We start from the raw sequence: 72089 nt of genomic DNA on the forward strand, positions 1-72089 counted from the left end.
CTGAACTCCATCTATGTGCCCAGCCAAAGGAATGATCAACTGCCGGTGGCTTCCTGCGCTCTAGCAGAGACAGGGAGGTCACCCAAAGCCATCTGTCATCGTGCTCCTGCCCTGAAGACATCCATCGGAACCATCAACACCAACAGGGAGGCAAGCTAGCATCCCCCACGGCTCTCTGTGCCTGACAGCCTGACGGCCTCTTGTTTATCTAACTTCAGAGATATGTGCTTCTCCTCCCGAGGCAGGGATTTTCAGTCTGCCCTAACCCAGATTCCCAGGGCCCTGAAGAGTTCATCCTTCAAAGCTCCAGTGAGATCAGAGATTTAGAATTTAAAGAGAGCTTCGAGATCACCAAGTACACTGCCCTTCTTTTGTGTTACAGATGGAGAAACCGAGGCCATGACAAGGCAAATGATTTATACAAGGTCACAGATAGCAAGTTAACGGAGCTTGGATTTAAACACAGGTCCCCTGATCCCATTCTGAGTACTCTTTGGGCTACACTGGGGGACAAATATTGTCCCCCAAGCCATCAACATCAGTAAGTCCAGCCTTTTGAAGAGTTCATGGATTCGTTTGCCTAGGGGGTTCTTCTTCATCATCATTCTAGCTAACATTTATATAGCTCATTAATTCTTCAAACCAATCTACACATATTAGTTCACTTGATCTTTAAAAATGAACCTCCCTCCCATCTAAACCTGGGGCCATTTTTCCTGAGGTACAGACAAGTGACACTGTATACTGAATCTACAAAAGGAGATGTGACACTTGATTGGTAGAGAGATCTCTGAACCAAGGACAGTGGACCTGCAAACTGGAGAAGAGACTTCTTCAGATTCCCAGAGAGTCTGCTGAGAGTGCCCACATAGGTGAGATCAATCACACCAACTGAACCAGTGTGGCACAACAGAAAGAGCACTGTTTTTGCAATCAGAGGACTTGGGTCCAAATCCCAAATAGTATGACTAGCATCATAGATTTTGTGAGCACAGATTTCAGAATATGAAGAGAAAAGATAGGTAAGACAGCATGGATGAAAATCTGAGGTAAGGAGAGAGAGAGGTGGCGGGGGCGGGGGGAGGGGTGGGGAGAGACAGACAGAGACAGAGAGAGAGACAGAAACAGAGACAGAGACAGAGACAGAGACTCTGACTCTCTTTGTCTGTGTGGCCTTGGACAAATCATTTAAATGTCATGGGCCTCAGTTTCCTCTTGGACCAAATGACTCTGGGGTCTCTTCCAAATCTCTGATTCTATGATCCACTGAAATATTCTTTCTATCCAGTTGGCAGAGACTGTATGTATGTGTCTCTATTGCTCTTCTCAATACCAGTCTAGAGTCAGAATGTCAGGCTCCAAGGTGTATGGGAAGACAGAATGAATTGAGACTTGTCATGAAAATCCCAACCATGGGGAAATCTTTCCTACTTATCAGGGAATTGAACCCTTCATCATGAAGGATCATACATGAGGTTCTGAGACAGACTCTTCAGGATACATCGTCACTGCTCATATTCCCTCTGTTCTGGGCTGGACCTGACTCAGGTCAATCTCTTGGTAGTTTGGATTTAATATTGGAACAAGATGAGACACTTGTAGATCATTCAAGAGTTAGAAGAAATATTTACTTGACAGAGCAGGATAAGGTGTTCAACAAAGATAGGCACTGAGGATACACTTCAAAGTGACTCACCTGAATGAAGCTCTCTTGCCTGGTTGTTCATTGTGTTCCACCAGCCAAGCATCAGAAAGGCAACCTAGTGCTCCTCAGGGCTGCTTTGTCCTCAGGTGATGAGGAAGAGAGGTCAACAGTTTGAGCCTTTGGTCCCCTGAGCCTATCAAGTCTCAAGGAAAGTCTCAATGAGCTTTAAGGAAAACCCAACCTCATTTGCATGGGGAAGGGATTAAACCCTCTTAGAGGAACTCCATGCCCTGTTTCCTAGGCAGGGCAGGGCACAACTGTGGAGCATTATCAGACCTCCAGAGAAGCATAGATCTGCTATACAAACTCCTCACTGATTGTGCTCTCCCCAGAGATGCTGAAACCAAGACCATGTACAACACCAGAAATAACAGGAAAGAAAAATCCTGGAATACCCCAAACCAATCTCTTCAAGCTTCTTGGAGTCTTAACTGTTATCTTCTTCTCTCTTTCCCATGCACTATACTGGAATTTTTACACATATATATTCACACACATATATATTCCCATATATATCCACATATGTGTGTGTGTGTGTGTGTATTTAAAAGTATGCAGGCATTCATTTTCAGGCATAGCCGACGTGGGAATTTGTTTTGCTTGACTATGTGTATTTTACAAGAGTTTTGTTTCCCCCATTTTTTAGGGAGCGAGATAGGGGAGATTAGAGTTGGTCCCTCCCAAAAAAAATAAAAAGGGAAAAAAAATCATTGAAGCTTTTTTCCCCCTAAATTGCACAGAAGAGAATATAGAGAAGGACAAAAGGAACCAGATAAGCAGGACAGCTTTGAAAGTTACTTGTCGAATTTTTTGTAAGCATAAAAGAAAAAAGCAAGCTGTACATAACAGAGATATGCAGTTTCATATGTAAATTGTTTTCTATTATACTATGTATATAGAACTGCTCATTTTATTTGGTATTTCAGATCAGCCTAAAAATAAAATTTAAAAAGTTTCTGTGGCCAAAAATTCATCATCTTTTAGTCAATGTGGTAATGAGCCTTTCTGCACTTAGTTTGCATGACAGACACACAATCCCTTGTCAAGCCTGTACTTGAAGTCTATAGAATCTTCAAAAGAACCTAGGGTCACTTCCCTCCATGGTGAGGCTTCAGAACAGGACTTTAGTGGAGGGCCTATGGGTGAAAGTTCTGATGGGATCACTGCTTGTGACTGGAATGAATTGAAGCTTGTCATTTCATACTCAGAAAGAAAGGAAATAAGAGGCTATGGATGAAAGTTCTGATGGGATTATTGCTTCTCTTTGCTTTACTTTTGGCACAGAGGGAATTCTCTTATAGAGCTGGATACTCAAAGTCAGTCCTCAGTACTGTATCATATCTCCTGGCTGGTTTTGTGGTCTGTTTCCTGAACTCTTTATCTAATTCCTCCTGTTTTGGTGAACTGTAGTATTTTCCCATGACTTTATCACTTCTATTTCTCCCTCTGCTATTTTTATCCAAATGTTTTCACCCTCTACATCCTGGATTTTCTGATATGAATATATGTATCTATATCTATATCTTCACATATATATTCATACACATACATATTCACATATATATCCACATATGTGTTTGTGTGTGTATTTAAAAGTATGCAGTTCTATTCTGCCTGGCCTCCAACATCACCCCTTCTCTATTTTATTCCTTTTGATAAAGGAATACCATTCCTGAGACATATTCCAGTCATATATACCTGTAACAACAATGTTGCTAGCAGCTACTGTGGAGGTGAAAGACCAATAACAAAAGCACACAGAAAGACTGCTAGCACAGGTCCTTTGATCTGCTTTTCTAAGGAAAGCAACTTTAAGGGGTTAACAATCTTACTTTAATTAAATAGACATAGACCATTCATTTAGTTCTGGGGGAAAAGCCAGCACCCTGAACTTCAGAGAGAATACAAACAGAAATTGCAAGCAGAAATTGTGTAAACATAGCAAATACATACAGAAATCAACAGAGTCCTCTAGCTGTCTGACCAGGGAATTACATAGTTACCAGAGGGAGAGGCACCAACATTTGGGTTTTCAAAGTGGAAGGGAGTGGGGGGTGGGATGGAGTGGGGTGGGGGGGGGAGGGTCCTACTGCTACCCAGAGTCTTGTCTGGCCAAATCACCAACACTCTTTCAATGAATGTGCCCCCCAAAGGTGAAATGCTAACCTTCCAGCACATATACTCTGTTCAACCTACTTAGCATTTAGGGTATGTGAAAGTTCTTCAGTCACTAGCACCACATCATATACACCATTTCCAATCAATGACTCCTGATTGCCTTAGTGCTGAGAAGCACTCTGAAACAAAGACACAAAAGGGTCCTACTTTGCTTGCTATTACATTTGAAAGGCACTCCAAAACAAAAGACAAAAGGATCCCACTTTACCTGCCCCATTCAAACAAAGGCAAGACTCATTTAAGGCACTTGACGGCCTTAGCATTCCAAAAGAGAAGAATAGCAAAAAATTCCCGCCCTAATTACCATAACAATCCCATGTCACCAATTCTCAGTGATAGCTATGAGATCATATTTGCATCCTTATGTTAGCATCTCTAATTTTCCTTGCTTATATTATCCAGACATAGTGAATTTATATACACAGCTGAGACCATGGGTTTTATTGCTGGTTTCTTTCTTGGATTTTCCCTCCCCAAGTGTTCCAGGGTATCTTCATAGCATTTTTCTTTGTATTTGTAGCTTCTTCTCTCTGTGATATCAAAAATAAACTCCTTTGTTTGGCATTGAAATCCCTTCACAACCTGTCCCCAACCTACTTTTCTAGTCTTAGTATACATATTTATTCCCATTAACATTTCCCTTGGTCCACTCAAGCTAGCCTTACTCTTCCTCCAATATGGCGCTCCATTTCCCACCTGCTTTGCACTGGTTGTCTTCTCATGTGCATCATCAACTTATTACCTCTTATTATTATTATTATTACCTCTTATATTATATTATTATTATTACCTCTTATTATTATTATCTCTTATAAGCCTTAGTTCCCTTCAGGACTCAGCTAAAGGATTATCTTCTATATGAGACCGTTCCTGATTGGTGGTCCCCCCACCCCACCCCAGCTGCTATTTCTTCTTCCTCCCCCAAGTTATATCTACCCCAACTATATATGTATATATTGTTTTTCCAAATAGACTATAAGCACCTTGAGATTACAGACCATTTCACTTGTGTCTTTGCATCCCCAGCTCCTAACACAGAGTCTAGTACATAGTAGGTGCTTTAAAAAATGTTCGTTGAATGATTCTCCCTCCCCCTTCCTTTCCAGTTTAGAGCTCATTAGGTCAAATTTGCAAAAAGACTCTAGAAAAAACAACAACAACATTTTTACCAGCTCTCATTAAGTACATTCTATGGCTGGCCAAGAACTCATCATTCCCAGCTGTGATTCAGAAATCCAAATTTTGTTCTCAGATACCATTTTCTTAACCAGCTGTTCACTTCCAAATCTGTTTTTCTCTTCAGATACTTGCAGCCTTCAACTGGCAGCAGTGATGAAAATATGTGCCCCCAAAGGTCTTTCATTTCTTGCCCAAGACTTCATAATATTTAATGATGCTTCTTGGGTTCTTTTTGGCTCTATTATCTCCCTCTCATGAATCACCAACATTGGGTAGGCTATCTGTTATATCCCAGAAACATGCCCAGGGATGAGAGCTGGCTTCCAGCATTATTAGCATGCCAGTAGATGCCTACCAGTATCCCTTACTAAGGAGTCACCAACCACTGCCATGTTTATCTTTCCTCTCACCCTTATCATATGATCTCTCTCCTGACATGACCTTTAGAACTACATCATCATTCCTGCTTTTTTTTCCAAAGGTTTCAGCTTCTCCCTCTCTTGGAAGAATCTGTTACTTATTAGTTATCTCCAGTGTCCAGTGGTTCTTTTCCCCTGCCTCCTCTGGGTCACATTCTTCCACCCTGCAAACTCCTGACACAGGTGTGGATTTTCTTCTTCTGTCTCTTCAGATTCTCCCTGTTCCTTACTAGCTTGGAAAATAGAGATGCACTCCATCAATCCTTTTACCTTGTCTTTTAGGAGAAAAATTAGGCTACATTTTATATTTAGGCAGTTGGGTAAGAGTGTTCCTATTTTATGTAGAATGGGCTTGTTTTCCCTTTAAGGGACAGAGAGGACAGAGGAAGGAATCTGTCTTTGGACTTTGTTTTGGCCTGTGGGACTAGCACTCATATTATTGGTTCTCTGGAGGCATAAGAGGCCCAGCTTAGAGAGATTTGGTGCTCCAGAGGTTTTAGTGGACTCCCCATTGCTCTGTGGGGATGCTTTCCAAAACAAGTGTTGCCAATTCCTGTAGTGAATAGCATTTTATTTTAATTTAATTGGACGTATATCACTAGAATCAGATGAGAAATACTCTTTCTCTGCCTCACACTTTGCAATTATATTTATGTCATTGAATTCACTGAGGCAGTGGTCTTATAATAAAGAACTTTTTAAAAAGGAAAAAGTTCTGCACTTGATCATTGATAATTGAGATGTTGAAATATATCATCCTTTTTCATCTTATCAAAATTAAAGTTGTTTATATTGCATTCTAATCCCAAGCCTGATCATTGGACTGGCTCAAACTAGGCCTAGCTAAGATAGGTAGTAATTTCTTGGTCAGTGCAGAAAAACAAAAGGTGCAGGATTATATGATCTCTGCAGGTCACCACAAAATTCTCCTTGCCCTCCATAGTTGCTATGAGATTCTCAGGAGCCAGTCTCAAAGTTGCCATGTATCCTGAGGAAGAGATAGGAGGCAGCTTACATAAGCAAGGCAAATCAAACCACCACTACCACCACCTTGGCCACTACCTTCCCTGAAACCTAGATAAGACAGCCCAGGATCCAGAATGCAATGAGCCTTGGGAATAGTAGTGCCCTTAAGATTACTGACCCTGCTTCCAGCCCAGGCCCCATGGCCATCACTGAGGAGAACAGTCATTGGAGAAGGGGCCCACCTTCCTTGACACTACAAACACCAACTGTTGCTGTCCTGCCACTGACCAGAAGGTAGGCCCAAGAGCTCTGGGAATGGCAGTACCTTCCTCAACCCCACCTTCCAGCCCAGCCACCTGTGAGGCCAATCAGTAAGTGAAAGATCTTTCCTTCCCATTCAATAGGCCTCAGGTGGGGGCAACAAAGGGAGGCTTGATTAGAGGCAGGCCCACACCTTTGTGATGCCAATCAGTGATTAAAGACCTTTCCCACCCACTCAGTAGGCCTCAGGTGGGGTCAATTAAGGGAAGCTTGATTGAAGTTTGTTTGTAGGCAGGTCTTTAAGTACCAGGCACTAAGCCTCAGGACCACACTCTTTTGATGATTGGGTATGAAGCCCTCAGGCCCTAAAAAGAGTATATACACCCAGAAGGCAGCCACTGAGAACTGAGAATTCAGAAGTCAGAAAAGAAGCCAGAATTCAGAATTCGTCCTAAGGAGAAGGAGTTGACAGAGCTGCAGAAGAGAGTGCTGAGCAGAAAGTGGAAACTGGAGAGCTTTGGAGACCAGAAAACTGAGTGCGGAGAGAACACAGGCAAACAGAGAGTTAGGGTTCATGAGTGATTGTTTACAGGAAGGCCCTAGCAGGGGGGAAGGTTACAGGATGACTTGGTTCCTTGCTATAATACTGTGTTATAATTTACTTTTTGCTACATTGAAGTGGGCTGTACTGGTTTTGGAATATAATTACTGCTATAGCAAATTAGAGTTATTGGTCTTGGGATTTTATCCTCTGGAGTCTAAATAAATGGTATACTTTCTCTGTCTTCTACCTAGAGAGTTTTTCATACTTTGTGATTCCGAACCATACAGGCATGTTCATGATCATCCTCAAGGTCATGAATCTTGCCTTACTGATACACTCTCTCAGTCAGCATCCTGGGTTAGCCATCCATGGTGATGCTGCCTGGCATCTGCTTTGGTAGGGGCTTCAGACACAGCTACTGAAGACCCAGAAAAAGACACTCTCACCACCAAAGTCCTTGGCACTGTCCAATGATTCAGCATCAGAAATTGGTATGATTTTGTCAGTGGAACATTAAAAGATGATCCATTAACATTTGACTTGCTGCTGAATCTTCAGGACTATGGGATCTTCCCATCCAACTTGCAATGGAAGCTGTCTTCTATCTTTTGTCTCCCCCATTAGAACATGAGTTTCTTGAGAGCAGGGACTAAGTCTTACTTTTCTATTTGTAGCCCCAGGCACTTAGCCTAAAGGTTTGCTTAAAGTCAATACCTAATAAATGATTTTTCATTCATTCCTTCATTAAGTCAGTTAATCAATTGGTCTTCTGTTGTTCTTATTGGTAGTTGCAGCCAATGCTTATGGTGAACTTATGTGGTAAACTGTGATCTGCTCATGCCTGGTCATCTTTTTGGGGCCTCAGGTACTCAGTGTTGTAATACAATCCCTTTCCCAGTTTGCAGTTTTTTCATCTATATTTTCCTTTTTGAGTCTTATGACAGCCCTATAAGAGAGACAAAGTAGAGCTTACTATTTCTATATTACAAATTTATTCTCATATTACAGATCAGAATCTCTAAAGTCTTCAGTTAGGTCCTCTCTGATGCTCTATCATGGTGTGCATCAATTGACCTCCAAAAAAATTTAGACATGTGAAGCTCAAAAAGGCTTAGGTACTTCTACTCCAGACTTCGTGACTTTTTCTAAATCTTCGTTATCAGTGTTCCTTAGCATTCTAAGGAACTTTGTTGTTGTTCAGTCATTTTCAGTCATGTCCAACTGTTTGTGACCCAATTTGGGGTTTTCTTGGCAAAGATACTGGAGTGATTTGCCATTTCCCTTTCCAGCTCATTTTACAGATGAAGAAACTTAAGAAAACAGTTGGTAAGCATCTGAGGCCAAATTTGAACTCAGGTCTTCCTGACTTCAGATCCAGTGCTCTATTCACTGCTTATTCTAAGAAACTTATCAACTACCAAAAGAAAACATGTGGTTCTATCTATAAGGCTCAGATATGTCAAACGATGCATATGTTTAAATATTTATACTTTTGTTTTGAATAAGAGGAAATGCCCCTACGTTTATTTCTATTGGGTCATTTCTTTGCCTGTATCAGTCTATCTCCCTTGGAGCATCAGTAGAATTCATCATATGTTTCTAAAGTCTTATGAATAATGTATTTAAAGAATAAAATAAAATTTTGTCTTTGCATGTCATTTCCACTTTTAAAAAAATTAGTTCTTCAGGATTTTCATAATTTATAATATGGTTGTCATAATAACATAGCATTGCTTGCATTCTTACTGAGAAGATATCCGAGAGAATTTCTGATGAACAGATTTTGGAACTAATAAGAAATATCCCATCTGACCCCTCTGATGGTGAACCTTCAGATAGTGAATTCAATGACATAAATCAACAATTGCAAAGTGTGAGGCAGAGAAAGAGTATTTCTCATCTGATTCTAGTGATGATGAGTCCATCAGTGAAGTTCCTTCTACAGCTGACAATCTAAAAGGTAATGAGCAAAATGGTTCTCACCTGACCCAAGGACACAGCAAAAGAGATTTAAGAGCTACCATATTGGAAAGGTAGAGCTGGTTTTGTGTGGCAATGGGCTGGCTGCTGTGCCTTGAGCAATGTGAGGATGCTTACAACAGCTGAATATCATGACATTTCTATCTGATCCTGTGGTGTAATCTACAACTTGTGCTATTGAGGAAAGTCTCCTTTCTTCTTTTTGAATTTTATTTAGTGAGCCAATGCTTAGAATCATTCAGAAAAGTACGAATAACAGGCAATGTTAATTGGTCCATTACATTAAATAAATTAGAAAAAGTTCATTGGTCTTATCATCATTTGTGATGTTATTGGTAGAAGAAATCAACCATAAAAATATGTGTAAGAATTCCTGAAAGTGGCCTTTGGTCAATAAAACTATGTCATGTAATTGATTCTTTGATATAGTAGGCATCTTTGCTTTGACCTGAAGATTAAAAGGAAGCAAAATCTATCTATCAGGAGAAGTTTTGTCTAGCAGCTTCACTGTGACATTCTTTTATTGGAAATCATCAGAAGGCATTTGTTTCTGATGTATACGTAATAGTCAATGAGCAATTGCTGTCCTTCAAGACATGCTCTAAATTTATTTAGTATCAGTCAAAAAGTCAGACAAATTTGGGCTGAGATTTTGGTTAGCGGTAGATGGTGAAATACTCATTCGTCGGACACCCTTACTTGGGAAAAGATGATCAGGGGCAATGATACCAATTGTACCTTACACGTATTGTTATTGAAGATTATGAAAACACTATTTTTAAAAGGCTATGATGTATCCTGTAGCAATTATTTTATATACTTTTATCTTTCTTTAAAACTTGCAAAGTAAAGGTCCAGTATAGTTGGGACTATTCTTTAGAACCATCAGAAGTAATGATGATACATGGCCACCACAAGAAACTCTGCTTTGGAAATCTATAGGGAAGCACACGGTGACCCTGACTTCATACTGGGGTAAGAGATACAAGCGCACAGCCACTGAGTACCCTCCATCCAGATGCTCAGGCCTCAGCAGAGAAGAACCCAAAGCAAAAGCCAGATACTAGTTCTGTTTTACAAGAATAATGTGGGAGCTGATGTTCTTGACCAAATGGCAAGGTGTTGGTCAGTGAAAGTAGCAAGTAAGAGATGGCCTATGCAAGTTTTCTAAGTATCGTAGGTATGTTGCTGTCATTCAGTTGTTTTCAGTCATGTCCAGCTCTTTGTGACCCCTTTTGGGGTTTTCTTGGCAGAGTCACTGGAGTGGTTTGCCATTTCCTTCTCCAGCTCCATTTATAGCTGAGGAGACTGAAGCAAACAGGGTTAAGTGACTTGTCCAGGCTCATACAGCTAGTACGTGTCTGAGGCCAGATCTGAATTCACAAAGATGAGTCTTTTTGATGCTTAGGACCAGCACTTTCCTACCTACCCAATAGCCACTGTGCCACCTAGCGGCCCATAAGAGATGTGGCGCCCATCAAAAGCTAGGTAATATATTTTAAAATTTGTGATTCAAACATTAGCTCTCAAGAATACATCCATAAGATTAATGCGAAGGCATATGTAGAACCTATATTCGATTATATGCAGTCTTGGGGGGAGGGAAGAGGAGAGGGAAGGGGAGAAAATTTGGAACTCAGAAAGTTGTGGAACTGAGTGTTGTAAACTAAAATAAATAAATAGATAAATAAATAAATATATGCATGAATGAATGAATAAATAAATAAATAAAAGAATACATCCAAAAGGTAAGTGAGGAGTTTACTGGAGATTTTCCAAATAGCAAATTGGAAGTTGTGCCAACCATGGTGGAAGACATGGGCTTCTCCTTCTGAAATGTGTGTGTTTCATTTGGAAAAAAAAAAAAAAAACCAACTCAAAAAAACCTGTTTGTGGCAAAGGTTCCACAAAAAAGACTGCAAAATGTAATTCCTAAATAAGTGTTTACAAGAAAATGTATTTGATGGTGAATATTTTCTTTCTCCTTTCCACGCAAATGCACTTCAAATACAAACAGCTACAAGCAGAAATTAAAATTTTACTTTGAAGTTAACATTTTCATCTTCTATCTGTATTTTTTGTCTATGTCTATTGACGCAGCCTGGTTGTGTGCAGAATTCTTAAATTGTAGTCTTTCTGGTGTTATAGCACAAGTGATGGTAGATCTTACTAACCTGGAAAGATTCTGAGCAGAGGTCCAAGGATGGACCATGTGACTACATAAGAAAGATTGTCCTTTTTTAGGCTTATCACCCCATTGGTTACAGGTGATTAATTTTTCAGCCACGACAATTTTTAAAAAAACCATACATTTGCGAAATCATGTGAAGTTTGTAACATGCTTTGGCCAGGGTGGGGCAATGGGTAGTGTTCTCACTAATGAAGTATTGAAATGAAAATAAAAGTGAAGAAACTGAGGCCTGGATAATTTAAGTGACTTATTTGCCCAAAGAGTTTGTGACTGTATCCTTTCTACCCTTCTCTGACTGTAACCTTGCTGTGGTTACCAAAAAGGCACAAATTCCTCCTGCTCATGGGCTGGACCCTTGCCTGTCTTTCCTACATGGCCCCTCCCTTGTGCAAACCCAGAAAAGAAGAGAAAGAACTAGCTCTCTTCCCCCTCAGCACGATTCTTTTCTGCCTCTCAATAAGAAGGAATTTATAACTTTAGTTAAGGAACCAGACCTGGAAGGGACTTCAGAAATAATTTAGGCCAAACTCCTCATTTTGTAGAGGAAGAGACTAATACCTAGAGAGAGGAATAGATTTGCCCATGGTCACGTAGTAGGTTAGTGACAGAATGGGGCAAAGATCTAGAACTTCCACTGGATTAAATTCAACAAACATTTATTATGTTTCTATGATATACACGTTGCTATGCTAGGTGCTGGGGAATAAAGAGATAAAAAATAACTATATCTCTGCCCTTAAGGAGTTTATATTCTACAAAGTGGAAGGGGGCAATTATAACATGTACTTAACATAAGATAGGACCTGAAATAGGTCCCTTCCTGACATAGGACAAAGAAGAAATACTGACAAAGGACACTAGTATTATTTGAGGAAAATACTTTCTTTTTTCTAATTTATCGTGTATTTATCTTTAACATTCTTTTTTTTTATTTTTGAATTTCAAAGTCTCTCCCTCTCTCCCTTCCTCCCTCTCTCCAGACCCTTCTCCACCTACTCAGAATGCAAGCAATATGATATTAAGTATGCATGTGAACTCATGCAAAACTATTTCCATGTTAGCCATGTTGCAAAAAAAAAAGCAAGAAAAATAAAGTGAAAAAATTTATACTTCAATTTTCACTCAAAGGTCATCAGTTCTCTCTCTGGAGGTGGAGGTTTCATCATGAGTCCTTTGGGATTGTCTTGGATAGTCATACTGACTAGAGTAGCTAAGTCTTTCACAATTGATCATCATTACAATATTGCTGGTACTATGTACAATGGTCTCCTGGTTCTGATCGCTTCACTTTGCATCAGTTCACGTAGGTTTTCCTGGTCTTTCAGAAACCATCCCCCTCCATTCTCATAGCACAGTGGTATTCCATCACAATCATATACCACAACTTGTTCGGCCATTCCCCGATTGATTCAGCTTATTCTTCAATTGAGAGAAGGACACTTTTAACATCAGAGAAGGTTTCACAGAAGAGATGGCGCTTGAGCTGAATTTTAAAAGTAAATAAGTATTCTGAAAGGAAGGGATGATAAGAGAGATAAAATCCACAAACACACTTCGGAGGGAGAAGGCATATTGACTTCAGGGAAGAGTTAGTAATCTAGTTTGCATGGAATGTAGGTGAGCCATGGGAAATAACCCTGAAGGGGGAAATAACTTTAGAGCCAGATTGTAGAAGGCCTTTAACATTGAGTAAGGGATATATATTTTATTGAAATTGGTGGTAGGGAGACATTGAAGGTTTTCAAATAGAGGAGCATTTGTTTGTTTGTTTGGTTTTTTTAGTTCATTTGTTTTTGTCAGTTTGTATGGAGAATGGCTTGAAGAAGGGAAAGACTAGAAGCAGAGAGACCAATTTAGGAGGCTGCTACACTAGTCTAGGTGTGAGACGATGAGCCCAACCTAGAGCGGCAGCCATTTAAAATGAAGAGATGAATGAGAGAGATGTCGTGGAGATGGAATCTTTGGGATGTGGCGGTGGATTGGATGTGGGGGTGGGGCGGGGGTGGGAAGAAGAGTCTAGGAAGACTCAGAGGTTTCAAGCCTGAGTGACTAGGAGGGAAGACTCTTTCTCCTAGCTGTCACAGCTCACATTTCTGTAGTGTTTAGTTGACTTATAACACTCCTCTCAGTCTCATGTGTCACAAAAAATAAATAAATAAAATTGAAGTCATTTACCAGGAGCTCCCCCTTCTACCTCCTATATATCTACCTGCTTATTTACATGTTGTCTTGCATTAGAATGCACATTCCTTGGGGGCAGTAACTGTTTTTTGCTTTTCTTTATATGCCCAGCATTTAGCACAGTGCCTGGAACATAGTAAGCACTTTATAACATAGGCACATAGTAAGCACTTTATAAATTCTTGTTGGCTAATCGATTGACTGATACTTCATCTAGGTAGAGAGATAGGAATCTGCATCCAAAGTAGAATAAATCTGCCTCCCCTCCCCCAGGAGTCCAATGTATGTGGGAAGACTTCCCCAAGCCTGGGAGCAGAGCCAGGGGCATCATAAGACTCAGGAAAAGCTCTCAGAGGGTGGCTGAGTGATTCCCTTTTTGCCTCCCATCAAAATTCCATCCACCAAAGCCACAGATGAAAAAATAATATTTAAACTGGAAAATAAAATAGACAAATTCGAACAAATATGGAAACCATTCCTGACTCTGGCAGGGAGAAGGATCTATACACCAGGTCTTGAGGGGGGTACTGGAGCAGAGACAGGAGTGAAGAGGCTTTCTGAAGGACATCTTACACAGTGTAGCCAACTCTCACTTATCCACAGCCAGCTTGCCCTCCCAGGACAATTCCCCCTCCCTCCCCCCCATCTCTATAGCCCACTGCACCACATTCTTCCTTCAGCATCTGGCTTTCTCTTCTGCCAGGGGCTGTGTATTCAATCTTATCAAAATCAGAACCAGGAAGAGAAGTCTATCACCAAAAATAACTCCCATAGCTAGAGCACCTTGAGGTTTACAATGCACTCTTCTCACAACCCTGAGAAATAAATATAAATAATAAGAAATAAGTACAAAGTACATAAGGATTATTATACCCTTTTTACAGATGGGGAAATTGAGGCTCAGAGATACGTATGTTTTAGCACTAAGACTTCAACATAAGTCTTCTGTAACCAAGACCAGGACTATGTCTACCATGTCATTGCCTCTCAATCATGTTACAATTTTTTTAAAAAGGACAGACACAGAAGTCCAAAGACATGGATTCTAATTCTAGCTCTGCCACTGAGTAACTTTATAAACCAGGGAAGGCCTTGTCCATTCCTTGGGCCTCAATCTATTGTACTTGATGATCTGCAGTGCCCCTCCCAGCTCTATATCCTGTGTTTCAAGTTATCTGCTGTTTATTTGCTTACTGCTTCTTAAAGGGGGAGGGGAGAGGAAGAGTCCCTGCAGAGGGAAACCAGCAAAAACTGAAGGTCTTGCCAAGGCTCAAATATAGAAACTTCAAAAAGTAAAGGAGAAAGTCATAAATGTAAAATAGTTATTCCCCAGCTAGAGAACTGGGCTTGGAATCAGAAACTTATCTTCATGAGTTCAAATCTGGCCTAGGACATTTACCAGCTGGGTGACCCTGGTCAGGTCACTTCACCCTGTTTGCCTCAGTTTCTTCATCTGTAAAATGAGCCAGAGAAGGAAATGGCAAACCCCTCCAGTATCTCTGTCAAGAAAACCCCAAATGGGGCCATGGAGATTCAGAGACAATTTAATTTCAACCAGAGTTACCTAGACAGGGTGGGAAGCTTAGACACCCTAATTGTATATGAAAAGGCTAGCACAACTGCATTCGGACCTTTATCCCTAGCCATTCATCTACAGAAGCTTCCCAAAGGAGTATGGGAAATAAAATAATAATGATAGTAATTATAGTTGATATTTATATGGCACTTACTATAAGCACTTTACAATTTTTATTTCATCTGAACCTCACGACAACTGTGGGAGATGTGTTATTATTTATCTTCATTTTACAGATGAGGAAACCGAGGTAAATAGAAGTTGAGTGACTTACCCAGGGTCACACAGCTAATAAGTGTCTGAGGTCAAATTTGGAGCCAGGTCTTTGTGATTCTAGGCTTTTGTTCTACCCACTGAGCCACCTTGGTTGCCTAAAAATGACTAGACCTCAACTAGTCACCCTAAGGACAGAGGCCAGGCTGCAGGGACAGATTGATGACTCTCTGGTAGAGGCTGGCACAATACTTAGCCAGTATAGTTGCTCTAACAGGACACATGCGGACAACCAGAATGAGCATGGGGCTACCCGGTGAATTACTATCTGCCACTTCGTGGTTAAAGTAGAAATGTTTTTCCCTTGGGGCAAAATCAATGGGGGTGGGGTAAAGTGGTGACAGTGAAGAGGACAGCCCCACAGGGAATGCAATAGAGCTGGGGAAGGGGCAGCCTGCCCACTAGCACTAGCCCCTGTGGAGATTGTGGGGAGAAAGGTGAGCCTTGGGGAACGGGTCTTACAGCAGTGGGACTATGGGGTTGCTGCTCAGGGGAATTTTGGGGGCAGAACTGTAAGATAAGGTTCAAGGATGACCTTCTGGAGAGGAAAGGTGTTGGTGTATCCAGAAAGTGATCACTTTTGTACATAGCACCCGCTACCTGCAGATGCTGGTGCCCTGGGACAAAGCCCTGTTTGCAGGTTTCAGATATGGCTTTGGGAGTGACAGTGCTAACAAGTGGGTGGGATCCAGAAAGCCTTCCCATAAGCAGTGGTATCTGGGCTGAACACTGAAGAAAGCTGGGGATTCTGAGAGGCAGAGGTATGGGGGAAATGCATTTCAGTCATTCGGGATGGCCTGTACAAACGGGAGATGGAATGCTGGGTTCAGAGAGCAGCAACGTTTGGCAGTAATGGAAAGTGTGTGGAGGGGATTAATGCAAAACAAGTCTGGAAAGACAGACTACAGCCAGACTCTGGATGAGCTAGGGTGTAAGGGCTATGCTAGTTCTAGCATTTTATGACTTCCAATGGCAAACATGCTACCATCCCATCCCTACCTTGGTGCAGAAAATTGAGAGACTGGCAAAATAGACACAACCATAAACTTTTGGTAGAGGTCTGCCTGTCCACACCTAGACAGAGAACTAGAGGGAGGGGAGTGTTACAGAGGTAATATTTTCTGAGCTGGAAAATCCCAAGAAACTCAAACTTTCCTGGCTGCTGACTGGTCGGGGCAACCCTGCCAAGGACCACCTGCCTGACCTGATCTCACTCATCACCACAAACACAATTCTCTGAGGGCAATGCCCTCTGACCTACTCCCCTCTTGGCTTTCAATCTTTGTTGTTTCAGCTGGGCATAGCAGGCAAAGGGAGGTGTGTAGGGGGGTGTTGACTATGGAAAAGGGGTCCGGGGAGAGACAAAGTTTGTCCCAAGCTATAGCTGTGGCTGGTGGGTTTTCACAAATCACTCAGGAGGGAGTCACCACCTTTCTCTCCTATGTTCCCAAAGTGGAGTGAGCTGACTAAGGAAGATGGGAGTTAAGCATCATTAGAGGCATTAATCTTGAAACTGGATGGTTGACCGATTGCTGGGGTTGTTGTAGAGGGAATTTCTGCTCTGGTAAGATCTGGTAAGGTGTAGATAAGATGACTGCTAAGGTCCCACCCAGTTCTGAGATGCTATAATTCTAAAACATTCCAGAACTGCCCTGGGCTGATGCGTGAGCTTCATTTCATCCTGTGGGATCCAAGGCTCCACCTCTCTTCCAGATCATGCCCATGTCATGCTGCCTTTAGTGCCTGGTCCTCTTTCACGGGTTGTCTCTATCCACTAGAAGGTGAGCTCTTTATAGTAAGCCCTATACAAACTCTCTCTCTCTCTCTCTCTATCTCTCTCTCTCTCTCTCTCTCTCTCTCTCTCTCTCTCTCTCTCTCTCTCTCTCTCTCTCTCCCTCCTTCCCTCCCTCCCTCCCCCCCTCCCCTTCTGTCTCTCTTCGTCTCTATATATATGTCTCTGTCTCTTCCTCCCCCTTCCCTCTCTCCTCCCCTGTCTGTCTGTCTCTCTCTCCCCTCTCTCCTCCCCCATCTGTCTCTGTCTCTGTCTCTCTCTTCCCTCTCTCCTCCCCCTCTATCTGTCTGTTTCTCTCTGTCTCTCTTTTTTGCCCTCCCTCCCCTCCCTCTCTCTGTCCCTCCCTTACCCTCTTTCTCTTCCCTCTCTCCTCCCCCATCTCTCTCTCTCTCTCTGTCTCTCTCTCTTTCCCTTGTCTTTCTCTTCCCCCGTTCCATCAATCTGCCTGTCTCCCCACACACATACACATTTACATACATACATATATATATATATATACTATACACACAGAGAGAGGTCAATCCATCAAACCCTAAGATTCGTTTAGTCATTATGTCAGGTTTTGAAGAGACTTTAGAGATCAGCTAATCCAACTGAGTCATTTTACAGATAAGAAACTAAGGCAGTGAGGGAGGAAGAAAGCTGTCCAAGGGAACACAGCTAATAAGGGGCTGAAGGGGAACTCTAGTTCCCAGCCCAGGGCTCTTGCCACACATTGCTGCCTTCCTGTTCAGGGTCCTTTTCCTCCTTCCTAGAATCTCCACCTTCCCTCTTTCATGCCCCAACACCCAATTGCCCTCTTGCCCCTCTCCCCTTTCTGCTCTAAGGAAAGCCTCTGATAGGAGTCACCAAGCTCAGAGGTGGAAATCCCTGGGTCTTATTCCTGGGATGGTCACAGAAACCTTCCTGAAAAGGAAAGAATCAGATTGGAGCAAAGCCTCAAAGACTTGGGGACTGAGGGGGTGGGGCATTTTAGGAGAAGAAGGGGCACAGAATTGAGGAGAAAATTACAGTGAACAAAAGCAACTACAGGCCCGAAGTCCTTCCCCAAGGCTATCAGGTTAAGGCTGGATTCCTCCTACTGAGCCAAATTTCCTTGGTTTTCTGTCAGTTCAAGGCTCTATCTGGAAAAATCACCATTTGTGGAAAATTCATTGTTCTTCAGACTCTCCATAAAAGGCTGTCCAGAGGGCCTGTCCATACCCAAAGCCCTGTCCACCCCCACAGGCCCACCTAAGCCTTCTCTGGCCTGGCCTAGCTCTGGAAGCCTTCTTTCAGCCCCCTTCCCCAAGTGTTGGCCAATCTCCTCTTCCATCCCCCACCATAGGGTATCTACCTAATTATTAAAGGCACAAAGGCTTAAAGGAAAGAAAAAGAAGGGGGCAAAGGAAAACAGGAAGGAGGGGAGGATCATGCCCACATATGGGACTGGATTAGAGCATCTCTAAAATCCCTCCTTGCTCTGACATTCTAGCAGAAAGAACACTGGAGTCCAAAGCCAAGGGTTCCAGTTCCAGATATACTCCTTACTACTAGCTTTTTGATCTTGGACAAGTTACCTCTCCTTAAGTCTCATTTTCTTATCTGTATGCAGTACCTGGGACACCATGTGCCCACCCCCTTCACCAAACACATGTGCAAAAGGGTCCTAAAGAAAAGTTACTGTGGTTCAAGGCACCCAGTGGATCGGCACTCACACAAAACTATATATAGTTCATAGGCTCCCACCAGTGAGTTTATTTTTATCAACCCTACCAGGAGACACATATATTCAAAGCAAAAGACATTTAATCAAATAGTATAGCAAATAAAGTGACAGAAAAGATTGTACAGGTTGCCACTACACTGGTGGGGAAAGCAGAAAACACCCCATATGTACCTCTGGAGAGCAATTGATATCTGGCAGTGATGTCTTCATTCTGTTTTCTTCTGGGCACCCAGTCAGGCACTGAGCCTCCTCTCTCTGTCACAGAATCTCCATGGGCTCATGATAGCTTAGCTGCCCTTTGCTACCAACTGCTAAGCTTCATTTCTTCATATCTGCTGCTGTCTGCTACCAGCCACTGGGGGACAGTGGCCAGAACACCTCTACTGGATAAAGGTGGGCTGAGGTTCTTTTGGAGCATGGCTGAAGGCTAGGAGATACCATGGAGGAACTTTTTGATCCTTGTCTCCTGGCACAGACCCAAAATTCTTGCATCTAGCATAGTATAGTAGAAATTGGGAGCATGATGCCAGCTCTGACACTCTATAACTTCCAAAGTCAAACACTCTGTCTTCCTAGCTCCACACTAACCTTCGTCACGCACACACACAAAAAATCTGAAAGGTTGACAGAACACACACACGCAATAAAAAGTTTTTGGTTATGCCTTACTTGTCCCTATCTAGGCAAAGGGCTGTGGGCAGTTGGAAGTGGGAAAAGGTGTTTCAGAATTCAAATCTCAGGTCTACTATTTACTCCCTGTGTGACCTTATGAAAGACCCTTAACCTTCTCTAGACCTCAGTTCCTTATCTGTATGCAACACCTGGGACACACACACACACACACACACACACACACACACACACACCCTTAAAAAAAAGTTAACCTTGGTTCAAGGCACTCTGTGGCTCAGCACTCACTCAAAATTATAGCTCATGGGCTCCCACCAGTGAGTTTGCATTTACTAACCCTACCAGAGGACACATATATTTAAAGCAAAAGACATTTAATAAAATAGTATAGCAAATAAAATGATAGAAAAGGTTCCACAGATTGCCACTACACTGGTGGGAAAAGCAGCACCCCCAAAATCCATGTGACCAAGGTATATCTGTAGAATGAGGGGATGGACCAGATAGCCTCTACAATCCCTTCAAGCTTTAAAATCCACAATTCATTTTTTCCTATCCTCTTCCTTCCTCTCTTGCCCTTGGCAGTTGGAATTCACCTTTCAAAGCAGCAGGGTTGTTCAGTCTCTGAGTTGGAGGGGGCTTTTATTAGAGAGCTAGCATTAGGTCATGAAAAAGAGATGGACCTGAAGTCAGGAGACCCAGATTCCTAAGCTGGCTCTGGCATTTCCTAGCTGTCAGACTCAGAGCACATCACTGAACCACTCTGAGGAACAATATTCTTATTTGTAAAATCGGGATAATAAGACATGTATTGTTTTCCTCTCTCTGGAAGCAGGCCTTGTGGCCTAAGGGGTCAGCTAGGCCTTCTAGGCAGCACTCCCACCCTCCTACACATACTTACCCAATAAAGTGTCTCATGGCCCAGTCAGAGAGGAAGCAAGGGAGAGAAAAAGAACACAGGGGTCTTAAAGTTTCATTGAGAGATAACATCCCTTTCTTAGAGAAACTTTTAGACAACTAAGGAGGGCAGGAAGACAAGAGGGAGAAGAGGAGAATCTTGAATGATCAAATACTCTCAGAAAGTAACTTTCACCATCCGACTTTGTGTCTTCTGGTTTCTCTCAACACTGTCTCCACTTCTCACTGTCAGGTTCTGTGGGTGCCAGATACCCATACCTTACCCCTTTCCCATACAGTGATGTGTCCTCAGAATCTTCAAAAGCAATCCATATGGTCAGAAGTCTGCTGATTTTTTCTTTCCCCCTAGAGGCTCACTCGCAGACTAAAAACCTTAGAATACAGAATGTCAGAGCTGAAAGGGCCCTTAGAACCCAAAATATCCTTACAGAACATCTTATCCAATCCTCTTATTTTATAAAAGGGGAGGCTGAAGCCCAGAAAGGGGAAAGTATCTGACTAACTTCAAACATTGCGGTAGAGCTGGGACTCTAATTGGGTCCTTTTCGCCATACTACACCATCTCTCCTTTGAAAAGGTCCACGACCAAAAAGCTCCCAAGGAGCCAGGTGTCATCACGCACACGGCTTTCCCCATGCCCCTTCTTCAAGGAGTGGGATCTCGATTAGGGGGATGGGGCATGTGGCATGTCGCTACTGAGCTTATAACTAAGTACCTACAACATCTAAGTCCTGTGTTGACCCAATGGGAGAGAGAGAAGCAAACATGTTCCCTGACCTCCAGAAGCTTACTTTCTTATTACTGGAGAGAAAGCTCAGTGCAATACTCATACTATGGACGTAGGGGAGCGAGCCCTAGCCTAGAAGGCAGGAAGGCTGGGCTCCTGCTAAGCCATTTACCACCTGTGTGACCTTGGGCAATAATAAAACCAGATGACATTTCTACAGCACCCTTTGAGTTTACAAAACACTTTTTATGTCATTATGGAACTAGGTAGATGAGGAAACTGAGGTGATTTTGCACAGGGCAATACAGCTAGTGAGTGACAGAAGCAGGATTCAAACCTATGACTCCTAGCTAGAAATCCAGAGTACTCCCCACCATCCCCCAGCTACCCCACCTGAGAAAAGGACAAGACTCCTGCAGCAATAAGTGTGTCCAAGCAATCCCTGGGCACCATCTAGTGGCAGAAAGTAGTATTGCCCCCAATGCACAGAGGGCTACCTGGGGCTGGGGCTGGGGCAGAGGTACTGCTGAGCAACCCACCAAGCTGAGAGCTAGGCTGCCTCCTTAGGATGTCCAAGGGATGAAGATCTTGCCAGGTGCTGCCTCCATCCAGGCCCCCGGCTGGATCTGTCCCCATACTCTCACCATGCAAACTACAGCCAGAAAGGAGTCCACTGCTCCATGATCCCAAAATTCTTGGAGGCATTCAGGATCTCGGATGATCCCAGTGTTTGTACGGGTGGGATTCTAGTCACTTTGGACGGGCCACTCATCTCATTCCTCCAACCTGTCTAGGGCCAACTGTCCAATTAGCTCTGTGACCTTGGGCAAATGACTTTCCCTGTCTGTGACTCAATATCCTCCTTTGTAAAGCAGGCTCATAATCCTTGCCTTTCTACTTCACTTATGTCCAGTGACATATTGGGTACTGAGTCTCCAATGATGTGATGTAAAAGTGCTTTGAAACATATCATTACCACGTCGATATGACTGATGATAGTGACAGCAATGGCCAAGGACAGTTTGAGAAACAGCAGGAGAGTTGAGGGGTAAGATAGAATAACATTTTATATTTAGAGCTCCTCTAGTCCAACTGGACAAACTAAGGCTAAGGCGTCAGAGGCTGTGCCTTGACTAAGGTCACATGGTGAGTTAGGAGCTGATCTAGGACTCTGACTCCCCAGTCTAGTACTTAATCCTCTGTGACACTGCAACTTTCAACTGATTAATGAGTTTTTAATTAGCTTAATAAGCAGGTTTGTAGATTCATAGATTGTTAGAGAAGAGACCTTAACAATTATCTAATTCACCCCCCCCCCCATTTGACAGCAGAGGAAACTGAGGCCGTGGAGGGGAAAGGATCTGGCCATGGTCATACAGCACATTCGTGGCAAAGTTGGGGCACGGCCCCAGTTCTCTTGATTTCCGAGTACTCTTTCTACTAGTCTTGCTTCATTTTTATTGGGCATCTGTGTCTGCGCTTAGTGCAATAAGAAAAGGTTTGAGGTTCCTGGCTGTGTGACCTTGTGCAAGTCACTTAACCTGTCTCATTTCCTCCTTTGTAAAGTTAGATGATTTCCAGAGTCCATTCTTGCTCTTCATTCAGTGTGATACTAAGGTTGAAAAGCTAAGGAAGCGGAAAGTGCTGGCAAAACCCAGTAACTCTCCTGCTCAGGAGCCTTCCATAGCTCCTCAGTCCTGCAGGATTAGGCCATGGGGTTACAGAATCATAGGACCAGGATTGAAAGGAGCTTTAGATATCACCCAGTTCAAACCCCTTCATTTTACCAATGATGAAACTGAGGCCCAATGAGGTTAAGTGGTTCACTTAAAGTCTAAGCTCCCTGACCTAGCATTCAAGGGCCACAGGTTAGCCTCAACCCATTTTATCTCCCAGCATCCCCTGAACATCACCCCTGGATTCTAACCAGTGCTCATTGGAACGGCCTTCCCAAGGCAACCTGGGTCCTGGGAATGAGTCCAGTCCACTAGGGGTAAGTTGATTTAAGCCTCTCCTCCACCTAATGCCAAGTGATGGTGCGCAGGCTCAAAAATGGTCTAACGGCAAAGTATATTTGGAATCGAAGGACCTGGGTTTGAGTTCCAGCTCTGCTACTTACCAGCTGTGAAAGTAACTCTGGGTAAGTCACAACCTCTTGGGTTTCAATTATCTCATCTATAAAATGAGAGGCTTAGACAACATGCTTTCTAAGGTCCTTCTCAGCTTGACATCCTATGAAATTGGGTATCTGACAGGGAGATCCCCTTATATACACACTTTCCTCAATCTGGTTGATCATTCTTGAGAATTCAGAACCTAATGGCTAAATCACAGTGACCCTCTGTGGTAGATCTGAAGAATCTCTGGTTTGGGGGCCTTAATTCTTCTCTAGCTGACAGGCTCACTCTACACTGATTTGCCCACTTTAGAACCCTCTTGGAATCTTTTGTGTCTGGGACCTTTCAAGTTTAAAACTTCTAGCAACCTAGGTAATTGGTACCTTTTTGCCTGTGACCTTTGAGGTGGGAAACTAATCAACATGTCTTCAACATGACAGCCCCTGGTATTACCCACCCCATAAAACACCTGTTCCACTGCATTTTCTCTCTGCCATCTTGACACATGGCATGACGACGTCCACCAAACTATCAAGAGTTTGTTTGCAATATGTCTTGGGAGTATCCCTTTGCTAGCCCAGCATGGACTCCTTCAGCTTGCCATGGCCTGGAGACCGTGGAGATGCAGGCTCTTTGGCGACATCCCTGCTTCTATCCCTTCCTCGTCCAACTTTGGAGGCATTGGCACTGGCTTCAACATGTGTGGTGGGTGAGTGGAGGAGACACCACCTTCCTACTCTTCCCTGGTTGCCCTTGCCTCCTTTTCCATGGTCCTTTGGGTATTTTCAATTAAGCTAAGTGGCCTTCCCTTCAAAGTATCTTCAATTAAGCCAAGTGGCTTTCCCTTCAACATTCCAAATAAAGGGGCCTATTGCTGTCAGTACTGGATGGCCCTTTTGGGTCTCAGTAATGCTGCTTTAAACCAGCCAATCAATAAACATTTAAGTGCCTACTAGGTGTCAAGCATTATGCTAAGTGCTGGAAATGCAAAGAGAAGCAAAAGACAGTCCCTGCCCCCATGGAGCTCACAATCTAATTGGGGGAGACAACAAGCAAACAAGTATATATCAACAAGCTATAGACAGGAAAAACAGGGAATAATTAACAGAGAGAAAGTACTAGAACTAAGGGGGACTGGGTAGGGTTTCCAGTAGAAGGTGGGATTTTAATTGGGGCTTGAAGGAAAGCAGGGAAGTCAGGATGTAGAGAGGAGTCCCAGATACTCATCTGGGACTAATACCCCCAGAGGGGACAAAAGAAACCTTGCAGTCAAGGTGCCCAGGCCCAGGACATCCCCAGAGGGTATGAGGGGTCTTGATTTCTCCCTAGAGGTTATGAGGAATCTGAGGCCCATCCCAGGGAATATAAGAGTTCTCCTTTAACCTCCAGGAGTTTCAAGGAACCATTAAGGGTTAGGAGTGGTGAGAGAGGAGAACTGGCTAATGTTACCCAGAGTTAGGTCTTAGATCATAGATCCAGAGCTGGAAGGGACTTCAGAGATGCATCTCATCCGTGAATACTCAAACCATATCAAGCTGGTGCTACTTTGTTCTCATAGGAAGATTCTGCAAGGAACTCTCTGGCAGGACAGTGAGAGAGACAGTAAAGAGTTTTGAAAATTGAAATACTCTAGAAGCTGCAATTTTCATTATTATGTTTCACATGTTAAACACCCTATTATAGAGGCCCAAAGGGAGAAACTAAGGCAGGGCACATCACTTGAGTTTGGTTCCCTGCCACCAGTCAGTCCAAAGCTGAGACCAAAGGTTCAGGATTTCTTGATTGTCCTCGAGAAGAGAGGGAATCTGGGGTGGGGAGAGGAAATGACCAACCTCAACTTGGCCTCTCCTCTCTTATCATACACGAAGGAACTAAGGTGACCCTGAAGTTGAGTCACCTCCATTATGGAACACAATGATTTCTTATTAGAGAAAGATGAAAATGTTCAGTGACTACATTGACCCCAACTCTAGAGACCTCAGATCTGTGTCCTTCCTTCCATGAAGCTGGAGTATCTCAGGAGGCAGTAGACGTATCTACCAGGCTGTACTGAGCCCAGGCTGAGCTGGGTCCTTGGCCCAGACAGGCGCTGATCAGTTTCCCAGGAGAGAACCTGTCAGACAAGGAGTATGATCAGACAGAAGTGCATAGGGTGGTTTCAGGATAAGAACAGGAAGAGGGAGAGGGGTGCCCCAGGGAGGGTTTGGAGGTAGGGGCCATACCTACAGGATGCTAGATCAAGCCTATCCCTAGAGGCTATTGAGCCATGCATCATCTATAGGGAAGATGTGGACCAGGGGACCTATGGGTTCAATAGGAATTTAGCTATCCTACAGTCCTGCCATTTGGGGCTTCAGAATCCAAAGCATGCCCCTAAGTGGGATGAGACTCTGCAACTCAGCTGTGGCTAGGGAGATTGGTTTTCTGTTGTGTCTCTTCACCTGAAACCAACCCTAACAACACTGCTATCCTGTTAAAAATCTGATTAAGCTGAATAGCCTTTTTTAGGCTAAAGGGGACTGTGCTGTCTGCATCCAGCCCCTGCACCCACTGCTGCCATTCTTTCAACTTCATCTCCTGGGCTTCTAAATTCTGACCACCTAGCTAGGTTGGCTTGCCCAGGATGCCTCCTTGGTTCCTGGATATTATCTCCCACCATTTACAACCATTGTATCCTCTTCCCGAGGTCTGCCTCTCTCCTTTGCTCTGGGCCCTGGTCCAGGCCTTGAGTCTCATCCTGGTTGGAGCAGGGGAGGTGAAGTCAAAGCCATGTTATGTGAGGACAGGATAAAGGAGCTGAAGATAGTTACCTAAGAGAAGAGAAGGCTTGGGGAAGATTTAATCATCATCTTCAAAAATTTGTAGAGTTAGGGACTAGATTTAATCTATGGGCAGACGAGAGAGAACTAGGGCCTACGGAAGGAAGTGGATTCCAGTCTCTCTTTGTAAAGGAAATTCCCGCTCCCTCTTACCTTAAAGGAAAAGCTTACTACCAATTTGGAGCTGTGGAAAAGGCTAGATGCTAGGTGATCACCTGTAAGGGATGCCTCAGGGAAGATTCCTGCAAGGGGTGGGAAGTGGATCATAGGACCACCAAGGCACCTTTCATCTCTAACACTGTGATGCCAGGATTCTATGGCTCTAACATATTGTAATTTTATGACTCTTGGGAACTGGTTCCAAAAAAAAAACAGCCACGAGGGCATGAGAAAAACAGTAGGCAGTATGAGCTGGGTCTAAGAAGTGAGAGGGGCAGTATCTGGAGGCCAGGAGGAAAGGAGGGCAATATTGGGAGGAAGGCAGAATACAGAGCATAAAATCCAAGAAATGTTTATCAGGGCTTTATTTGCTCCATCACAGGTGTAGGGGGCAGTTTGTGGAGATTTTAAGCCTCTGGCCCTGACCCGTTGGTGGCACGTACCGTCTTCTCTGGAACTGCTGGTCTATCTCTGCCAGGGACTGGCCTTTGGTTTCAGGGACAAATAAATAAATGAAACCCAGGCCAATCACAGCCATCAGCCCATAAAGCAAGAAGGTCCAGGACAAGCCGATTGCTCCTAAAGAAACAAAACGGACAATGTGTGCAATGGTTTGCGGTCACAGGTCACAAGTTAAGGTCGAGGATCTTTGTGTTAGGCACAGCGGTCTGGCTCTTGTAGGGGGAAATGGGGCAGGAAATGGTCTTTATTCTGAGTTTCCAGAGTTCACTAAGGCCAGTTCCTTTGAGGAGACAGTGTGACAAAGTGGAAAAGGTCTTTGTACTACAGGCAGAGAACCTGGGTTCAAATCCTGTCCCTGACACTTACCACCTCTGTGACCCTGGGCAAATCACTTAACTCCCCCTGGTCTTCAGGTTCCTTATCTGTAAAATGAAGAGGTTGGACTAGATGATCTTTGAGGACTTTTGCTGCTCTAGATCTATGAACCCCTTTAGCCCATCAGGAGAGGAGACAAAGGCCTTGGAAGGGGAAGAGTAACACACATCTACCTATCAATGAACAAGAGGGCAGCTAGGTAGCACCATAGTGCACAGAGCACTGGGCCTGGAGCCAGGAAAGCCTGAGTTCAAATCCAGCTTCACACACTTACTAGCTGTATGACTCTGGGCAAGTCACTCATCCCTGTCTGCCTCAGTTTCCTCATGAGCTGGAGAAGGAAATGTCAGACTCCTTCAGGATCTTTGCTGAGAAAACCCCAAATGGGGTCACGAAAAGTTGGATGTGACTGAAAAAGACTAAACAATCAGTCAACAAGCATTTATTAAAAACCTAATATATGCTAGGTACTGGGCTGGGAAATGGGGATGCAAACACAAATAAGAAAACAATCCCTATTCACAATGAGCTTACATTTTATTGGGGGAGTCATACGTATGTAAATAAGAAGCAATATATGTGTAAAAATACAAAGTAATTTAATGGAAAGAGCCTTGGACTAGAAAGCAGGGAACCTGGGTTGAAGTCCCAGCTCTGTCACTTAGGATGACTGCATTTAGAGCTGGAAGGGGCCCTGGAATCATCTTGTCCAACCCCTTCATTTTATAGGAGGTCCTCAGAAGTTACATTAGCTTGTCCAGGGTCACAGAGTTTGGATCTGAACCAAGGTATTCTGACTCTGAATCCAGTGCTCCTTTCCTCATACCATGTTGTTATGGGATCTTGGAAAATTCTCTTAAGTACCCTAAGCCTCAGTTTCTTCTTATGTAAAATGGTGATGGGGGTGTTGGGGCTTAAATCTAACCCAGGTTATTAAAGAATCACATCTTTTGAGCTAGAATAGAACCAGGTTCAGTTGCCCGATTTTACAGTTGAGGAAACTGAGGTCCATTAGAATGAAGCGTTTGGCCCAAAGTCACATAAATAGTAAGTAATAAAGAACAAGAATTTGAACACAGTTTCTCTGATTCAAAAGCATGATCATCTTTAAGGTCCAGTGCAGCTCTATGGTTCAGAGTGATCTGCCTAAGGCCACACAAGTGAATCTTTTGCAGTAGGTTAATCAATAAGTTCCCATTATGTGCCAGGTACTGTGTAACTAAGCACTGGGGATACAAAGAAAGGCAAACTCATAGTCTAATGGGGGAGACAGATGCAAAAAACTATGTACGAAAAAAGTCATCTACAGGATAAATTGAGAATAATCAACAGAGGGGAGCACTAGAATTAAGGGAACTCGGGCAAGGCTTCCTGTAGAACAGGGCTTCTTAAACTTTTTCCAGTCCTAACCCCTTTTTGTGTGTTGTGTGGCCTGAGGGCATGAACAGTACAAAGTGCGCACGCTTTGTATCCAGAACCAAGGCCGCAGTGAAGTGTGTGATGCAACACAGGCAAGTGCTGCCAGGAACACTTTGGATTCATTATGCATTTGATTTTGAATTAAGTTTCAGTCATTGCACGTTCAGAAATCCTTTCACTGTTGCCAAATTTTTCATGACCCTGCATAGGGTCACGACCCACAGTTTAAGAAGCCCTGCTAGAAGGTGGGATTTTTAGCTGGCACTTGAAAACCAGAGAAGTCAGGAAGTAGAGATGAGAAGGGAGAGCACACAAAGCTAGGACTAGAGCCTAGATCTCCTGATTCCAGTTAACAAATGTTTGTTGACTTGAACTAAATTGAAATAACACTATATAGAACTTTTTCAATTTTGGTTTCACAGAAGAAGACGGATTTCATTTCCTTATCCCCAGACTCCATTTCATACCACATCAGCCAGTGACAAACACCCACCTGCCTCTACCAGTGACAAAGCCCATGCTTGCCACTCCCATACAGGCAGCTGAAGGGCAGCTTGACTTAAGGACAATTACTCACCAATCAGATCCAGGAAGGAGAGGCTGATCAGCAGGTTGGCAGCCCAGTTAAAACTATTGCAGAAGGCAAATGCCCGTCCTCGGATTTCAGCTGGATAGATCTCACTGAGGACCAGCCAGGTGACTAGGAGACAGATGGGATGGGGAAGAGGATTCAGGTCAAGTCAACCTTAAAGGGCTAAACAGAACATGAGATCTGTGGCTGAGCTCTAGGGGTAGGAATGGGGATTCACTGCCCTGGGCCAAGTGGTAAAGAAAATAGTCCTGGCTGGGGGAAAAGGAAAAGGCAGCCCCATACTCACTAAGGTTAAAACCAGAGTTCAGAGCTTGTGAGCTTCCACTCCCATACCCCACCCTCAAGGTCAACAAGGACCATGATCATTAAAACCAAGGGAAGAAAGGGAGAAGAAACCTATATAGCTAGGTGGGACCTCTAGCTGGAGAGTAGAATGTTGTGGCAATGTTTACCTGTAGATGACATAAGCTGCCTATCCGGTGTGATTTGGGGCACATAGAACAGGTCCTCATGTCCTCCCTACCACTCCAGGTTTATCAAATTCTACAATTCATTATTTTGGGTCACAAAGCCTTTTTTTGGGCAGCTAGGTGTCACAGCGGATAAAGCATTGGACCTGGAGTCAAGAAGAGCTGAGTTCAAATCCAGCCTCAGACACTTCACAGCTGTATGACCTTGGGCAAGTCACTTAACTTCTATTTGCCTCAATTTCCTCAACTGTAAAATGAGGATAATAATAGTACCCACCTCCCAGGTGGGTTGTGACAATCAAATGAGATATTTGTAAAGCACTTAGCACGGTACCCTGACATACAGTAAGCATTATATAAATGCCATTATTAGCTTACTGGTGTGCAAGGAGCCTCTCTAGAACAGTGACTTGGGTGTCAAAGGACTTTGGTTCAAGTCTTAACTCCACCATTAATTCACTGTGTGACCTTAGATCACTTTCCCTCTAAGATAGATTTTTTTTCTTTTATCCGTAAAATAAGAGGGCTAGACTCAATAACGAAAGGCAACTAGGTTGCTCAGTGGGTGGAACGCCAGTCCAGGAGTCAGGAAAATTCAGCTTCAGACACTTACTAGCTGTGTGACCCTGGGCAAGCCACTTACCCCTGTTTGCCTCAGTTTCCTCATCTGTAAAATGAGCTGGAGAAGGAAATGGCAAACCACTCCAGAATCTTTGCCAAGAAAACCCCAAATGGGGTCATGAAGAGTCAGTCACAACTGAACACCAAAAGACTCAATGATGCCTAAAGCCCTTCCCAATCCTAACAGTCTATGACCTATGCTTAGGTCAAATTTATGCATTTCCACCTGTAAAACAAGCCTGTACTACAGGGTCTGGGGAGGAATAGCCAAAACATGAAGGACTTTGTAATGTACAGCATTTAGTAATAGAGTTAGAAAGGAAAGCATAGAACATAGAACGCTAAAGATGGAGGGTATTTAGAACAGAGAGTATAGAATCCTAGATTTGGAGAAGTCCTTAGAAATTGAACACAGAACGCAGAATAATAGAGCTAGAAAGGTCTTAGAAGATAAAACATAAAATATTAAAGTTGGAAGGGCTCTCAGAATACAGAACATGGATTTTAGAGCTGGAAAATTACCTTAGAACATACAGCACAGTATGTCAGAATTGGAAAGGATCTTAGAACCTAGTCATGAAGTCCTTTCCCCTCATCTTTCAAACTCAGAAGGGTGACATGCCCAAGCTGAAGTCACATCCTGGCCTCCAGATGCCAGTTCTCCTGACTCCCAGTAACCTGCTCTTTCTACTACCTCATGTAATGCCTGATCAAAACCCAGTCCTCTCCTGATGCCACATCTAGTGTTCCTGCCCAGCAGCATAGCAGCCTCCTAGATGAAGCTAATGCCCTTTGTCGTGCCCTAATAACTAACCTGGTACTAAGGTAGTGTGGTACGGTAGAAAATTTGTGAAAGTTGGAATCAGAGGGCTTGGGTTCAAATCTTACTTCCATGAAGAGAGCAGAGAGAAACCCAGACAAGCAGAACAACTTTGAAAGCTAGAGGTTAAACTTGTTATATATTCAAAAAGTGGAACAAGCAGTGCATGACAGAGATCTGTAATTTCACATGCAATCCTCCTTTGCTATATATGGAAATGCCTAGTGTTAATTTTTTTAAGTTCAGAATAAATTTTTTTTAAATCACACTTATGCTACTTACTTACTACCCAAGTGCCCTTGGCACTGATCCTCTCGGCCTAAGCTCCTGGTTTGTAAAATTAAGAGGTTTGTCTACATGACCTCGAAAGTACCTCCCTGCTCTAAATGTATGATCTTTTTTGGGGGATTTTGTAGCATCTCCCGGCATAGGCATTTGGTGTTCTCATGCTGCTCCTAGATCCTCCTAGGAGGCTTCACAAAAGGGTAAAAAAGAGTTATATAGACTGAGATCAAGATTTAAACGCCCAAATCTGTCACATCACTTTAATTCTCTGAGTCTCAGTTTTTGTTTTTGTGAAGTGGTTACACTAATATTTGTACTATCTCATAGAGTTATGAAGCTAACCCACTGTAAGTAAAGCACTACATAAAGGTAAGGGGAGGTTGATACTATTACCTGACTAATAACTCACATTTCTATATACTAATATTGACTAAAAATAACTTACATTCCTACTGTGCTTTACAGTTTACAAAACATTCTCTGGACAACCCTGTGAGTTTAGGGGAAGAAGATGATGACAAGAGCTAACATTTTTATAGTGTTTTAAATTTGGCAAAGTGGTTTACACACATTATCTCATTTGCAGTTATGGAGGTAGGGTCAGCATCATTATGCCCACTTTACAGAGAAGGGAATTGATTTGCCCATGGCAGCCACAACCCTAACAGGTATCAGAGCCAGGGTCCAAGACCCAGGTTTCCTGACTCCCGGTCACTTAGTATCTCCACTCCACTTTCTCTCTAATCCTTCCAAAGACTTAGGGACTAACTAGGTTTTTTCTTTCCCAAGGAATGATTTATTTATCCAGAGAAATGACTAGGAATTTTAGGATGGTTGGTGCTGGGGAGAGATTTCCGGATGGGAGGGAAATCCCAGGGGGTCCTCTGCAATCATGAGAGACGAGGGGTTAACTACTCTGCCTATACATAAAACTGGATTCAGTCACCACTACTGGGATGGGTCCTGAGAAGTCCTTGAGGCTGGGAGTAGTTAAGGGCAGGCCTGGTTGCGTGCACTTACTTGGTCCAAATCCAAAAGAAAAGGCGCTCACGAATGCCATCATGCAGAGTAAGGCGATCCAGTTTAAGACCCTGTGTTTGCTGGTCGAGGAGTCAGTAACCAGGTTACTGGTGCTGTACATCAGTGTGTCATGAGCTGCAGAAGCAGTTCCCTGAACCCCTGAGGAATTAGCAACTGTCCCTCTGGCTTTAGGACCAGATGAGTTCATCTTTAGGGAAGTCAATCTTGTGTTGGCATAACCTGAACTCCCTTGGTTCCCACTGGCCCCTTGGAGAGAAGGTGGGCTAGGGTCTACCTCGATGGCAGGAAACCTGGAGACAGAGGTTGTGTTGAATGCCCCAGCAGGCATGTGGCAGCCCTGGGTAGGGTCCATCGACACAGTAAAGCCAACTAGCCCAATGCCGCTGACCGAGATGGCCATGACAGCGCAGCCAGCCATCAGTAGCACCCTCCTCCCAGCACGGTCCACCAGTCCCATAGCCACCAATGTGGCAACCACCTTCACCCCTCCAAGGCCCACAGAAGCCAGAGTGGCTGAAGACCCCCCTTGAAAACCCACAGAGCGGAATATGGTAGACGCATAGCAGAGCACATTGGGTTGGCCAGTGAGCTGCTGGAACAGCACGAGGCCCAGGCCCACGGCTGTCCGGCCCCGCATGTTAGCCTTGGCCTTGAATAGGCTGAAGAAAGAGTACTGCTTCTTCCTGTTGGGACCAGCTGTGGCGTCTGCTGCTTCCTCAAGACCTTGGAGGGGAATGAGGCCCTTATGGGTCTCCAATTCAGACTTGCATTGTGAAACCAGGCTTGGTGGGAGGAACATGAGACTGAGAGACTGCATGAGGGCTGGGGCAGCTGCCCAGCCAAACATGTGCCGCCAGCCCTGCACTGTGTCAGCAAGCACATAGTTGAGGGCATAGGAGAGCAGGATACCCACGGTGATGCCCACTTCATACAGGGACACCAGCACACCCCGATACCGAGGTCCCACCAGCTCTGAGACATAGATGCAGCAGGCCATGGAGGACAGAGAGATGGCGAAGCCCACTGTGCCTCGGCCCATGGCCAGCCATGGCAGTGAGCCTGCCAGGCTCAGGCTGAGGCTGCCAGCGAGCAGCATAACATTGCTAAATAAGATGGCTTTCTTCCTCCCATACCGGTCGATGAGGAACCCTCCAACTAAGGAGGCTAGGAGAGCCCCAAGGAGCAGGGTCCCCACCAGGATCTCCTGCTCAAAGCAGCTGAGCCCAAAGTCTGATTGTAACTGCAGCAATGCCCCGGAGATGATGGCCAGCTCATAGCCAAAAGTCAGTCCTCCCAACAAGGAGACAGAGGCACACAGCAGAAGAACAGGAGAATGCAGTCCTGAAAGGCAAAGAAAGAAATGAGAGCTGCCTCTGCCTCTCCTGGCCTGGCCAAGGGAGGCAGTATTTCTTAGTGAGTCCTCTCATAGTATGGATTGGGGGCTTCTGCAATTTCTTGGTTAACTTAATTAAATAATTTCTACAATTTCCTGATTAGCTAAATTAAATAATGTAATTGCTTCTGCTTGGAGTTTGTTGAGAATCTTGCTAAAAAATGAGTGTTTTCCTGCCTCAGTAAATAGAGCATGCTTAACATAACTGAGCCTGTCTTTCCTGTGAAGGGATCTCCTGGAACCCTGAGGTGACCACTCTCTTAATCAGTGTTCATTGTCCAAAGCTATACACATGAGATATGAATACTATAGCTGAAATCATTGAGTCCAACCCATGATTTTTGTAGTTAAGAAAACTAAGGCCCAGAAAGGAGAAAAGACTTTCTTATGGTCACACGGCGAGGAAATGGGAAAGTTGGAACCCTGGGCTGAGTTCAGACCATTCCTTGTGACCTAGGTGGCATGGTGCTAGACTTGGAATCAAAAGAATAGGGATCATAATTTGTTCTCCTAGCTAGACAGGCAGGAGGTGCAGTGACCAGAGCCCGTGGCCTGGAGTCAGGAAGACCTGAGTTCAAATTTGGCCTTGGATACTTACTAGCTATGTGACCCTGGGCAGATCACTTTGCCTTAGTTTCCCCATCTGCAAAGTGGAGATAATAATAACAGCTACCTCATGGGCTTATTGGATCAAAATCCAATTGGATCCTTACTGGATCAAATCCAAATTAAATGAGATAACATACGTAAAATGCTTTGCAAAACTTAGAGTGCTATATAAGGCTAGGTATTAACGTTGCTGTTATTTTAATAAATCATTGGGTTTTTTAAATAAATGCATATATTTTCTTGTCATTTTCCTCTTTTTCATAGTGTCACCTCTTTCTAATCCCAGGGATCCAAAGGTTCTGATTAATCAAGGTTTTACTATATTATTTAATTCACTGGTCGTTTTTCTTCACTTCCCTTCCCACAGCCAATCAGTTGAGGAGACTTGTCAATTCTAACATGTTTCTCCACATGTACATACATACACATACACATACATACATACACACATACACACACACACACACACACACACACACACAGAGCCACTATCCTACTTCAGGCCCTCATCACCTCTTAGAGCCTCCTAAAAGGTTTCCCTGCACCCAGTCACAAACTCCTCCAAAAACCATCTCACCCACACAAGCCACCAAAATGATCTTCTAAAGACATAGGCGTAACTATGTAACTTCCCTGTTCGCAAATTTTTAATGACTCCTCTTCCTACCTCACTCCTTGTTTCTCTCTCTCTCCTACATTTTCTTTTTCCTTCTCTCTTTTTTTTTTTTTGGAGGCAATCAGGGTTAAGTGACTTGCCCAAGGTCACACAGCTAGTAAGTGTCTGAGGCTAGATTTGAACTCAGGTCCTCTTGACTCTAGGGCTTATGCTCTATGCACTATGCCAGCTAGCTGCATATTTTCCAGTCTTATTTCATATTACTCCCTTTTCTGACATTTACATTCCAGTCAAACGGAACTGCTAGCTGCTTCCCAAATTCATTCCACCAGCTTTCACTTCAGTGCATTCACACAGTTTCCTCTGTCTGAAATACACTCCTTCCTCACCCCTGCCTCTCCAAATTATGATCTCCCTTCAAGGCTGTGCTCAAACACCTCTTCCATGAAAGCCAGTCAATTTCCTTTCTAATATTTATTTGTGTGTGTATTGTAATCACCTTCACCACCCCACCCCCAATAGAACGTAAGTTTTTAGAGGGCAAGGGCTATGTTACTTTTGTCTTTGTATGCCTAGCATCCAGCCCCGTGCCTTGTACCTAGTGGGCATTTGATAAATAATTGTTGAAATGAACTGAGTTCTAGCTCTAACATTCTCTATCCAAATGTAGCTCTGACATTCTATGTTCTAAAATCCCTGTAGTTCAGATACAGTCAGCTCATGTTCTAATTCTCCTTTAGTTCTAACAGTCTATATTTTAAATTTCTAGCTCCAGCATTCCATGCTAGAAGGTCCCGTAGTTCTGGCATTCTATAGTCTAAGATCCCTTCTGGCTCCAACATCTCATGTTCTAAGGCCCCTCCAGTTCTGCGATTGTTTACAGTAAAGTCCTTTCTGGCTCTGGCATTCCATGTTCTAAGGTTTTTCCAGATCTAGCATTGAATGCTATATGCTCCTGGTTCTCACATTCTATATTTTCAAGTCCCTTCCAGCTTTGACATTTTCTTTTTTTTTTCCAGGTCATGAATGGACACAGTGAAAGCACAAAGAATGCAACTTCCTGGCTCCTCGAAGGGCCAAAGGGAAAGAAAAGTCAACATAATGTTGACTGTCAATAAAGTCCAACCAGAAAAGCCTACAGGGAGGCCCTCTAATCTCAACCAGACCTTTCTTGCTCACTGCTGGTAGCCCATAAGGTCCATGCCCAAACTGTACACAAGCAGTCTCATCATGGATTTTGAAAAACTAGAAAAATGTTATCTAAATAAGGTGGACCCTAGTATGTATCCTTGCCTGACTGAGGCAGGATCCAGAGAAAATGTTCATGCAATATGCTGATATTGTAATGGGTATGCTAATATGCTAATGCAATAATGCAGTTGTGATAGACATCTTTGGAGGAAGAACCCAGGTAGAGACAAAAATGGCATGGGGGGCGGGCAGGTGTTATATTTAAGTGCAGAGGTGGAGAGAAAAGAAACTGGAGAAACTGGGAATATTCTCCAGGCTGGAGAACCTGGCGGGAGGGGGTGAGGGAGGAGGAGGAGGAGGAGAAACACATTAGATACCCAGAACCAGGATAGTTAGAAACTGGGGCAAAGGCATCAGTCTTTTAGTCAGAAGACCTGGCTCTACAATATAATTAAAGGGCCCAGAAAAGAGGGATTAGTTTAGGCAAGATTTCTTGGAACAGCAGATCAGGAGTGAGATATCACAGAGTCTAGAACTCTCAGGGGTGAGGAACCTGCAGACTGAACTGGAGTTTGGCCTGAATGATATGGTAAGGCCTACAGCAACCAGACAGAAAGAACGCTGTTTCCTTTGGATCTGATGGTGCTGAGGGAGAGAGCTGTTCATTAAAACTGAGGGTAAGGTAGGAATCAGAAGGTGAGAGATGACCATAAAACAGGCATACCTACTTGTTATACCTACTCAAAGAGATTCAGCTGAACAGCTATCAATTGCCTGTTTGAATAATGATGTGTACCCCAGTTTTTCTTTTAAGGCACAGAAGTAGTTCTGCACATTGTACCACTCTCTGGGCATGCATTATGTGCAGAGATCATTGTAATAAGAACTACCATTTATATAGCATTTTAAGTACTTTGTATAGCATGCAGATAAAGTGCTTTACAAATATGACCTTATCTGATCCTCATAACAACTTTGTGGGATAGATGCAAATATCTGAATTCTATATATGAGAAAACTGAGCCTGAGAGAGGACAGGAACATTGCTTAGGGTCACATAACTAGTAAGTGCCTGAGACAGGATTCACAGTCAGGTCTCCGCCTGGAGTCCAGGGCTCTAGCCACCTGACACATAACCACTCTATTTCAGAGAAGGGAAGCAGGACTGAAAGAATAAAGACTGCCATTGGAAAGGCTCCTTTCCTGTTGAGTAGCAGCAATGGAAAGTTACCTAGCTGTGAATAGAGATGGGTGGCTTTCTCTTTGGATGGTTCAGGGCCAGACTGACAACAATGGCCACTCTAACACCCACATTCTTTGATTCCAAATCCACGCTTCTGCTGTTTATTACCTGTGTGACCTCAAGCAAGTAGATTCACTTCTCCAAATCTTTATTTACTCTTTAGAATAAGAGAAGCACTCAAGCCTTTAATCTCAGCTCCTGGGGAGACTGAGGCCAGTAGATCTTTTGAGCTTGAGAGTTCTGAGCTGCAGTCTAGCTGCAATAGAACTAAAACTGATTTGGTATCTGCATTAAGTCTGGCATGGATACAGCGAGCCCTCAAGAATGGGAGGATGAGCCACCAGGCTGCCTAAGAAGGGTCAAACTGACCCAGGTCAGAACCAGAGCAAGTCAAAGCTCCATGGCCATCTGCAGTGGGCCCAGGAGTGGCAGCTCGGCTTCCAGCTTGGGCAGGAGATCCAGTCTCTTTAAAAAAAAAAATAGGATCCTAAAGTGCCAAAGGGAAAGAACCCTGAACTTGAAAACAGGAGAAACATGGGTTCAAATCTTGGCTCTAAGTTGCATTAAAGGACTTTGAAGTCATGGACACCTCATCTTTAAAACAAAGAGGAGAGGGTGTGGAGTAGTGGACAGTAACCAGATAAGAGGATTTGGAAATTCGAAGACTTAGGTTCAAGGTAGAATTCAGGAGATTGCCTAAAATGTAAGTTATGGTTTATGTCAGTGGATGGAACATGGTCATGAGGGGGAGGGAGAAAGGGAGGGAAGGGACTGGGGAAACAGAGAAACAGAGAGAGAGAGAGAGAGAGAGAGACTAAGGTAGGCTCCAGTAGTTTGGGTAAAACTCCTGTTGAGGTTTTGGAACAAGGTGGACAAGAGTACAAGCCCTGTGAAGGATGATGAGGCACAGATAGATCGTTGGAGAGAACATCCACATCCTTGAGATCACAGATGAAGTGGATAATTTGGAGTAACTGAATACTTGAACAATCTCACTGGTTGTTTTGAGAAGAGTGCTTTTGTAAACCCTAATGCGCTATGAAAATGTGGATTAGTAGTGGTGGCTGTAATATAGGGATTAGGACAAAATCAGGCACTTGGGTAAACTCGGGATGGGAGTTGGGGCGTAGGAGGAAGTGAGTGGATGGGAAGTGGGGAGAGGAAAAGAGGGAGAGAGCAAAGAGGGTGGAGCCCAAAGAGGCGGCTGGAGGGGCCCAGGGAAGGAGGGCCCAGGAGCCCACAGAGTTTGGGAGGAGCGGTGAGAATTGGGGGCACCGCTTCATGGGTATCCCCCCGAGTTTGGTGAAGCCCTGGGAGGGAGCTGAGCCGAGGGTCGGGGCCCCTCTCGTTCCGGGGCCGCCTCTTACTTACCCATGGCTAGCCGGGTTCGGCAGTGCCGGGAGACCCGACTTGGTCGGGGGCGGCAGGGAAAGCGGAGCGCATCCCTTGGTGCGGCCCCGCCGCCGCTCCGCAAACTTTCTGGGGATCTCCTTCCTGCCCGATCCCCGGCTGCGCCCGCGCCACGTCGGCCAGCCCCCGCCCCAGTCCTGGCCCCCGAGGAGCTGGGAGAGGAGGGGCGGAGGGAGGGGGCAATATACCCGGGCCCGCCTCTGCCCAACCAGCCCCAATCCCTGGGCCTCACACTGGACCGACGCTGAGCTCTGGGCTCCGCATCTCTGGCCAGAGAAGACCTGTGCTGTAGGTAATGAATGCCAAACGCCCAGGATCCGGAGTCTGAAGCCCTAGGTCCAAATCCGGGTTCTGCTATCACTTGTCACTATGACATCGGTCAAGTCTCTTCTTTCTGAGACTCAGTTTCCCCATCTGTAAATGAAAGGCGTTGATGTGATCTCTATCTCCGACCCTCGGAATCTAGTGACCCATTTCCTCTTGCCGCCGTAGCACTAGCGGGGCGGACTCGAGGGCAGAACGCCTGCGGGCACAGGCTTGGGCTCAGGCTGGCACGCAGTGGGTCCCGCAGCTGCAGTCAGCAGGATTAGCTAATCTGGATCCTGACCAACCTACCAGGTTCCGGCTCCCTGAGAGCTCCGGAATGTGAGACAGGCACTTCCCGCCCTTGGGGAAGACAAACGGAATAAGAAAACATTTAACACAAAAATCTAAACAAGCTTGGGTCCTTGTGCCGGAGGCCCAACTGCTTCTCTGAGTACAAACATATTTAGCCAAGGTGTGGGCCTGCATGAAAAAGAAACCTGTTCCTGCCTTTCCCAGTTCCTAGTGGACCTACTATCAGAGGACTTGGAAGGCACTTAAGATGTCCACATTTTTTTAACAGATGGTAAAACCTCTTTGCCAGGAGATAATTCCAGAGGCTCACGCAGTTTTCCTAGAATCACTAAATTTATTTTGGCGTTTAAGTTGAATATTCAGCAGGCCATCATGCAATAAAAGAGAAGTCCTGGGTTCTGGCTCTGGCCCTAACAACTAACTAGATGTGTGGCTCTAGGATTACTTCCTCTTCCTCTGTAAAATGAAGGGTTTCATAGAACTAGAAGCTCTAGAGCTGAAAGGAACCTAGTAGAGCCAATCCTTAAGCATTTATTAAGCACTTATTATACATTAAGCACTGTGTTTGGGGCTAAGGACAAAAAGACATTCTATATGTAAACTTGAATCTCTCACTTTGTGAAGGGGAATACTAAGGACCCCAAAGCTGCATGACAGCCAAGGTCACAGAGCTAGTAAGTGACAGAGCAGGGTTTGAACCCACATATCCCATCTACAAATCTACTGTTCTTTCTTCTACACTGGCTTGGACTAGGTTATCACTGGCTGACTTTCTTTACAACTCTGACCTTCTATGGAGGCAGCATGGTACAGAGAAAAGAACCCTCGATTTGGGGTCAGAGGAGCAGGGTTCAAATTGCAGCTCCTGCCACATGCTACTTGTATGACCTTGGACATACTTTACCTCTTGTTTCAACAATCCAGCTAGCAGCTTCTGTGGAGGTGTGAGATCCACCCACAGCCAGCATCCAACAGCACAGGTTCTTTTGATCTGCTTAACTAAGGAAATCAAGGTGAAGGGGTTGACAAGCTTACTTTAATTCAGCATACAAATATCATTCACTTAGTTCATGAAAAAAAAAAACCAGCACCAGCAAAGAACAGACAGCCAACCTCTGGTTTTTATATCTTTTTCAGTGCCACATGGTCTAAAAGCCTCTGCTCTCCCAGACATGTAAACTAGGCCCTCCCTGGAGTTAGCCCCACCTTGGGCCCCACCTTAGTTGCCAATCCACACCCACTAAGGTTTTACACCTTATAGGGGTTTGGGCCTGGGGCTTGGCACCTAGTAAGGCTCAGTGAATTACTCAAAGGGAACAAAAGCCAAACTATTCAAGGGCACTTGTTGAACTAAGTGCTAAGGAGCCCATTTTTGCTTACCAACACATAGGCAGATCCTGACCACGACTATGCCATTTGTTTCAACAATCAGAGGCTCTTAGACCACGTGGGTTTAAGTCTGCCTCTTTGTGACGATTTTAGGTCACATGGGGTGAGTCGCATGTGTGACTCACCCCTGATGCTGAAAAAGATATAAAAACCAGGGGTTGGCTGTCTGTTCCTTGGAGCTCATTCCCGCAGCAGTGGTGGTGAGCATGACTCTGGGCCAGCCCTTGTTCTGAGCTCCCGGGCAGAACCTAGATGTTGGTAACTATGACTCTGTATTGGGTCCGTCTATTGATGTTTATACTTTATTTGTAATTTGCTCTGAAGTTCAGGGTGCTGGCTTTTTCCCCTGAACTAAGTGAATGATATTTGTGTGCTGAATTAAAGTAAGCTTGTCAACCCCTTCACCTTGCTTTCCTTAGTTAAGTAGATCAAAAGAACCTGTGCTATTGGCAGCTTTCTGGGTGCTGGCTGTGGGTGGATCTTATACCCCCACAGAAGCTGCTAGCCGGATTGTTGAAACAAATGGTGTAGTCGTGGTCAGGATCTGCCTTTAACAGGAAAGCATGGTGTTTTAGGGTGCTGAGTTGGTTGAATGTTTCCCTGTTTTTGGACTGCTCTTTGTACTTGGGGTGGCTATGGTTCTGTGCAACCTCAGGAGCAACAAAGTCCTGATGGAGGTGCTGGTCGTGGTTTCCCAGGGGCCCAGAGCAGGAGGTAATCCCTTCTTCCCAGGGCTTAAGTTGATAAACCTGGCCCAGGAGGACTGCACTGAAAGGGTGAATGTCTTCAGATTATATTGTATATGGAGTTTTGAAACAGGAGTGGAGAATGGCCTTGGAGACTTGGAGAATGGCCTGCCTACAGATTTGGCAGGAGGGGCTGGTGAGGAGAAAGAAGAAACAGACAGCGGCTGCCGAAATATTGATCCAGAAGACTGCCTGCATGGGAACTTTGGAAAGCTGAAGGCGCTGAGCTGCCTTGGAACTGACTTCGTGAGAGGATTGAAATGGTGGAGAATCGCTTACATTCCAGAAGAAGCCAGGTGAGGCCAGCTGGAGTTGGAACCCAGGAGCTTGGAATTCAGCCCTGGGGCAAGATGGAAACACCTCTCTGGGCCTCAGTTTCCTTATCTGCAAAATGGAGGAATGGCTTTGAAAGACTCTTCTAGCTCAAGATCTGACTGCATAAAGTAGTAATTAGAGTCCACAGTGAATGATGGAGCCCCTACTGCTCATTCTGAACAAACTATTGACTCCCTCAGGTCCTCTGCTCGTCATTCTGGCGACATTATTGCCATTGCAACTCTCCAAGTCACCTAAGGGGTACAGTTTCCTAAAGGAGAGAAAGGAGGAATAAGAAGGAAGGAAACAAGCACTTATTAAGCACTTGCTATGTGCCAGGCACAGAGCAAGTGAGTGCCAAGTGCTTTACAAATATGATCTTATTTTATCCTTACTATGACCCTAGAAAGTAGATGCTATAAAAGTCCCCATTTTATAGCTGAGGAAATTGAGGCAGTTTAAGTGACTTGCCCAGGGTCACAAGGCTAGTAAGTGTCCCACATGGGATTTGAACTTAAATCTTTATGACTCCGGGCCCCATGCTCTATTGACTTTGCTACCTAGCACCACCTAGAGAAGCAAAAATTAGTTTAGCCAGGAAAGTAAAGATGGAGGACTCTCTGTACTCTGGAGAGACCACATGGTATAATGGAGAGAGAATTGAGCTGTGAGTCAAGAGTCTTAGGTTATAGTGTCTGCCACTGACTCAGTGTGTGACTTTGGATAGGTCATTCTCCTCTCTGGGTATCAGTTTTCTTTAAAATGAAATATTTCAATTAAGTTACTTTGAAGACCCTTTCCAGCTCTGACATTTTAGAAGTTCTATAGTCCAAGATCCTTTTAGCTCTAATTTTTTTTATTCTAGAATTTTTCAGCTAGAATATTTCAGCTCTAATATTCACATGGAGTACCCAGCTCTGTTAGGCACAGCTGTTCTATATTCTAAGATCCCTTCTGACTCTGTTACTAAATCAGTCCATCATTAGTGTGAACCATCCACAATTCACTTATTTTGACTATTTGAAACATCTCCGTTTTCTTCGATGTGGGGGCTCCTTCTATCAACGCAGATCACGATTCCTCTGTTGTTGTTGTTTGTCCTTTGTTCTTGAAGAGGACCATGACATAAGGAAGGTGATGCCATGACATGTGAGTGAATTGGATTTAATGGCGGGGGGCGGGGTGCAAGGTCACCAGCATCACTTTTTTCTCCAGAGCCATCTGGCAGCAGTGGCCTGATGTTTATCAGGAGGACTGGAGATGGCCTAGGATCCAGTGGGGGACCTCGGCCTTTTAAAGCTATCCGTTTGACTGAGGCAACACTCATTCAGCAATCAAGGCTCAATAAGAAATGAGGCAAAGTGGGGCAGCTAGGTGGTGCAGTGAGTAGAGTACCAACCCTGGAGTCAGGAGGACCTGAGTTCAAATCCAGCCTCAGACATTTGACACACTAGCTGTGTGACCTTGGGCAAGTCACTAATCCCAATTGCCCTGCCTTCCCCCTTCCAAAAAAGGAAAAAGGAAATGAGGCAAAAAATGGCTGTCTGTACCTAGTCTTCTGTACCAAGAAGGGAAGAACTGATAACAAGTGCAGCTATTTCTGGTTCAGGACCAACTGGTAGAACACAAAATTGCTTCTCCTGTAAACTCTGCCACTGCCTTGTTGGGGGACTCTTCGAGCAAGTCAGTGAAACTTTCTTGACTGGTTTCTTCATCTATATATTGGGATTATAATTCCTAAACTGCCAAGTATACAGGGCTTTTGTGAAAATCAAATGAGATAATGTTAAAAAAAAAACAACATAGTGCATAGAAACATAAGTAGGAACCTGGGCAAATAGTTTCACCTCTTTGCCTCAATTCTCCATCTGTAAAAAGGGGACAATAACACTACCTACCTCACAAGATCACTATAACCAACAGAGGAAAATGCTTAAAGTGCTATGTAAATGTGAGTTGTTTTCACACTGACAAAGGTCCCCATGCATCTGGAGTACATGCTATCCCAGGGGTGGAGAACATGTATGGAGGTAGAAGTGGCACCTTCTTTCTTGGTCTTTAACTCTGCCAGCCCAGGAGGGCTCTGGCCCAGATCTCTTCTGAACTTGCATTCACAGTATCTGGTAGGATGAAAGCCAGGCAAGAAACAGGATGACCAAAGCTCTCCTGGACACAGATGGGCTTGAGTGGCACCTTAAGCTAAGCCCCCCCCATCCCCTCAGTGTCAGGTGCAGCTCAAAAGAGGTGGGAAGCAGCTCCAGGGGGTGACCATGAAAAGGCAGCCAAAAGCAGACTGAAAGAAGCCAACCCCTTAAAGAATAAAGATGAGCCTCATCCCATCTCTTCCCCTTCGATAGTTAAAGGAAGCCACACTGGAATCATGGTGCGTTTAATTTAGAGACATAAACCAAGGAAAATGCATCTTTCTTGCCTGGCTTTCAGCCCACAACTCCTCTACCCTTTGGATGATGGGTAACTTGTCTGGGTTTTCCCATGAAGGATCCACTCATTGTGAGGGAGGCCCTCCTCTTTCCTATTCCTTTGATCACCTGGTAGCACCAGTGGCCATTCATGCCCTCTCCGTTTTCACTCATTCTCACTACCTGCCAGCCCACCTCCTCAACATTTCCTTTGGGCTTCAGTTGCCTCATCTGTAAAAAGGGCTAGGTGACCTCTGAGGTCCCTTCTAGCTCCGGGTCTGTGATCCTATAATTTATGGCCAATAACATTCTAAATGATGTTTTAACCCAGCATGAATCTTTCTAGAGCCTTTTGGATTCCTTGTGATCATAATTCTTCTGAGGCAGCAGAGTTCCATGATTCACATGAACAGAATAATGTTGGTAAGAGATGGGCTGTTAAAGAAGTAAGCAGTTTGGAGTAACTGAAAGCAAAATACAAGTTCCTAAACATAAGCCAGCTTGATTCTTACTTCCTATTGAATGCCATCTCATTATATACCTCAACACTTGACCAAGCTACAAATATTGATGGATTAATTCTACATGCTGGATGTAACACCTAGCTGCATATCATAATCTAGGAAATGTATATTTTTTCATCCATTTTGTTTTTCTAATATAGATGGTTTGACCAATCTTTTTCAATATCATGGCCTTCCCCAAGGTGGTTCAATGCAATTAGTAGGATTGCATCTGGAAATAGAGCATTTGGAGAATTTTGCCATCATTAAGATAATTATTCTTTTGATTGGATCTCAAGTGGAATATCTTCCTTTATGCTGCTGCCAAAACCTTTGGCCAACAGGTATCTCCATGTATTACCTGATGTCAGTGCTCAATAGATCACCAAATGAGGTAACATTTATAGTTCCATCTGCCATGTAGTTTATAAAATCCATGCCATTAAAGAAAGAACATATGTTTAATGCACAGAAAGCCAGAAAGAATCACAAATAGGACCTCTTTGAAAGTCATATGCTGAATATATCAATTAATGTTATATTACATTATATCATATATTATTTACATGTGAAAAGAAAAGCAAGCTGTACATAATAGATTTGTAACTTCATGTACAGTTTTTTAAAAATTCTACCATATATATGGAAATACCTATTCTAAATTCAAAATAAAAAAGAAATGTAAAGAATCACATTACTGGGGGAAATAGAGCACTAACTGGTCTCCCTGACTCAAGTCTTTCCTTTCTCCAATCTAGCTTCCTCAGCTGCTAAAGTGATTTTCTCTAAAGCACAGACCTTACCAGGTCACTTCCTTTCTCAAGAAGGTCCAAGGACTGACTCCTTATTGCTTCTAGGATGAAATATAAATTTTTCTGTTTTGCATTTAGGGCCCTTCACAATTCTGCCAACCTTCCCAGACATCACACATTACTCCCCTTACATGCATTCTACATTCTAGCCAATCTGATTTACTATTCCTAAGGCACAACAATCCATTTCCTACCTCTGTGCCTTTGCATGGGCTGTGCCCTGTGCCTGGAATGCTTTTCCTTCTTCTTCCTCTTAGAATCCCTAGCTCCCCCTCAAACACAGCTAACTACTGCCTCTTACAGGAAACCTTTGCTGATCTTCCTGAGCTCCTAGTGCCCCCTAGAAATTACTTTTTATACCTTAAGTACTTACTAATAGAAATACATGTGGTTTTAATTTTTGTCTTTGAATCCTCAGATCTTAGCACAGTGACAGTAGGTGCTCAATAAATGTGAGTTGACTGACTGATTGACAGGCATTCAATAAATGCTTGTTGGTTGCTATTTTTGTGTAGGAAGATATTTTCTAATGTAACTACAGCATTGCTTGGGATTTCATTGCATCCTTCTTCCCTCCCCTCACTTACTTCCAGACAACATTCTAATCTGATCCAGTCCAATCCAACAAGAATTAACCACTTTGTATGTTCAAGGCACTATGCTAAGTGCAGGGGTCTTAAAGACAATAGAAAATAGCCCCTGTCCTCACAGAGCTCAGTTCTATTGGGACTTTACCTTGTGATTCCAGCCCAAATAGATAGCCCTCCTTCCCCCCCACCCCCAAAATTTCAAAAGTCTTTATTCTGCATTTTTAGAATAAAAACTCCCTAAGTCAATTATACCACAGTGAAGAGACAAGCAGAATTTCTAGATCAATGGTACAGCTGAAGACTGTATTGAAGGAATGTAGTCAACTTTAGATGAACCAAAATTGATAAAATATAGTCATCAAATCCAATTCCAGAAAATGAAAATTCTAAGATTGAGGATCGCTGAATGTATTTATTTTTTTTTTTAGCACTAATGTGACTTCAGCCGAACTCAACTTCATTTTAAAGTGACCCTTTTACAACAGAATCCCATTAACCCAGCTCAGGGGCATTGGATGGCCTTGGGCAGCTGCCTCCCACAATGAAACAGATGGCAATCAATTTCTATTCTGAAAACTCCCTTTAATTTGGCTGTGAAATTATCAGGCTGTTGGAATAGATCCCTTTCCCTTGCCTATCACATTTTAAACCTACAACTGACCAAAGTACAGTTAGCTTTAGCATCAGTTACTTGAATCACTTTAGCTCAAATCATCAAAATAAATTTGGACCAGGTCTTGTGTGCAGAGGCTTCCACGAGGAGAGTACCACTCTTTCCCCCACCCCTGCATTAAAAAAGAGAGAGAGAGAAAGAGAAATTAATTAGCAGCCTCCCTCTTCTCTTTACATAGGTGGGGGACTGTGGATGTGAAATATTATGTAAGTTGCTATTGGTTGGTTGAACTATTTTTTTCTCTTTTTAAATCTGTTACAAGGATTGACTCCCTGGTTAGAGGAGATTGAGGGATATATTCAGAAAAAAAGAATTTTAAAAAATTCTGAAGATTTAAAATAAAAAAATTTAAATAAAGAGATTGAATCTGCAAGCTGTGATTTTAGCACCTACTATGTACCCAGTCCTTTGCTCAAGGAGAGAGAAAATATGAGAAAAGAAGAAGCCATAGTCCCTGTCCGGTTGGCCCACATGTAACCTTCTCTTTGCAATGTGAAAGTTGGACTAGACCTAAGATTTTTTCCAGTTCTGATATTTGGTTTTCTCAAGTCTCTCCTTTTATACCTCTAATCTTTTCTCCTATCTCATTTTCCCTTTGAGAGCCTGGTCTTTATAAAATGAAGGGTTTGAGCTAGACAGTTCCTAAGTGCCTTTCTGCTCTAACATCCCATGCTCCTTTGTGAAAGCTTCAAAAATAAGTTAGACCAGGGGGTCCCAACACTTTTTCGTTCCTGTACCTCTTGGCTTCCAGCAAACTTTCCTGTACCCCCTATTCTATATTAAAGAAATAAATTGCTAGAGTTTACCATGCATACATGTATAAAAAATAAAATAGGGAGAAGGCCTGGATAGATTTCACTGGTATTAGAAACTCCCTCTGCCAATGTAGGTCTGCACCTTCTCTACCATTCACAGACTTAGTGAGTTACCTAGAACAATGAGATATAAAGTGACTTACTTAGAGTCACTCTGCCAGTTTTGTGTCAGAGGAAAGACAGGAACCTAGTTCTTACTGGCTCTAAGGATAGCTCTCTAACCACTGTGGCACATTGTCTCCTTGATTTTATATATATCTTTTAAAGTGAATTAATGTCAACAGGATAATGTAGTTATTTATTAAATATTCTTCTGTACCCTAAATTGGAAACCCCTGAGTTAGGACATAATAAAATGCTGACTGCCAAGTGTCAAAGGAGTTAGGAAAGGGGAGGATCTGGAACTGGACCCAGCATTGCTATGAACAACAAAGGTACTACAGTATCCCATGAAGGTAACGTACCCCACGGCAGCTTCCTGGGGTCCCAACATACCTCAGATAACATTATCTTCCTTGGGGTCCTCCTTATACTGATGTTCCACCTGCCTATTCAGAGCTCAGATAAACTTTGTGTACCCAGGACTGCAACAGTGCCCACGAAGAAGATGAGGAAGTGAGCTCTGAGAATAGGAGAGTGCACAGACTGAGACAGCCAAGTCATGTGGAACCGCAATATCACAGAAAAGGGGGAGGCCTGGAGTCAGGCAGACCTGAATCCAAATCTGGCCTCAGACACTAACCAGCTGTGTTACCTTAGACAAATCACTTAACCTCCATTTGCCTCAATTTCCTCAACTGTATAATGAGGATCATAATAGCACCTACTTCCCAGGGTTGTGACCATTGTTCCCAGGATTGTGAGGACTGAATAAGATGACATTTGTGAAGAGGGTTTAAGACGCAATGCCTGACATACAGTTTCCTTCTTCTTTCCCAAATAAAACAGGCTCAACACACTTCTGTAATGACAGGCTTCTTTCCGGACAGAGTTTGTACAACATTACTCTCAGTGTCACACATATTGTCAGATTTGGTTGAGGTGTTGGTTACTTTTGGGGAATTGATTTTCTTTTCCATTTCTTTTTTATTCTTTTCTTACAAGGGATAACTCTCTCTTTAGGGGAAGAGGGAAAGAAACATTTGGAAATGAAGGTAAACTTTAAAAAAAACCCAAAAGATAGCAGTAATATTTTTAAAAATTAAATTCAAGGGAAAAAAGCAAATGGGGATAGGGTATAATGGAAAGCTCACTGGATCAAGAGCCCAGAGCCTTGGGTTTGAATCGACAATCTACCACTTACTAATTGATGACTATGAGTCTTCTCATATCTCTGGGCCTCAATTTGCTCATCTATAAAATGGCTGAAATAATCCATGCCTTTGGCACTTTCCCTGAGTTGTTGTGAGAAACTGCTTTATAGCCAGAAAGCTTCACAAACTGGAGCTACTGTTGTTCTCCAGTGGAAGGATAACAGAATGAAAACAGTAATAGAATAAGGAGAATGGTAGATGCTGTTTATTATATTAGACTGTAAAGTCTTTTTATTAAGATGGCACTCCAAAGCAGGTTGTCAAAGGGACTTAATTAGGCAGGTGTTCAGAAGGGGTTGGTAACCCTGGTGATGGTTATAACAATGATACTAATAATCATGCTAATTAAGTGATGTACTTTGAAGGCTGAACAATGGCGAGGCAATTGCTCTGAAGGAGGCTTTAATTGCTTTGAGGGAGGAAATGATCAAGAATTTGCACCTTATGGAGACAGCAGTTATAGACAGCTCTGTTGGAGGAGGCCTTCTTTCTGGAGCTGGCTGGGCTGCCCGGGGTGGGATCATACCCTTCACCTCATTAGCTGGCAGTGGGGGGCTAAACTACTCTTTTTCCCTTTCATTTCTAGCTATTTAAAATGGGTGTGTGGGCTTGTGGGGGGGACTGGAAATATCCTTACAAGTGTACTGAGGAGCTGGACGTGAAATGGGAGGATCTGGGTTCAAGTCAGAACACAGCTAGTTACTGCCACCTGTTTTCTTGGAGCTCTCTGTAAAAGGAGCATGTTTGTGCTTCCCACTTTGGAAGGTGGTTGTGAGTCCAGTACTTTTTCCAGTATCAAGGAAATGTGAGCTTTTCTCATTAATTTAACAGGATCATTGATTCACAGATGGAGTACAATACTCCATAGATGGAGTACAATAACTTCGTTTTGTAGGTAAGGAAACAGACCCAGGAAGGTTAGGTGACTTCCCAGGGTTACACTCCACTTGGGTCTTGACTTTAACACATTATACAGATGCCTCTCTAGTCCTTCTCACCTCTGAAATTCTAGGATTTTATGAGGGCAGGAACTTTGAGAAGGGCAACACAGAGAAGGGGAAGTCACAGTAAAAGTGGATGCAGAAGTCAGCAGGATAGGATTCAGAGCTGGGACTTTAGAGATAATCCAATCATTTTACTAAAAGCAGACAAAAACCCCTTCTCCTGATGTCTCTGGAATACAATCTACCACTCCCCAGCCACTTTCCTCCTCTGCCGTCTTCTTCCATTGTGCCCTTTGGAAAATCCACTTAATCATCAAAGTGTTTCCCTTCAACCTCTGTCTCTTCATCATCTTTCCATCTTTCTGGATTCAGGGACACACAACTTTCTCCAGATGAGTCACCTTCTCCACTGCTGGCTGTTCGACATCTCACGTTCTCCAACACACTGATCAGGAGAAGCAAATGTGTTCCTGGTTCCCTCTGGCCACTATAAATCAATTGCTCAATCGATCAACAAAAATGTGTTAAATGTCTTACATGTGCCAGAAGCAGCAGTAGATGCTGAGGACACAAAGACCAAATAATGAAATCCTCAAGGAGTTTCCATTCACTCTATTTGCTACCAGTACTGAGCATCCTCTCCGCCTTTGAGGTTCACTCCACGAATTTATATCATCTTGTCCATATCTTTAGTGTTGATATCTATTGGCCTCCAAATCACTCCTCTTCATTTCCTAGAGTTCTAAGCCTGACTCACAACTCTTGCCTCCAGTTCAACTCCTGCTCCTATACTTGGGGGGTGGGAGTGAGGAGGGGGAGTAGGCTTCAATAGACTCAACAATGTCTCCTCAAGCACTCGGGTCTCCCAGTTTGCCTGTCTCCTCAACTCCTAAGGACTATATTTTCATTCCACCTAAGTTGATCACAGAGAAATTTTACCATACTCCTAGCTATGAATGTGTCCTGTTCTGTCTTTCCTTCTGCCACTGCCTCCTAGTCTCAGCCCAGTCTTTCATCCTCAGCTATTCATTCTTTCTCACTCCCAACCCCCCATCTCCAATCTCTTGCCCAGGCCTGTGGATTTTACCTTTAAAACATCTCTCCCATGCGTGGCGTTCTCTCCTCTGACACTGCCAGCACTTCAGGCCAGGCCCTAACCACTTCAGTCCTGGACTATTGCCAATAGTAGCCTGCTTGTGAGCCTGCCTGTTGAGGTTTAGGGGTGCTGGACCCCAAAATAGCGACACGCCGGGTCCTGCCTGAATGAATTCGACCCAAGTCTTCTTTCAGCCGAAGAAAAACAAAGTTTATTAAAGATTTGCCATATGGAGCATTGGCTAGACTCTGAAGGAATCTGAGCATTGGCATCCCTAATGTCAGTGGGCCAGACTGAATCAGAGAACCTTCACGGAGGCAAGATGGATCTTATAAACAGAAAGACTGTGGGAGGGATCTAGGGTGGCCAAGGAGGCTGGGGTGACGGAAGTGAGGAGGGGGGAGGGGTCTAGGGAGGGTCTTGATGAGAGTGGCCATTAGGCTGGGGTGACTAGAGATTGGACTCCCGGAACCAAGAGAGTGGGATTAAGGGTGGGAAGTAGTTGAAGGCTACCTGGAGATAACAGACCAGACACGCAGGGCTATGCTAGGTTAAGGGTAGCAGATCTTTGGGCATATCTATAATGGAAGGTTTATGGCCTCAGGTGAACACCAGATCAAATGGGAAGATTCAAGTAGAGTTCAAGGGGGTTCCCAGAGCCAATACTCCATCATACCTCTCTCAAGTCTCTCTCTACTTCTCTCCATTCTCTACTTGGCTGTCAAAGTGATCTTCCAAAAGCACAGGTCTAACCATGTTATCCCTTTACTCAATAAACTCCAGTGGCTCCCTATCAATCCTGGCATCAAATATAAAATGCTCTGTTTGGCTTTTAAAGCCCTTCATAACCTATCCCCGCTCTCACTTTCCTGTTCTTCTTACACTTTATAACCCTCCTCCAACCCTTCCCCCCTCCCCCAGTCCCCCCAAGCACTCTGCAGCGACACTGGCCTCTTTTCAATTCTTCAAACAAGAGAAGGAATAAACAGGCATTTTCACTAATTGTCTTCCATGCCTAGAAGGCTCTCTTTCTAGGCTTCCTTCAAGTCCTGCCTGAAATCCCACCTCCTACAGGAAAGTTGCCAGCCTCACTTTCACCTCCAGAGCCATCTGGGTCCTATGGCCAGATATGGATCAGCTGGACTGGAGATGGCCCTGGATGCACTGGGGGACTTTGGCCTTTTCAAGCTAGAGTCTTTAACAGGTCTCATTGTGACCGAGGCATTCAGTAATTAAGGCTTAATTAGAAATGAGGCCAAAATGGCCTCTATCTCCTCCAAAAAAAAAAAATCAATCTGGGAGGGGAAGACCCTCAGGGTTTCTGGCCAAAACAGAAACAATTGCTATTTACATTCATTCTGAGCCAACAGAAAGGCCAAAGACCATCCCTGCTCTCAAGGAGCCCACAGTCTAACGGGGGAGACAACATACAATTGACTATATACAATCAAAATATATACTGGATAAATCTGAAATAATCACCAAAAGGAGAGCAGTAGAATTAAGGAAGATCTGAAAAGGTTTCCTGTAAGAGGTGGGATTTTAGGAAGGACTTATTCTCAATTGGTTCCACTAAGCTACTAAACACCAATAGAGGAATCTTGCAGATTGGGTCCACTACAAATTCATGTCATCTACTTTCAACTAAGCTCATTTTCTAGAGATCTATAATATTTCCCTCGAATTTTAGTACTACCCCGGGGTGTCCCTCCTCCGTACCCCTAAAGATAGAAAGTGCTTAGGGTTAAATAGAAAGTTATGAGGCAGTGTTTATGGAGGATAAGAGTAAAGTTGGGTTCAAATCCCTTGTCAAGCATTCACTAGCTATATAGCCTTACACAAGTCACTTAAACTCCTGGGCATAAATTTCTTTTTCTGAAAAATGACGGGCTCAGACTCTAGCCAAGGCCTCTGAGATCCCTTAAGATAATGCACAAGATCTCTTTTGTGCATTGTCTCCCTCAGTTAGAGAGTGAACTCCTAGAGAGCAGTTAGCATAACAGTAAACACTTAGAAAAAGCTTTTCCTTTTCATTTGCCAAACCACAAAACTCTGCATCACAAAACTCTACTTCGCACAATCACAATTCGTTGTGCCACCAAAGTGCAAGATCTAGGTTTCTTCTTCCATGTCATCATCTAGCCCCTTGCTGCTCCTGATCTCCAGCTCCCGTTTTGTCCAGGAACTCCTCTTCTGGCTATAGGAAGTTTTGTCCGGAAGTCCTTCATCACCCTGCCACTGGCCTCCTTCTCTGTGACTCATTTTCTTGCAAATCACTGTTTGGCCATCAGCTCCTCAGCTATGCACCACTGACTGTTCACTGCCTTTACTGAGGCTGTAGTTCCCTGCCTGGATGTGCTGGGCTCCCTCCAGGGAACTGAATCTAAATGTAGCCCCTGTTCTTTCTCTTGATCCCTCCCCTACCTCTCTCTCTCTGCCTGCCCCTCACTCTCCCCTTACCCCTCCCTCACTCTCCCCCTCTTTTTGAAGGCCAACAATGTTGGTCAGACTATTGACTTCATCAACCAGGCATCACAGATGTGTTATCAAGTACCCTCACAAAACAAGTGCTCAAAATTCGCATCTTATTAAAGAGACATCTCAAAGTGAGAACAAAGGGACAATCACATCCTCTCATTCAATTCAAATTATCAGGAGTTTATTAAATACTTACTGTCAGTCGCTGTACTAGGTGTTAGGGATACAAACACAAAAATGAAACAGTCCCACCTTCAAAGAACAGAGATTCTGCTGTGGGAACATCCACAAGTAGGTAAACACAGTGGACTGCCTGCCTACACTACAAGTCATAATCTGGAAAACATGCACTCTTTCATCCATTTGGAAGTCTTGTGTGAATTTCACCCATGAAACAAAACCTGGAACATACCCAACACATGCCTGTTGAATCTGTAATGTTTGTTGTATTTCTAATTGCTGCTCAATAAATGTTTGGTGAATGAAAGAACGAATGAATGACCTTACCATCTTGGAAAGCAGATAACAAGGGCTGAAAGTCTATGAAGAGGTTACAGGAAATGGAAATGCTTTGCTACTGTTACCTGTGTAACTTAGGCAAGTCACTTCACTTCTGAGGGCCTCAGTTTCCTCTTCTGTGAAATGAGTCAGTTGGACTAGATTGAGTTTCTGGAAAGATGAAGGGTTTCAGCAAGGAAATAAGACATCTTCTCCCTATCCTGGGCCACTTTTCTGCCCATTGCCTTGCTCTGAAGATCTTAACCCTTTCAGAACTCACCCTCTGTCCTTTCCCCCAAGCGCGCGCGCGGCGCACGCGCACACACACACACACACACACACACACACACCCCATCAAAACCTCCTCTGGCTCACTATTTCAGGTCCCAGTACTCTTGGCATGTCCTTCCCAAACTGGTCTTGGATAGTGGCTGGACTTGTGATTTCATTAATATAGACTAAGGAAACTCTGGGATCTTCTCTGTAACACATAGAGTTGCCTACAGCACTGACTGGTGTCTTGCCCAGGGTGACGGTCAGTGTGTTTCAGAGGCAGGACTAGAAGCCAGGTTTACTGCCATTGCTTCTGAAAAGTGTGTGCCACCATACCCCCTTAATATTTCCGCTCACTATCCTAGTAACAAAACACCCCTCTCCTCTACCCGCCCCCCCCCCCCAGAAGAATGTAAAGTCCCTGGGGTCAGGGACAACCTTCACTTTTATATTCCTATTTCCAACTCCTTAGCACTGTGCTTGACCTTAAAATAAGTCTTAATGCATGCTTTTTCATTCATTCATTCATTCGAAGGCGATGGATTTGGAATCTCTGGTAATGAGTGTGAATCCCCGGATCCGTCACTAACAGCAGCATTTATTAAGTGCCAGACACTGCAAATACAAAGAAAGGCAAAAGACAGTCCCTGCCCTCAAGGAGCTCACAGTCTAAAGAAAGAAACAACATGACTGTGTGACTGTGGGCAAGTCATTTAACTTTTAAAAATTATTTTTTAAAATTCATTAAAAAAAAGAATTTGGGTTCCAATTTTCTCCCCCTTCAGCCCCTCCCCCACCCATTGAGAAGGCAAGCACTAATAGAAATAAATGAAGGGCTTGGACACTGAGACCCCTCCCAACTCTCCATCTCTAGGCCTGAGAAAGTTCCGAAGAGGAGGAGGCGGAGCTTCCGGAAAAAGCCGAGGCATTCCGAAGAGGAGGACCAACCACCGAGGGCTTCCGAAAAGAGCCGAAGAATTCCAAGTAGCCGTTGATAAGTGGGCAAGATGGCGGCCGTAGCTGAGACGGGGAGGGAGACGGCTACGGCGGCGGCCGTGGCAGAGACCGCGGACTTGGCTGCGGCCCAGGAACAGGAGCGGAGGCTGGCGCGGGAACGGGAGCGGAGCAGCGACTTCCTGCGGGGCCTGGAGCTGGTGAAGCAGGGGGCAGAGGCGCGCGTGTACCGCGGCCGCTTCCTGGGCCGCGCGGCTGTGATCAAGGAGCGCTTCCCGAAGCGCTATCGCCACCCGGCCCTGGACACGCGGCTGAGCCGGCGGCGTACGGTGCAGGAGGCTCGGGCCCTGCTGCGCTGCCGCCGCGCCGGTGAGCGCGGGCGAGTGCGCGTGCGCGCGTGGGGTGGGGGCGGGGGGGCGCTTTTCCAAGCTCCTGGCATAGGGCGAAAGCGTCAGTCAATATCCTGTACGCTGAATACGGGGAACTCTTCTTTTTCAGATAGAAAGTTGGGATAAGATACAACCCCAGCCCTTCTGGTTTTGTTGCTCCTGCTTAAATTATTTGGCACAATAAGAAAATTCTTAGGCCTTTACAAATACGTTTAATAAAAACTTTTTAAAAATTATTAAAATTAATAATAAAAACTACCTTTTCCTTTTTGTCTCTCCTACAGGGATATTAGCCCCAGTTGTCTATTTTGTGGACTATGCCTCCAATTGCTTATACTTGGAAGATATTGAAGGCTCCTTGACTGTCAGGGACTATATTCAATCGATTCAGATGACTGAAACGGATCCTGAAAAACTCTCCCTCTTAGCAAGAAAGATTGGGAAGGTTCTGGCACAAATGCACGATGAAGATGTTATACACGGAGATCTCACCACCTCAAACATGCTTCTGAAAATGCCTGCTGAACAACTGAGCCTGGTGCTCATAGACTTTGGGCTCAGTTTTATTTCTGCCCTTCCTGAAGATAAAGGTGTAGACCTATATGTCTTAGAAAAGGCCTTTCTTAGCACACACCCCAACACTGAAACGCTGTACCAGGACCTTCTAAAAAGTTACTCATCAGAATCCAAAAAGTCAGGTCCTGTGCTAAAAAAGTTAGATGAAGTACGACTGAGAGGAAGGAAGCGGTCCATGGTTGGGTAGGAGAAGATTCTGTGGTAGTACCGCACAATTTATTTTCAAATAAATTTTACAGGGAGGTTACCAAAACTTGTGTTGAGATTTTATTTTTAATTTTTTTTAATATTCTGAACTTAAATACCCCCAAAAAGAGCCTTTCTTTTCACATAGCAGAACATAAAAAGGGGATCTAGATGAAATCATACATCTGTTTTGCACTGCTTTTTAAAAAGTTTATAATTCTATAGTTACTTTCAAAACTGTCCTGCTTGTCTGTCCTCTCTTCTGAATGAACTTTCTCCATTCTGTGGATTTAAAAAATGTTACGATGTCCCTCTTTTTTTTTTTGTATCCCTATTGCTAAACCCCCTCACCTAACTTTACTCCCTCAAATTAAAAAAGAGAAAAAAAAAAGCCTTGTAACAAACAATCATAGAGAAGCAAAAACAACCTATACAGTCCAAGAATATACGTCTCTGGGTCTTGTGGACATCATCATTCCCCAGCGGTGGTTTTACATATGCTTCATCATGTTTCATGCTTTTATCATCCCTTCTTCCCTACTTCAAACCCTAGAATGTAACCAATCCACCCCCACCCTCCCCCAGGACATTTGTTTTTTCCCTCAATACACAGTGAAGACATTAAGATTTTGAAGAGGCACATTTCTCTTTATTGGGATGTCAGAACTATAGCTTTCAATTCCTCAGATTTCTTTTTCTGGATTTCTCTCAACTCATGTTTGTATTTAAAATTTCTACTCAGCTCCTGTCTTTTCATCATAAAGACTTGAAATTCCTCTTCCATTAAAAGCAATATTCCCCTGTAGGATTATACTTAGATTAGCAGGTTAAATTATTCTTGATTGTAAGCCTTTTTACTTTGCCTTTTGGAATATTATATTCCGAGATCTTGCATTTGTAGTAGAATCTGCCAGGTCTTATGGGATGCCATCTATATAGTTCTTAGTATTTTTAACTGTTTCATTCTGGATACTTGCAGTATTTTTTCTTTGATGTGGGAGTTCTTGATTTTAGTTACAATATTTCTGGAACTTTTCATTTTGGGGTTCCTTTCAGGAAACGTTCAATGGAGTCTTTTTGTCTTCACTTTGCCTTCTGGTTCTAATAGCTCTGTCTGGCAACAATCAATTATTAGAGCTGAGCAGTTGTCATTTAAGATTTCTTGAAACATAGTATCCAGATTTTTTTATTATGATTTTTAGGGAGTTTTAATGAATCTTCTTCCCTTGATCTGTTTTCCAGGCCAGTTGTTTTTGATATCTTATTAGCCATGTTGCAAAAAAAGAAAAAAAAACCCAAGAAAAATAAAAGTGGGAAAAACTCTTCACTCCGTACTTAGAGTCCATTCGTTCTGTCTCTTGTGGTAGATATCATGAGTCCTTTGGAATTGTTGTAGATCATCTTAGTGATCAAGTAGCTAAATTTTTCATTGTTGACCATTACAATATTGTCATTACTGTGTACAGTGTTCTCCTGGTTCTGCTCACTTCACTTTGCGTGAGTTCATATAAGTCTTCCCAGGTTTTTCTGAAACCATCCTGCTCGTCATCTCTTGTAACACAATTATATTCTATCACAATATATACCACAACTTGTTCAGCCATTGTTCAGTTGATGGGTGTCCTCTCGATTTCCAGTTCTTTGCCAGCATATGTACATATAGATCCTTTTCTTTTTTCTTTTATCTCTCTGGGATATAGACCTATTAGTGGCATTACTGGGTCTAAGGGTATATAGTTATATAGCCCCTGGGCCTAGCCTATCCTGGTCCGAGCATTATGGCACCTTGCTGGTCATTGTCTACTCCTTGGATCTTCCAAGTTTTCCACTCTGGAATTTTCTGGTCGTTTTGAAGTTTTCTCAGTCCTTTCTCCCTGTTCTTGTTGCCTCCAAATACTGAGCTTTGCAGCCTGTACATGTTCTGCCTCTGGTCATTCTCTGGTCATGGTGGGAGGCTGCTGTGTGCTGGTGCTAACATTGCTGGTGGGCCCCTTTCCTATTACCTACGGGCTTCTGGCTGACTTTTAGGACAGTTCTGAGGTGGAAGATGTCACTGTAGTTACTCATTGCATATCTTGCTTGTTTGGTCTCATCCAAACTTCAGAGTTTTGCTGGATTGGCTTTGTGGAAGCTGGTTGGTTTATAGATGACCATCTTGGCTAGAAGCTGTGCTGGGATGTTTGTAAGTAGTGTTTTGTGTCATTGGCATTATCCTTCATTGTCATCCTCCATTGCCACCGTGGATTGTTTTGTCAAAAACTGTTATGGGGTGGTCCTTAACTGCCAAACAGTACTTTAAATATGATTTCTTCACTTGTCTTTCGGAGGGCTCCAAGGGATTTAGGAGTAAGGCTAATTTGTTTTCCAGCCACCTCTGTCACAGCTTTCTGGACAAACCACCTGCCCTCCCCCTCCAGAGATTGCGTCCTAGAGGAACCTGTACCCAAGCCTGCCTAATCCCCCTTGAGTAGCTGCCTCCCCTGGAGCACTATTTCAGGAGAGGTCCAGCTGTGCTTCATTCACTCTCTCCTCTTCAGCTACCACCTCCATCTGATCAATATCTATTTATTGCATGCATACCTCATTTTGTTGTACTTCACAAATTGAAGGTTTGTGGCAACCCTGGGTTGAGCAAATCTGTCAGCACCATTTTTCCAACAGCATGTGCTCACATTGTGTTTCTGTATCACATTTTGGTAATTCTTGCAATATTTCAAACTTTTCCATTTTTATCATGTTATGGTGATCTATGATCAGTGATCTTTGATGTTGCTATTGTAACTGGGGGGAGGGCATCATGAACCACATCCACATAAGACAGAGAACTTAATAAATGTCTTGTGTGTTCCAACAGCTACACTGACCAGTTTCTCTCCCTCTCCTCAGGCCTCCTTATTCCCTGAGACACAACAATATTGAAATTAGGCCAATTAATAACTCTACAGTGACCTCTAAGTGTTCAAGTGAAAGGAAGAGCCCCACTTCTCTGACTTTAAATCAAAAGCTAAAAATGATTAAATTTAGTGATGAAGGCATGTCAAAAGCTGAGATGGGCCAAAAGCTAAGCCTCTTGTGCCAAACAGCAAAGTCATGAATGCAAAAGAAAAGTTCTTGAAGGAAATTAAAAGTGCATTTTTTTTAGCAATAAAGTATTTTTAATTAAGTTATGTACCGTGTTTAGACATAAGATTATTGCACTTAGTAGACTACAGTATAGTGTAAACACAACTTTTATATGCACTAGGAAACCATAAAATTCATGTGACTTGCTTTTTTGGGATATTCACTTTATTTCAGTGGTCTGGAACCAAACCTGCAACATCTCCGAGGTATGCCTGTATATACCTACTATATTCTGGATACTGTGCTAGGAATACAAGGTATTGAGGATATAAGGACAAAGGATGAGAATTCCAGGGGGTGACTGGGTTAGGATTGTGTCTGATGAGGCAGATTTAGAAGGCCTAAGTGCTTTGGATCTCCATCCACTAGAGCATTGGGTTAGATGCCAGCAGACCTTAAGTTCTTTAGTCCTGGTTCTTAATAGCCTCTGTGGCACTCGCTGAGTCTGTTTCCCCACTCTATAAAATGAGGAGATTGGAGACTAGATGGTTTCTCTAAGGTATCTTGTTCTCATGCTGTAAACAGAGGGACGCAAAGGAATGTAAAGTACAGGATCAACCACAGGTGTTCATGAAAGAAAAAAGGTTAAACAGAATAAAAGAGGACACTTAGGAAGGCCAGTTCCACCCGTGGGAAATAAGGCAGGGGAAGGGGCTGAGGACTGCCATTCACTTCATGTCTCATGTCTGGTTTTTTTCTTCAGCAAAGACCTCAGCGGGGTTGGAGGTAGAGAACCAGTCTTAGTCTCATATCTTGCCACTAGGTCCCCTAGCTTCCACCTCTCCAGTGTCCCAGGCTGAGCTGTGGGTTTGAGAAGGGAGATTGCTGATGTGGCCACTGCTGCTGCTTCTTCATCTCTCCTGGGTGCCCTTCGCTTCTCTTTTGGGGTTCTCCTAGTCCCTCCTCAGTTCCCAAAATTTGGTGTTTTCTTGCCTCAGGAAATAAGAAAAAAAATTCCAATTCGCAGTAGATTCATGAGTTTCTGGCCATTCTTATCCCTGTGGGTGGGTGGGAGGGGAACCTTACATTGGAATCATAGAATGTTAGAACTAGAAAGGCCTTTAAGAGATGTTCTAAGCCAGGATTTCTTAATTTTTGTGTGTGTCATGAACCCCTGAAGCATTCTGGTGAAACCAACAGACCCCTTCAAGAAGAATGTTTTTATGAGCATAGTATGAAACACGAATGATTAGAAAAGAAACTAATTAGGCTGACATACAGTTATTGAAATACTTTTTTAAAAAACCCAAACCTCAGATTTATAGACTCCAAGTTAAGAACCTACAATCTAGACCATCATTCTTTTTGCAGAGAAGGAAATAAGTCCCAGAGAGGAGGAAGTTAGCAACAACAAATATTTAAGAAGGACAGCTTTGTGTAGCACTAAGTACTTACTGTTGGAGAGATAAAAAATCCAGATAAGAAAAATCCACCCTTAAGGAGCAACCTTTTTAGTGAGGGTGTGGGGAATGTGTGTGTAAAGATGGTTATAAAACACAAGGAAGGGGTTTAGGGACTGGACCTTTCATTCTATTGATGTGGGTGACTACAGGATGAGGAAAATCCCTCTACCAAAGCAGGTGGGGACCTTCTCTGCAATTTATAGTCCTAGGATTTACCTAGAGCAGTTGTTCTAAAAATTTTTGATCTCATGATATCTTTACAATCTTAAAATTACTTAGTACTCCCCAAAGAATTTTTTTGGTACTGGTTCAGTCTGTGGAGACATATGAGAATTCTAAGGGTGACTAGGTTAGGCTCGTGTCTGAGTATTAGAGATTAAAACATCTTAATGTTATTATGAAAATATTTTTGACATCGAAAGGGTCTTTGAGAACCCTACTTTGAAACTGCTACTCTAAAGATCACATGGGTAGGATTTAACCCTGATCTCTTTTGCTCTAAGGTATTTCCAGTGTTAGAAAACAAATGAAATGTGAGGTTTGAGGCAGTAGGTTGTTGGCAGCAAGAAGGATCTGGGTAGGCTTCCTGAAGGAGTGGCATTTGAGTTGCCAAAGGTCCCCCACGTATTGAGAGAGCCGGCATTTCCCAGAAGATACAGCCTGTTTCTTTCATTAGTGCCTATTTAATGGTAGTATCCTGTCTTGTCTACCTTTACAGTAAGGAGACCATAGTCAATAGATCATTAAGCACCGAGGGACCGCAGAGATAATCTTCTTATAGAGATTGTCTAGTCTCCAGTTCCCTCATTTTATAGTTTGGGAAAACTGAGACCCAGAGAATGGGTAAAGCCTGGTTCTTACTAGAAGAATCCAAGTCTTCTGACATCTAACCCAAGGATAGAGCTCTATAAAGTTCCTCAATAATTCAATCTACATAGTCACATCTGGGAAGAATTATTTCTCAGAGGACACGGGATAGATGTCTCATCTGACATCTGGGGAACTGAAGGCCTGGATCGGACCACACAGAAGAATCCTAGCAAAGGGGGAAGCCCTGCTCTCCAGTCTCCCCATCAGGGAATAGTCGCACCATCTGCATATGTCATGTGGGACTTGCACATTAAGTATACAGGTACTTGCTCCTTGTCCTACATCCCTGTTTGCAGTTATATGTCACTTTGATTTGTACACAGTGGGGCAACTGGTAAATGTTTGAATTAAATTGAATTCAGAACCAAGTGAAAGCAGAGATATGCTAGCCCTGTTCCATTTGGGAATGGAACGTCATAATATCCCCAAAAGAAATTTTGACCACTCAATTGTTTGGTCGTTTTTCAGTCTTGCCCAAGGGTCTTTGTGACTCCATTTGGGGTTTTCTTGGCAAAGATACTGGAATGGTTTGCCATTTCCTTCTCTAGTTCATTTGACAGATGAGGAACCTGAGGCAAATAGGGTTAAGTGATTTGCCCAGGGTCACACAACTAGTAGGTGTCAAAGGTCAGATTTGAGCTCAGGTCTTCCTGACTCTAGGCCTGTCAGTTTATCCACTGTGCCACTTAGCTGCCCTAATGTATATGTATATTTAATATTTCATGGGAAATTCGTAATTAATAAACGTTCCCCAAGATAAGATATAAATTCCTTTTCTGTTTTCTCCTCAGATATGTAGTAGTGATGTATCTGAAATCCTTCAAGGACTGCTCAGGGCAAATCAGACATATTAGTGGCTTTGGATACCCACACATAGACTTTCAGATGAACCTCAGACCAGTGACCTGTGCTGTCTCAGAAGCAGCTATAAGTTTTCCAAAACATGTAAAATACTCTGGATGTTCAACAAGTTTTTTAATTTCTCTAGAACTTTTTTTTTTTATTGATTTTTAGACTCTAATTTGAGCTAGTTTGAGAGCCAATAGAATGTTGGAATCAGGAAGACATATTCTTCCCTCTGACATATTAACTGTGTGACCTAGGGTATATCCATTAACCTGTGCCTCCTGAAACTATAGATAATGATAATAGCTGACATTTACATTGTACTTTTTCTCATTCGGCCCTCAGAACAGCTCTGTATAGGAAGTAGTAGAACTCCTGTTTCAAAGCTGTGAAAACCGAGGCTCCGAGAACCTAAATTACTTGCCCATGGTAACACAATTAGTAAATATTGATCAGGAGCTAGGTCTGTTACCAGAATGTAAGAACTCCCTCATCAAGAAAATCAGAGATTCTGGAAATAAATTATTATCTGTGGAAGACCTCACAGGGAGTGAACTAAGGTGTGTTGAATCCTGGCCCTTCAATGACGATTTGAACATTAGAGATCTTCTAGTCTAACTGTCATTTTACAGATGAAATTGAGAACTAAAGGAAATATAAATTGCCAAATAATAATTCACATTGATAAAGGTTTGTAGAGTATATTTTACATACTTTCTCTCATTTGATCTACAAGTTGAAAGTAGCCAGGAGTTGAACTCACATTCTATCACTCCAAATCCAGTGTTCTTAGTCAGTTGGGGATCCATTGCTTATCAGGGGTGGGGAACCTGTGGCCACATGTGGCTTCTGAAGGTTTCCCACCCCTGGCTTAAGTTATTTAAGAGAATTTCTTCTCTAATTATTCCTAATTTCCTTGAAGAAAACCCTCGTCCAGTTATACTCAGATATACAGCTGGTGTCTGTGCAAGAGCTTCACCAAATATTTGAAAGGACCTAAAATGGGGCAAGTGGCAAATCAAGTTCTGATTTCTAGTTGTTCATTCATTTAGATCTAATCATCTGGAATTTGACTATGATAGAAATGGTGGGGTTGAGGTGTGAGATGACAGTATACAAGAAGACTTCAGCCATTACTTAATATATGCTATGGGGCCGTGGAGAGAGAAGGAAGAAGACAAAGAGGGAATTCACAGTGGGTGCATTTCAGGAAGACCATAGCATCACAAATAAATGTCAGCTAGAAGGGGCCCTGGAAATCGTCTGGTTCCAAACTCTCATTTACAGGTGACAAAGCAGAGGGTGAGCGCCTCTTCGAGATCACGTGTTTGTCCAACAGCTGAGGCTTAAAACCGTGAAGATAGGATCACAGATGTAGAGGGGAAGAGACGCAGGAGGCCAACTAGTCCAACTACCCTCATTTTACAGGTTAGGAAACTGAGGGCTGGGGAAGGTTATGACTTGCTCAAGGTCAAACAGGTAGTGTCAAAAGTGAGAGATGAGCCCAGGTTCTTCTGCTCCAGAGCCTTCCATTTCTTATTTTAAATAGTAACACTCCTTTATATAGTGCTTAATTTAAAGCTTACAAAATTCACAACAATCCCGTGAGCTAATAGCGCAGTTTTGGATCATATTTACAGGTGATGAAACTGAGGCTCAGCCTAGGTAGTGGAGTTGGGGCTTAAACCCAGCGCTTCCGACCCCAGGTCCTTCCTGCATGTTAGTCATACTGCTCTCCTGCCCAGAAAGGGAAGGAACTTATCCCAGGGTCGGGGTCATGAGTAAGTGGGTTTGTGGTGCTGTGGAACGATTATCAATTTGCTCTAAGAAGCTTGCTGAGAGCCGGGGTCCACCCATTTCCTCCTTCAATTTCTTTGTCCGTAAATGGAGCGGGGTGGGGGTGGGGAGATGCTTTCCATTCCTTCTCCTAACTCCAACCCCGTAGGAATCTATTATGAAATGAAAGGGGAGCGAGTGGGCGATTCTCCTGAGTGGAAGGTGGCTTGTTAGTGGGGCTGCGGTCGCTGCTTTGGAAACCCACAAGAACGCATTATTCAGGAGGCTGGAGCCGCCGGCCGAGCTGAGCATGGAACAGCCTGTCCCTGGGCTACAGCGAGGCGCTGCGCCTCCGTGGCGCAGCGGCCTCGGTGTGCGAGTGTATCGTCAGACTGTACCTTCCCTTTGCGAGTTCGAGGCCTGCCGGCCCCCGCAGTGGTCCGAGCACCGCAGGCTCTCTGTACCTGCTATGGTGTATTTCACTACTCTGCCAGAGTACCCGCGGTGGACCGAGTACCCGCCCTCCCTCCTCCGTGAGGTGCGGCGTTCCACATTTCCCACCCCCACACCCCTTTTGGGAAGAGATGGCGTTCTCGAGCCTGGCGAAGATTTTACCCCGGAGACCGTCACCTGGGAGCCAGCTGCGGCTCCTAGCTGAGCTCGGCATTGCAGGCAGCAGGCACCGGCTCGACCCGGGCTAATGGCAAAAGAATAGAGGGGGCAAGGTCTCTCCAGCAGCGCCCTGAAGACAAGATAGAGACAGGATTGCTTGTAAGCCAGGTAGGGTACAGGCAAACAAGATAGATAGGATTACTCTGCCTCTAAAAAGAAGATATATAAAAAATTATTTGCAAACAAGCTATAGACAGGATTAAACGGCACAGAGAGGGTTAGAAAACCGTCTTCTCACTGCATGGCATACCTGCAAGGATCTGCAGTTACAGAACTTGGCTTCGAATCCTGACTTCTGACGCCCGGGGCTTGTGAGCTTGGACATGTTGCTGTCCTCCCTTTTCTGGGTTCCAGCTTCCTCATATGAAAATTAAAAATGATCTCTAAAGTCCTTTCCAACTCCCAAGTCGTCTATGATTGATCTGACTAGATTATATTAAAATGGTTTTGCACAGAACCAGTGCAACTAAGATTAGAAGGGAAGCAGAAAGCTTGGAAACAATTTTTACAGCAACGGTCTCTGATAAAGGCCTCATTTTTCAAATACATGGAGAAGTGAGTCAAATTTATAAGAATAAAAGTCATTCCCCAGTTGATAAATGGATTGATTGTCATCTCACACCTCAACATTGGATAGGAACAGGCAGTTTTCAGATGAAGAAATCAAAGCTATCTATAGTCGTATGAACAACTGCCCTAAATCACTATTGATTAGAGAAATGAAAATTAAAACAACTCTGAGGTACCACCTCACACCTATCAGATTGGCTAATATATAAAATAAATATAAAATAAAAGGAAAATGGCAAATATTAGAGGGGTTGTGGAAAAATTGTAAATTGAGGGGATGCCCATCAGTTGGGGAATGGATGTACAAGTTGTGGTATATGATGAGCAGGATGCTTTCAGAAAAACCTAGAAAGACCTACATGAACTGATGCAAAGTGAAGTGAGCAGAACCAGGAGAACATTGTATACAGTAACAGCAGTATTGTATGATCAAATGTGAATGACTTAGCTATCTTCTGCAATACAGTGATCCAAGATAATTCCGAAGGACTTATGATGAAAAAGGCTATCTACATCTAGAGAAAGAACTGATGGAATCTGAAAGAGATGGAAGGATACTATTTTTCATGTGTGTGTATGTGTGTGTGTGTGTGTGTGTGTGTGTTTTGGGGGCTCTGTGTTTTCTTTCACAACATGACTAATATAGAATTATGTTTTGCATGACTACACATACATAATCTAGATCAAATTGCTTGTCTTCTCAATGAAGGGTAAGGAGGGGAGGAAGGGAGGGAGAGAATTTGCAACTTGATATTTTTTAAAATGGCTTTTAAAAATTCTCTTTACATATACTTGGGAAAAATAAAATATTCAAAAATGCTTTTATAATCCATTCCATTCTTTTGTTCCCAGGTATTTTCAGCTTCCCCACCATTCCTTGAGCTGTTGGAAAGTATCCTCCCAGTCAGTCCTCACCTTCCTTGGGGGCTTAATAGGTAATACCCTATTGCAGTGGGAACTCGTGGCTCCCCAAAATCCAGCAGTATTGGGAGCTTCCCGTAATGCAGATCAGTACCTTCTCTACAACTTAGAGTCTTAAAGAGTTGGTAGCCATTAGGAGAAATTAAATGACTTGCCCAGGGTTACATAGCCACTCTGCATCAGAGGCAGGACTTTGAACCTAGGCCTTCTGATAAGTCCAGATTTCTATTCACTGTTCAATTCTGCTAATTCCACTAATGCCTAAAAATTCAGAATTCAAATCAATTAACATTTATTATGCACCTATTATGTCACACAATATGCATTTATTAAGTACCTACTATGTGCCAGGCACTGTACTAAGTGCTAGGGACTCATAGAAAGGCAAAGGAAGCTCCCTGCTATCGAGTAACTCACAGTCTAACGGAGGAGATAACATGAAAACAATTGTGTACAAACAAGATATAGACAGAATAAATTGGAGCTAATCTCTAGAATTATGGGGAATCAGGAAAGGCTTCTTGTAGAAGACGCAATTTTGACACTCCACCTCTCAGCTCCAGACATTTTCTCTGGCTGGCCCCCAAGCCTGGAATGCTCTTCCTCCTCATCTCTGCCTTCTGGCTTCCCTCAATTCCCAAGTAAAATCCTGTCTTTTACAGGATTTTAACAACCCTTCTTAATCCCATCTTTTAGTTATTTCTTTTATTTATTTCTTTTATATTTATTTCTTTTTTTCCCTGTATATAGCTTGTTTGCAGACGTTTGTCTACTTGCTGTTTCCCCCCATTAGATTGTGAGCTCCTTGAGAGCAGGGACTATTTTTTGCCACTTTTTGAATCTCTAGTGTTTAGCACAGTACCTGGCACATAGTAGGTGCTTATTGATTAACTAACTGACTATCTGGGAAATGCAGGAAGCCAGGGAAGCCAGGAGGTGGAGTGGAGGAGAGAGTGTATTCTAATCATGGAGAACAGCTAGTGAAAATCCCCCAAGTTGGGAGATAGAGTGTCCTGTCTGAGGAACAGCAAGGAGGCCAATATCACCAGATCCCAGAATACATAGTGAGGATTAACGTGTAAAAAAAAAAACCTGGAAAAGTAGGAGAGGTCCAGATTGTAAAAGACTTTGAATGCCAAGCAGAGGATTTTATATTTGATCCTAGAGGTGATAGGGAGCCACAGGAGGTTATGGACTAAGGGTGGGGCCTGGCTGACATGGTCAGACCAGTGCTTTAGGGAGATTAACTTGGCAGTTAAATGGAGGATGGATTTGGAATGGGGAGAAACTTGAGGCAGGGAGATGAACTAGCAGGCTATTGCAGTAGTTCAGTGGTCAGGTGATAAGCACCTGCACCAGGGTCATGGCAGCATTGGAGAGAAGGAAGCGAACATAAGAGACGTTAGGAACATAAAATCTGCAAGAGACTTTGCTTGGTGCTAGGCTATAAAGGCTTAAAGTGATGCAGTCTTTGTCCTCAAAGAGATTATATTCTCATTGGAGTATAGGACAAAAAACAAAAATAAATATGACATAAGGTAAAATGTGATGAGGACAAAAGAAAAATGCTATGAAGAATTTGAAAAGACAAAGATCACTTTCATGGTGAGGGGCAGACAGAAGGATGTAGAGGGAGAGGGAAGGCTTTATGTAAAACATGGCATCAGTCGATAATGATGGTGGTCATAGTTGTAGTAGCTCACATTTATATAGTCCTTACTATGTGCCAGGCTCTGTTCTAAGTGCTTTCTAATTCTTATCTAACTTGATCTTCAGTGGGCTTTGAAGAGAGGAAGGGACTTAAACAGAGGTAGTCGGGGTCCAATCTATTTCATGTAGTAGCTAGCATTTATATGGTGCCCACTATGTGCCAGACACTTAACAAATGTAATCTCATTTGATCCTCACAGCAACTCTAGGAGCTAGGTTCTATTATTTTTCCTATTTTACAATAGAAAAATGAACTGAGGAAGTCAGAGGTTAAGTGATGCATCTAAGGTCACACGGCTAGTGTCTGAGGCTAGATTTGAACTCAGGTTTTCCTAACTCCAAGCTCAGAGCTCTATCTACTGCATCACCTAGCTGCCTCTATATGTATGGGGGATGGCATGAATGGAAAACATTATTAGAGGTTGGGGAGGCCGGCAAGGGAGAAGTAGTACTGCCCTTTAGGCTTGACAGACTGCTCACAGCTGTCAATTATTCCATGACTCCCTTTTTAGGAAGGTACCCTAAAACTACCCTTTAGAAATATACCCTTGACCTTGGTGTTAAAAGCATGGATTTTGGAAGCTAGCCTGTAATGTGGGGAAGATGGAATGTGGATGGGGGAGGACAACAGAGATTGAGTTGGTAGGAAATCCATGTAATTAAATAACATTCAACAAATATTTATTGTGCCATGTGTGGTGCTGAGTGATGGGGATACAGAGGTAGAAAGGCAACAGTGTCCATTCTCCCCAGGGGAAACCACATGTACACAGATAAAAATATACAAGATCTCTACAGAGTAGCTATGTAATAATTTTGGGTGGTGGGAGAGAACAAACAAGCGGGGAGATCAGTAAGGGTCTTTTGTGGGTGTGGCACCTGAACTGTGCCTTGAAGGAAAGTAGGGATTTCATATAATGGAGAGGAGGGACGATTCCATTCCAGGCATGGAGGACAGCCTGAGGAAAGAATGACTGGAGTGTGGCATCAGCAGTCTTGTAGCATTACAAATAGTCCAGATCAGCTTTATTGCTTCAGCCTGAGTCTAAAGACAGTGTCATTATAGTCATTAGAGGGGGTATAGTATCTGAGTTGCCCACTAGGGGTGCTCTACTCAAGCCACCAACCCAGTGGTCTCTTCACAGACTCTCTGGCACACGTATGGGATAGTCTTTGTAAAAGGCTATGATATTTTCAACTGCCAGTAGAGAGTTCTCAGCCTGCAGACACCTAGCTGCCACTGCCAAACCTGTGGCTTCAAGTGACATACCTGGCTGGGCTTGGAATTGAGTTAGAAAATAAAATGGAATATTAATGAACATGGAAAAATATGAAACCTACAGTCTGTATGAAGTTCTAAAACCCCCATTTTTGTGTCTGAACTGGATTTGCATCTCTCAGATTGGAAGAAAGGAATAGGTCATAGATTCCTATATGGAGCCAAGGTATCTGCATCCCACCATCTCATCAGCCTTTTTCTCCTTGTTCTTTTGGATCTTTGGGGAGTTGGGGGGAAATTTCTGCACTAATCATATCTATAGTTCATGGAAAGTAAAGGAAAGTGTGTGTCCTATATTCCATTGTGGAACCCAGCCTGTGGAAAGGGAAAGCAGGTAGAAGATCATTGGAAATCACTCTCCCCTTCTCAGCTCACCAACCCAACTAAATTCATATAATAATAGTTGCCAGTCATGGCACTCCAGATTGCCTTTTTTAGTCCCCACCTCTGTTGCTGCTCTAGGATCAGGCTCTTCTCTGCAGCACTAGTCTCCGGCAGTTTCAATCACTATAGTCTCTGTTGCTATAGAGGCTGAGGTTGGTGGATCACTTGAATTTGGGAGTTCTGGAGTATGCCTCCATGGCCAGCAAAAGTTAATTTTTAAATCTTAACTGTAAGACTTTAAGTCTATCCCTATCAAATTTCCTCTGATTGGATTTGGTCTAATGTTCCAATCTATTAAGATTTTTTTTTGGTTCCTGACTCTCATCCAGCATATTAGGTATGCTTCAGGGCTTTGTATCAATCTGAAAATATATTGCCTACTACCTATGCCATTATCCAAGTTATTAGCAGAAAAGTTAAACTATATAGGGCCAAGCACGGGTTCCTGATGCACTCTACAATGCCCTACAGCCTTTCCAAAGTGCCATTAAACCATTAAAAACTATTGTTTGGGTTCACCATTCAACTAGCTCCAAATTCACCTTACTGTAGCATCTTCTGACCTACATTTCTACATCTTATATACAAGAAAAACATAAGGGACTTTGTCAAATGCTTTGCTAAAATCTAGATCAACTATGGTATATATACAATATCTCCCACATTTATCTGTTGAATAAGCCTGTAAAAAAGGAAATAAAGATAGTGTTGACATGATGTTCTTGAAGAAGCCATGCTGGTTCTTTGGATCGCTTCCTTTTCAGGTGTTTGTTAATGATAACCTTAATAAGAGGTAGCCTTTACATAGCACTTTAAGGTTTGCAAAGTGCTTTACATGTGGTATTTCATTTCATTTCCATAACATTCCTGTAAAATTATTATCATCCTCATTTTACAAATAAAAAAACTGAAGCTGAAAGAAGTGATGTAATTTGCCTAATGTCACACAGCTATTAAATGTCTAAGGCAGGATTTGAACTCTTGTCCACCTGATGCCAACTCCAACATTATTCACTATACCACGTAGCTACTTTTAATTTTATGTTTTAGGACTTTGACAGAAATCAAACTCATTGACCTATATGGCTCACAGATTCTCTTGTCCATTCTTTTTGAATGTGTTCTTCTTCTGTCTTGTGGGACTTCTCTCATTGTCCATGATCTTTCAGATATCACGAACAAGGAATGACTCAGCAATCCCATCTGTCAGTTCTTTTTGCTACCCCAGGATGTAGTTTATTTTGGCCTGGTGACTTGAATTCATCAAAGGGAAAGTAGGTACTCTTCTACTCTCTCCCTGTTTATCTTGGGTATGATGACCTTTCTATTAACCATTTTTTCCTACTCTTTCCAGTCTAAAGATTAATCCTCTTTGTGGAGAAAATAGTAGAAAAATAAGAGCTTAGACATTTGAAAAATATGCTCTTGCTGTCTCTGATAGGACTATAACTCCAAGGAATGAGTGACAAAGGACTATCCATATACTTGGGACACATCAAAGCAAGCCCAAAGTTTGATGGAAGCTGTTAGTATCAGCAGGACAATACCCTGGTTCTAGTCCAAGCCCAGAGAGCATCTCAGGAGGATCATCATTGGTTGGTATCTATTAAGATCTTTTTTTTTTTGGTTCCTGACTCTCATTCAACATATTAGCTGTGCTTCAGGGCTTTGTATCATCTGCAGATATATTAAGTCTGCTACCTATGCCATTATCTAAGTTATTGGCAGAAAAGTTAAACTACATAGGACCTTATTCAAGTGTTTTATTCAAGACACTAGCAACGTATTGTAAGCAATGGGCTGGAGCTCAATACCTGAATATCATAACTGCTCATACAGCCTGTGTAAAAGCCTACAGAAAGATAGAAGAGAGTGGAATCAGAAAAAAAACTGATTTTTAAAAAATCTAATAAAACTCCTGTTATAAACACTAGAAAACTTAGGAATAAATGTATTTCTCCTCAGGGTGGTAATGTTTATCTAAAACATTATGTGTAATGTAGAAGATTTAAAAGTCTTATAAGATCAGCAAGGATAAGCAAGATAAAGCAAAGATGACCATTATTACTGATAACAA

General features: G+C 43.3%; 2 protein-coding genes across 2 annotated transcripts; one reads left to right on the forward strand and one right to left on the reverse strand.

Annotated features, from left to right (window-relative positions):
• Positions 1-24970: 24970 nt before the first annotated feature.
• SLC2A10 (solute carrier family 2 member 10) lies at positions 24971-38985 on the reverse strand. The gene is made up of 5 exons (XM_036750313.1): positions 38832-38985; positions 32388-33749; positions 29157-29279; positions 26767-26902; positions 24971-25458 (listed from the first exon to the last, which is right to left on the reverse strand). The coding sequence occupies exons 1-5, from the start codon at positions 38833-38835 to the stop codon at positions 25362-25364; spliced, it is 1722 nt and encodes a 573-aa protein (XP_036606208.1). The 5' UTR covers positions 38836-38985; the 3' UTR covers positions 24971-25361.
• A 16318-nt stretch (positions 38986-55303) lies between these two features.
• Positions 55304-56521, forward strand: TP53RK (TP53 regulating kinase). Its single transcript, XM_036751475.1, has 2 exons — positions 55304-55676; positions 55981-56521. The coding sequence occupies exons 1-2, from the start codon at positions 55361-55363 to the stop codon at positions 56457-56459; spliced, it is 795 nt and encodes a 264-aa protein (XP_036607370.1). The 5' UTR covers positions 55304-55360; the 3' UTR covers positions 56460-56521.
• Positions 56522-72089: the final 15568 nt, after the last annotated feature.

Source organism: Trichosurus vulpecula, chromosome 3 (assembly GCF_011100635.1).
Source record: "Trichosurus vulpecula isolate mTriVul1 chromosome 3, mTriVul1.pri, whole genome shotgun sequence".
Taxonomy (NCBI): domain Eukaryota; kingdom Metazoa; phylum Chordata; class Mammalia; order Diprotodontia; family Phalangeridae; genus Trichosurus; species Trichosurus vulpecula.

Excerpts from the sequence above, each read along its gene's own strand:
- SLC2A10 (XM_036750313.1), bottom strand. Across the intron at positions 29,280-32,387 it reads TTCTTTTGGATTTGGACCAA|TCACCTGGCTGGTCCTCAGT; the intron begins GTAAGTGCACGC and ends TCTGTCTCCTAG. Across the intron at positions 25,459-26,766 it reads CAGCAGTTCCAGAGAAGACG|GTTCTCTCCTGGGAAACTGA; the intron begins GTACGTGCCACC and ends CTTGTCTGACAG.
- TP53RK (XM_036751475.1), top strand. The coding sequence starts at position 55,361 with ATGGCGGCCGTAGCTGAGACGGGGAGGGAGACGGCTACGGCGGCGGCC. Across the intron at positions 55,677-55,980 it reads GCTGCGCTGCCGCCGCGCCG|GGATATTAGCCCCAGTTGTC; the intron begins GTGAGCGCGGGC and ends TCTCTCCTACAG.